General features: G+C 56.2%; 7 protein-coding genes across 8 annotated transcripts in view; 4 read left to right on the top strand and 3 right to left on the bottom strand.

Moving 5' to 3' along the window:
• Positions 1–6,977, top strand: part of SYNPO (synaptopodin) — a gene marked incomplete at both ends in the record, with an annotated part of 13,584 nt that extends 6,607 nt beyond the window's left edge. Inside the window, 2 exons of the mRNA XM_082006083.1 lie at positions 2,976–4,885; positions 6,198–6,977. Coding sequence (XP_081862209.1) covers positions 2,976–4,885; positions 6,198–6,977 — 2,690 coding nt within the window. The remainder of the gene's footprint in view (positions 1–2,975; positions 4,886–6,197) is intronic.
• A 2,759-nt stretch (positions 6,978–9,736) lies between these two features.
• MYOZ3 (myozenin 3) lies at positions 9,737–14,484 on the top strand (the record flags this gene model as incomplete). The annotated part of the gene is made up of 6 exons (XM_082005960.1): positions 9,737–9,827; positions 10,233–10,396; positions 10,651–10,725; positions 10,826–10,973; positions 11,263–11,434; positions 14,322–14,484. Exons 1-6 carry the CDS (start codon positions 9,797–9,799, stop codon positions 14,482–14,484), a joined length of 753 nt encoding a protein of 250 aa, XP_081862086.1. The 5' UTR covers positions 9,737–9,796.
• A 3,035-nt stretch (positions 14,485–17,519) lies between these two features.
• RBM22 (RNA binding motif protein 22) lies at positions 17,520–25,699 on the bottom strand (the record flags this gene model as incomplete). Its single annotated transcript, XM_082006340.1, has 11 exons — positions 24,655–25,699; positions 23,899–23,952; positions 22,918–22,947; positions 21,724–21,856; positions 21,317–21,417; positions 20,986–21,158; positions 20,217–20,417; positions 19,548–19,712; positions 19,029–19,117; positions 18,361–18,492; positions 17,520–17,650 (listed from the first exon to the last, which is right to left on the bottom strand). Exons 1-11 carry the CDS (start codon positions 24,706–24,708, stop codon positions 17,520–17,522), a joined length of 1,263 nt encoding a protein of 420 aa, XP_081862466.1. The 5' UTR covers positions 24,709–25,699.
• A 1,326-nt stretch (positions 25,700–27,025) lies between these two features.
• Positions 27,026–38,270, bottom strand: DCTN4 (dynactin subunit 4; the record flags this gene model as incomplete). Of its 2 annotated transcripts, XM_082006278.1 has the most annotated exons (14): positions 27,026–27,239; positions 27,787–27,884; positions 28,279–28,386; positions 28,871–28,925; positions 29,338–29,411; positions 30,419–30,528; positions 31,864–31,976; positions 32,330–32,403; positions 33,348–33,368; positions 33,926–34,033; positions 34,788–34,831; positions 35,753–35,931; positions 36,353–36,423; positions 38,136–38,270. In XM_082006278.1, the coding sequence occupies 14 exons, from the start codon at positions 38,268–38,270 to the stop codon at positions 27,026–27,028; spliced, it is 1,404 nt and encodes a 467-aa protein (XP_081862404.1). The 2 variants fall into 2 exon arrangements, with proteins under 2 accessions (XP_081862404.1, XP_081862405.1); XM_082006279.1 differs by lacking the exon at positions 33,348–33,368.
• Positions 38,271–40,564: 2,294 nt separating this feature from the next.
• SMIM3 (small integral membrane protein 3) lies at positions 40,565–40,788 on the top strand (the record flags this gene model as incomplete). Its single annotated transcript, XM_082006123.1, is given in 2 exon segments — positions 40,565–40,586; positions 40,589–40,788. Coding segments are annotated over 2 exon segments (222 nt in total).
• Positions 40,789–47,045: 6,257 nt separating this feature from the next.
• GPX3 (glutathione peroxidase 3) lies at positions 47,046–49,359 on the top strand (the record flags this gene model as incomplete). The annotated part of the gene is made up of 5 exons (XM_082005988.1): positions 47,046–47,132; positions 48,221–48,374; positions 48,620–48,737; positions 48,958–49,057; positions 49,150–49,359. The coding sequence occupies 5 exons, from the start codon at positions 47,046–47,048 to the stop codon at positions 49,357–49,359; spliced, it is 669 nt and encodes a 222-aa protein (XP_081862114.1).
• Positions 49,360–50,545: 1,186 nt separating this feature from the next.
• TNIP1 (TNFAIP3 interacting protein 1) lies at positions 50,546–59,134 on the bottom strand (the record flags this gene model as incomplete). Its single annotated transcript, XM_082006339.1, has 17 exons — positions 50,546–51,040; positions 51,403–51,493; positions 51,745–51,939; positions 52,085–52,165; positions 52,492–52,617; positions 52,911–53,033; positions 53,336–53,460; positions 53,541–53,676; positions 53,848–53,913; positions 54,161–54,253; positions 54,478–54,559; positions 54,638–54,732; positions 54,892–55,083; positions 57,152–57,220; positions 57,455–57,537; positions 57,855–57,977; positions 58,993–59,134. 17 exons carry the CDS (start codon positions 59,132–59,134, stop codon positions 50,976–50,978), a joined length of 1,887 nt encoding a protein of 628 aa, XP_081862465.1. The 3' UTR covers positions 50,546–50,975.
• Positions 59,135–68,281: the final 9,147 nt, after the last annotated feature.

The following is a 68,281-nucleotide window of genomic DNA, read 5'->3' as shown; positions in this document are numbered from 1 at the left end:
CGCCTCCTCCCCGCACCACTCAGGCTGCCTTCGGCCCCGCACCCCTCCTCCTCCTCCCCAGCACCTGGACATTTTCAGCGCGTTGAGCTGGGGCCGGGGGGAGCATGCAGCCGGAGCCCGCCCGAGGCTGCCCAGCTGGCAGGGGATGGCGGGGAAGGATGAAGGGACGTTCCCTGCGGCTGGGAGGGGAGCGAGGGGTGCAGGAGCCGCCCCGGGTGACAGGGGTGCCGCCGGCCCCCGTGGCAGATGGCTGAAGGCTCGTGCGTCAGGTCGAATAACCTCATCCCGCGGCTCAGGGTGGAGCAGGGAGGGGAGGGAGGTGGTCCCTGCCCTTCGGCTGGGGATGGGATGTCATCCTGGGTTGAGCGGTGGTGAGCGACATTTGCAACCTCCTGCAGAGCCAGGTTGCAGAGCTGCAGGGTCTGTCTGCCCATCTGTCCATCTGTCTGTCTGTCTGTCTGTCTGCTGGGCTGCGTGCGGCTGTGCAGGCAGGGCAGCGTTACAGGGTTGTTGTCTGCAATTTCCTCTGGCCTGCTGCAGGCTTCGGTGCTCTCCATCCGTGCGGTAAAAATTGGATGCGAAGAGCAATTATTACCCGCCCCAGCATTCCCATCCGTATCCTGAGGGATCCATTCCCAGCAGGCTCAGGTGGAGCAGCCCGGGGATGGCGGGTACCAGGCAGGAGGGGCAGAGGGGCTGCTGGAAGCACACAGGGGATGGGGGTCTGCGCGGCGATGCTGGCAAGGGATGCCAGATGGGGGATTTCAGGTGGGGTCCCCCACCCTGCAGCACCCCCTGCCCCAAGGGGTGCCTGTGCCCGGGGCGGCAGCAAGGGCTGGGGATACCTGGGGGCAAAATCCCAGGGGGGCAAATCCCAGCACTGGTCCGGGCTACGCGGGAGCGTATCCGGTGGCTAGTCCAAGCAGGAACAGGCTGGCCAAGAGCTGAGTCATCCCTCCAGCGTGGAGGAGATCCTCCAAGGCCCCTCAGTTGCTGTTAAAAGGCAGTAGCAAGAGCAAGAGGCTGCGAAATGGCTCCGCCGAGAGCTCGGCTTCTTAGGCGGCCTTGGCCTCCAAGGAAGCAAGGATGCTCGGCTCGGAGCACGAAATTCGCAGACATCTGGAGCCTGTGGCTTGTTTCTCAACGGCTCCTTGGCCGTATTTCTCCTCTACTTCGGAGATAAAGGCGGCGAGGGTGACCCCGCAGAGCAGGAGCCGCGGTGCTGGCCGCCCTCCAGCATCCCGGCCGGAGGAAACTGCGGCCCCGCTGTGTGCCGCCGCCAAAGCAAACAGAAATGGGGCGTTAAACAATGCCGGGCGCTAACTGGGGGAGATGTTGGCTGCCAGCGTCGCCGCTGCGGACGGGCTCCTCGTCTCCAGGAGAGAGTTTCCACTGGCATCTCTGCCTCCTCTCCCCCATGCCCAGCCAAAACCCTCCCGTCGGGCAGCCCAAAGGCTTAATCCACCCTCCTCCTCCCCTCCGGCCCCTCCAGGGAGGCAGGGCCATCCTGCATGCCCTGGTGGTGCTGGGGCCAGGGCAGGGACTCGCTGGGTGCTGGGAGAGGTGGGAGGGATGAAGAGTGAGGAAGAGGAGATGCCCAGCTTCCAGCAGCCCTTCTGCTTCACCGTGGGCTTGCTGGAAGGATTGGGCTTAGTCATCCATCCCTTCCCTCGCTGGTAGGCTGAGCCACTGCTGAAAATATCCTGGAAGGCTCCCAAGCGGCACAGAAGGCAAGAAAATGAGAAACACATGAAGGAAGGGAAGAAGGGAAGGGACGGGACGGGACGGGACGGGACGGGAAGGGAAGGGAAGGGAAGGGAAGGGAAGGGAAGGGAAGGGAAGGGAAGGGAAGGGAAGGGAAGGGAAGGGAAGGGAAGGGAAGGGAAGGGAAGGGAAGGGAAGGGAAGGGAAGCGGGTGCTGGCGGCACCCAGGGAGCAGGGCTCAGGGCGGGCGGCCCTGGCCACCCACCTCCCTGCCGGGACCGGAGCAGGTACACCCCATCACAGCTGTCCCGGCAGCGCCTTTGGGGAGGGGGCTGCACCTTTGGTGGGTGCTGGGGTGATGCTGATTCTCTGCACCCGTGCCTGTCCCTGAGCAGTGGCCGGGAACGCTGCCCTTCCCACGGGCGCTTCAGGGCGAGCTCGTAGGAAATTGCTCACCCCGAGAAAATGCGTTCCCGGTAGCTCCACATCCTTTTGGCCTTCGGGAAGGGCTGGTGCCCTGACCTTTTGGCCAGCACACGAGAAGCCCAGCAGCACTCCAGCCGCTCGCCGCAGGGCTTTCGCTGGGCCTTTAGCACGTTGCTTTTAGCCCTTGCATAGGCTCGGAAGGCAGGAGGCTGGTGCCTTGCTGCGGGCTGCGTCCGTGCCCAGCGGGTCGGGATCTGCACAGCTTCTGTCGGCTGCTGCCATCTTGTGTTTCTCCATAACAAGTCCCCAGATGGGGCTGGCCGCGAGCCTTCGCGTGAGGTGATGGCGGGCTGGCATCTCCCCACTGATGCTGGGCTGGCTTTCCTGCCCGCTCGGGGCCGAGCGTGTCGGGATTTGGGGCGAGGGGCCGGGTGACACCACTGGCCCCTTCCCTGCCCACTGCTTCTTCGAGCCGGGGGCCAAAACCATGTGAGCTGCAACCTGAGACCTGCCAAAGCCCTTGGAGAAATTCCTTTCCCGTACGGTCACTACGGTGGGCGTGCAGAGCCCGGCCAAAATATGGGGAGGGCAGGGAGGAAAGGTCCTGAGTGCCCCCGGGGCTTTGTCCTCTGTCCCCCCGGTGTGCAGAGCTGCGTCTTGGCGGGGGCCACCCTGGGTCTTCATCACCCGGGAGTGGGATATCCCCCCTGCATACCCCAGCCCCAGAGCATCCCTCCTGCCTTCCCCCAGCAACCTGGAGGAAGGGCTGCCGGTCCTGGGAGGGGAAGGCTGGGATCCCACATCTCCTCTGAGCCCCCCTAACCCCCCGTCTCCCCTCTGCCCAGGTCTCTCCCGCAGCGCCAGCCTCTCTGAGAAGGAGCTGAAGGAGGCGAAGGCGCAGAGCCGGAGGATCGCGGCGCAGCTCACCACAGCACCCGGCCCCAGCTCCAAGGGCGTCCTGCTCTTCAACCGCCGCAAGCAGCGCGTCGACGGGCTCGCCAGGGCTGGGCATGGCGGGGGGCTGCCGCTGAGCCCCGTGCCCCCGCCTCGGCAAGCAGCCATGGAGGAAGGCGAGGGGCAGGGGACGAAGCCAGAGCCTGACCAGCCTGGCACTCTGGGAGAGGGGCTGCGGGCAAACGCCTCCCCATGCCGGGAGCCGCCTGCCGAAGTCCAGCAGGTCCCGCTTAGTGTCTACCTGAAGGAGAACATGGCATCGGCGGCCACCAACGGCGTGCAGGAGCGGACAGCCGGCGGGATGGAGAGTGGGGCAGGGGGGCTCGGGGATGCAGGAGACCCTGTGGGACCGAGCACGGCATCTCTTACCCTGCCACAGAGCCCCGAGGAAGGGAAGAATGGCAAGGTGCCCGGTGAGGTGCCCGGCGAGGTGCCCAGCACACTGGCGGGGACAGCCACAGGGGCGGCATGCCCAGCTGGCCGGCAGCAGAACGGGGCACAGGGCCGGCAGTACTACGAGGTCCATCTCACCCTGGCCAAGCCCAAGCCTGTGAAGAACCGGACGGCCAGACCCTTCGGCACCCAGGCGTCCCCCACCAGTGGCCAGCCCACGGAGGGACCTGCTGCCACCGAGCTGCCCCCACCACCCACCTATGCGGAGACCTTGAGCAGCCCCCCGCCGCTCACCCGTGTCCGCTCGCCCCCCGCCTACTCTGCCCTGTACCCGCCCCGGGAGCAGAAGATGCTCCCAGGTCCCCCCCCGGGCTGCGGGGTGAGCGGACCAAACCCCCTACCCAAAACGGGGATCCTGGAGGAGTCGGCTGCCCGCAGAGCCAGCAGAAAGTCCATGTTCACCTTTGTTGAGAAGCCGAAGCTGGGCCCCAACCCCGATCTGCTGGATCTGGTCCAGAGCGCGGACAGCAGGAAGAAGCAGAAGGAGCAGGGGGAGCCCGGTGCTGAGGAGGAGTCCTTTGCCCTCGGGGCCGAAGCCGCCAACTTTGTCCCCAACAGCACAGCCAGGGGCAGGCAGCACCTCCCTCCAGCCGATGACACTCCGGCGTGGTCCTCCTGCCTCAAGTCTCCCACCATCCAGCCAAAGCCGAAGCCACAGCCCAGCCACAACCTCAGTGAAGCGAGAGGGAAGGGGGCTGAGCTCTTCGCACGCCGGCAGTCCAGGATGGAGAAGTTCATCATCGAGGCTCCCTCCCAGCCTGAGCTGCTGCGGTCCCCGTCGCCCACCATGTCTCTGCCTCCCTCCTGGAAGTACGACACCAGCGCTTGCCTGTCACCCATGGTCTCCAGACATCACTCCAAGAGTCCCTCCAGGCCCTCCAAAACCCCGCCAGCGTCTCTGTATGGTGCCAGCCTGATGGAGAACGAAGTCTCCCAGAAGGAGCTGGAGATCTCCAAGCACCAGCCCTACCAGCTCCAGTCTTCGCTCTTCATCCTCTCCCCATCCAAGGGGCCGGCGAGGTCCATGCCCCAGGAGATGCCTCCACCCAGACCCTCTCTTCCCGACGCCTACCCCTACCCCCAGCAAACCTCCTGCCCGACCTCTCCGTTGCCTCCTTCCCCTGTTTGGCATCCCCGCGCCGTGCCTGGCGCCGGCCAGACCACCTCCAGCCCCTTCCCCGGTGCCGCTGGGGCTCTGCCCCTGACTCACGGCGGCCATGCTGGTCCCGGAGCCCCGACCGAGGTGCTGCTGGCCTCCCCGTGCCGCCTGCTGCCGCCCCGAGTGAAGGGGGGCTTCCAGGCGCCCCGGCCCTCCTACTCCACCAGGAATGCCGGCATCGAGCCGCAGGTGTGGAAACCTTCTTTTTACTACAAGTAGTGATGGCGGAGAGAAAAACACGGGGGTTTTTAGGCTTCCCTCCGCTGACTGAGTCCTCTCTGACTGCTCAGGGGTGTGCCAAAAAGCCAAACCAACCACAAAAAAAGGGGGAAAAAAGAAAAGGAAATAGAAAAAAGAAGTAGCTGGGAGGCTGCGGTGCCAGGACTGTGGGTGAGACAGGTGCTGCCAAGCCCCTGGTGTAACGGGAGCCGAGGGGTCCCGGGGAAGCAGCAGGAGTTAAGGCCATAGAGCCCATGGGATCCCAAAGAGCTGTTGGGAGCCTGCTCATCCCATGGGACCACCGGCACTTTCTCTCTACTCTTGCCTGGAAACTGTATGGAGCATCACATCTCTGGCTCCGTCCTTTCCTCACTTCCTGCCTTTCCAGCTCTCGCAGCCGGCAGCTGCCGGTTCTGCCCGCTCACGCACAGCCCCTCTGTCCTGCCGGCTGCTATCGGCCTCCTACCAAAGCAAAGCCGGAGGGGACACACCGCCTTTCCGCCTCACTGTGCCTGCTCCTGTCTCTCATGCTGCTCCTTCAGGATCTGTCCTCGTTTGCTTCCATGCCACAGAGGAGAGCCACATCCCCGGGGAAACGGCAGAGCCCCACGGTGCCGGGGACTCTGCGGGGTCCCTCCCCACGCTCAGTGCCGGAGCTGGGGACAGGCAGCGCTGCTTGGCACGGCCGGGAGCGAGGGATGTGCCGGGCGGAGGAGGGCAGGCGAGGGCAGGGCCGGCTGGGTGATGCTCAGCCTTGATGCTCATGGTCCGGCCCGTGCTGCGCTCTCGCCACTCTCCCTGCGCTAACGAGTTGCCTTTCGACTGCGCTTTTATTTCTCCTGCGTTTTTCTTTGGTTTTTCCCTCCTTCTGAATACACTCTCTGCGCTGTCAGACCTGGCTCTTCTCTTCCCTGCTGGCGCGGGAGCAGCTGCCGGGCAATGGACCCCCGGGGCGGCACAGGGGGGTCTCCGTGCGTCACCCGGAGGGAGGCTTTAGGAAGCTGCAGGTAGTGAGAGGTCCTGGGTCATATTTTGGGCAAGGGTGATCATTTGCAAGCTCAGCCTGCCCCAAACTCTTCGGCTGGCGAGGGGCTGAGGAGACAAACGCATTTTTGCGGAGCCCTTGCAGGGGGTGCAATGCATGAGGATGCATCCCCAGTTCCCATGGGGCTGAGCCAGCATGAAGCTTGCCCCAGCACCAGTCCTGCCCCCGTCCCTCTGCTCTGTCCCCTTCACCCCCCTGAGCAGTGCCGGCACTAACCCGCTCTCTGTCCCTCTCCAGGAAAGGCGGACGTCCCTCCCCGCCTCACCCACCTGGACGCCCCGGCTGGCGCGGCGCCCGGGCAGCCTGGACGGCTGGGCCAGCCCGGCCTCAGTGCCCGAGCTGGATGAGGGACCCCCCATGTCCCCTCCGTGGAGCGAGAGGTCCCTGTCCCCGCTGCGGCAGGACGCCGACCCCCGGGCCAGCCGGCAGATGCAAGCACGGCTCGCCAGGAACATCATCAACGCTGCTCGGAGAAAAAGCTCCTCTCCCAAAGCCGTGGGGCCAGAGGGCTCTCAGCCCTTCAGCCCCATCCCCACTGGCCCCCCCAGCCTGCCCCAGTCCCCCCGGCTGGCACGGCTGGAGGGCTCCAGAGCCCTGGCACCGCAGGCTGCCGGCAGCGTGCTGGGGAGCCCGGGCAGCCCCTCGCTCACCCACAAAAGCCCCCTGCGATCGCCCCGGGCTGACGGCCCCCAGTGTCATGCCTCCCCTGGGATGCCCCGAGCCACCTGGGCAGAAGGTCGCCGGCTCCTGCTGCCACCCAGCGTGTCCTCCTGCCCTGTCCCCGGGCTGTCCCCCAGCCCCAAGAGCCCCCTGCCATCTCCCGTGGTGGGTGGGCGGTCCCCGGCCAGGCGCTGCACCTCCCGGTCCCCGACAGACTCGGACGTCTCCCTCGACTCCGAAGACTCGGGGGCCAAGAGCCCGGGCATCCACAGCTTCAACCTCTGCCCCCGGGGCTGGACCAGCAGCCTGCGGCTGAAGCCCGGGGGGCTGCCCTCGGGGGCCCCCTGCACCTCCTAGGCGAGCCAGCCCTGGCCAGGCCACCCTGTCCCCAGCCCTGCCAGCCCAGGCGATGCCACCCACTGATCCCGCACCGGGAACACCCCAACCCTAGGGGCTGCCGTCCCCCAAAACTGGCGTCCCTGCTCCCCGGCGGAGCTACCGCAGCCCCTCAGCGTGCCGGTGGGGTCAGGTGCCTCCCGCCTGCCTGCTGTCCCATGGCCCCGCTCTATTTTTACCACCCTAACCTTTCAGGGCAGGACTGCCTGGTCAGCAGGCAGAGCAGGCAGAGCAGGCAGCGGCGGGGAGGCAGCCCCTGGCACAGCCCCCTGCGTCCGCAGCCCTGCACCACAGAGCAGGGATGGGGACAGGCTCAGTGGTTCCCTGTGAGTACCCTGTCCCCAGCACCGGGGTGTCACAGACCCCGGCACCCCGCAGCTCTGCTTTCCCGGGTGGCACAGCCGGTGCCGCTGCCCGCGGGGTCACGGCACACCTGGCAGGGGTGGGCAGTGCCGAGCGGGTGCCGCAGCCGGGACACCCCGTTCCAGCCTGTCCCAGCCTCCAGATTTGTCTGGTTTCAACTGAAACTAGATTCTGGGAAGGAAAAGTTAATTTTTTATTCCAGCCCCCAGCCCTCCAGTTCTTCATTGCCGCCTTTTTTTACTTTTACCCCTTCTCAATGAAATCCCCCCAAATCCTTCCCCGGTGACCAAAACCAAAGCCAAAGTTATTTATTGCCACGTGAAAGGGACCATTTACAGGTGCCCTCCCATCCTGCCCGGGCAAAGAGGGACAACCTCATCCTGTGTGCTGTCCCCATCCCCAGGCTCACCCCATCCCTGTCCCCAGCCCTGCGGGATGGAGGGACACTCCGGGACCGGTGGGCACTGTGGCAGCCGGTGTGGGTGGAAGGAGGTGGGGGGCTTTGGGGGGCGAAGGAAGCGGTACAGGTTGCAGAGAGTTTGAAGGAGGTGTCGGTGCAGGAGGTGATGCTGAGAGTGTCTCGGGGACAAGCCAGTGTCCCCACAGGGAGCCCTGCCCCCCGAGGGCAGTAGTGTTGGAGGCTCAGAGGGTGAAGGGGAGAGGAGGGTGTCAGGGTGGACACGGTTACGTGGCAGAGCCTGGGGAGAGCAGTGGGTGCGCAGGAGGGCAATGGGTCCCCGAAGCACTTGTCCCCACCCAAGGGTGAGCAGGGACCGGCTGGGGTGCCAGGAGATGCTACGGCAGTGACCGCAGCCACCCACCCAGGGGACACAGCCTTGGTGCCGGTAAGACCAGCACCGAGAAAGGAGGATGTGTTTGGGCTGTGGGGGTTCTGGCACCCCTTCCCTTTCCCCAGGACACGCTGTTGGTGCCAGCCATCCCTGTCCCCCAGCGTACCCCTGCCCTTCCTGGAACACAGCCCCCGCAGCCACCACGACCCACCTATGCCGCACAGTTGTATACCCAGCTCAGAAATAAACCGCCGTTATCCCACGCGGCCTGGCTGCCTGGCTCCGATCTGTCCCCGAGGTGGCCTGGGTGCATGTGGCACATGGCCACCTCCTGCTGCTCCTGCACGGCCACCATCCCGGTCCCCAAGGGTCAACCCTGCTCCACCCCCTTCCTCAGCCAGAAATAACTGCTGTCCCGCGGCCGGACCTTGGCATCTGGGCTGGAGCCCAGCCTGGGGCGAGCGGCAGGGAGCCCGGGGGTGCCGTAGAGGGCCAGCCAGGGCCACTGAGCGCTGGTGGCCGCAGCTTGGCTTCAGCCTCGTCCCCAGCGCAGCAAGAGAGCATCTTCGGTCCCTGGCGTCTGGGGCATCCCCTGGCCAGGTAAGGGGGGGTGAGGTCCCACGCTGGGGTCAGTGGGTGGGTGGGTGCACTGGGCTTGGGGTTGTCCCAGCCCTGGTGCTGGGGACATCAGGGGTGAGGGGGTGGTCTCCCATGGGACACAGCAGGTGCCTGCAGGGGGGTCGAGGGAAGGATGGGGTGCAGGTCCCAGGCTCGTGTTGAACTCGGGGCTGGCAGGGAGCCGCGTGCCAGGCAGTCGCGGCCCCGCAGGGACCCCCCTGCTCTCCAGGGCTGCGCAGCACCGGCCCGAGCCGAGGGACACGATATGCACCCAGCAGGGCCAAGCCCCGCACTTGCTGAGCCGAACGCCCCGGCCGCGCGGAAGGGTGCTGCTGTGGGTGGGCAGCTCAGGGGGCTCAGGCCAGGGCTGGTCTCCAGCCACGTCCCCGTGATGAAGCTGGAAGCTAAGGAGCAACCCAACCCCGTAAGTGGGGACAGTGGCCCCGCGCCCCGTCTCTCTGCTGCCTGCGCTCGCCGGGTCCCCGGCAGGGTCAGGGCTGCAGCTCCCGCACCCTCGGGGCCAGCGGCTGAAAATAGCTCTGCTGAGGCGGAGGTGCTGGTGCCAGGGCCCCTGCTCGCAGGGCAGGCTGTGGGCAGCGGGTGCTGTCCCAAGGGGGCTCAGAACATGAGGACACTGGCTCACTGCGGGCAAGGACAGAATTGGGGACATGTTCTGCCCTAAAGAAAGGCTGAGAGGAAAGACAACAAGCAGGGGCTGAGGGGTGGAATGCTTTGGACATTTTCCTATACCTATTGAAGGGAATGGAGAGTAGCATGGGGATGATGCTGGCCAGGGGGGACGCTCAGGGATGGCGATGTCTAGGGGAGGTGCTCAGGGATGATGATGTCCAGGGGCGATGCTCAGCTGAAGCCTTGGCCTCTCCCCGCAGCACGTCTGGGGCTGACACATCCCCATGCTCGGCATCACCCCAGGGTTGCCTCTCTCTTCCAGCCGGGCAGGATCCGTCCCCCTCCCACAGAATTGCCCCAGGAGTGCAGCAGCAAGTGATGGCCATCATGAAACCTGGCCCTGAAGATGGTAAGGGGGGCTGGGGGGTGCCACCAGCCCCAGGGCAGTGCTGCACCCCCTGCCTAGGGGCCAGACCCAGCTCTGGCTGAGGCCGCTGGCCCCCCTCCCCACAGCCTCCGTGCCTGCTTTCGTGGTCCCCTCTCGCACTACAGCCCCAAGGGGCAGCAGTTGCCTGTCGAAGACTGGAGGGCTCCACGCACAGGGCAGGAGGGGCTGCTTGTGCCTCTGGAGCTGAGATAACCCGCCGACGGTTTCCCCCACCGAGGAAACGCCGGTCCCTGCCACAGCTGCCGGCACGGGCGCATGGCCGAACCGTGCGCCAGGGACCCTGGCGAGGGCACACGCTGGCCTTGTGCTGGGCAGGGGGGTCCCCCGCATGGCAGCAGCCTCAGCTGCGGCTGTGCTCCCCCCCAGCCTCCCCAGCACCCCGGCTGGACCTGGGCAAGAAGGTGAGCACGCCGCAGGACCTGATGCTTGAGGAGCTCTCCCTGCGGAACAACCGCGGCTCCCGGCTCTTCCAGCAGCGCCAGAGGCGGATGCGGCGCTTCGTCTTTGAGCATCCCAGCGGCTACAGGGAGGTGGGTCGGCGGCTCGCCTCTTCACTCACCTTCCCCGGCTCTCGCAGCTTTTGCGGGAAAGCGATTCCTTGCGGGGCCGGGGGTCTCAGCAGGGCAGCCATGCTCAGCTGCCCCCCACACTGAGACGAAGGGGAGCAGAGATGGCTTGGTGGGCTGGGCACGGAGGTGGGCAAGCATCAGGTTCAGCACACCCTGAAGAGCAAGGTTGCTGGTCCCCCCCTGCACCCACTAACCCCTCTCCTTGCCTCCCCCAGCTCCCAGGGCCGGAGGCGGGTGGCTCACACCGCACCAAGAAAGGTGACCTGGCGGGAATAGCAAACGAGTGGACGGTGAGTAGGTGGAGGAAGCTCCAAGGTGCTTTTGACAGCCTCCCGAGTCCCGGCCGGGGCCAGGGCTGCTCCCCGTGCCCGCTAACTCTCCCCTCTGCAGGCAGGGGAGGACGCCGAGGCCCAGCAGAGTTATCACACCGAGCTCCACGTGGCAGCATCGCCCCAGGGCGGCCCCCCCAAAGTGCCCAAGAAGACAGATAAAGTCTTGCAGATGAGCAAAGTCCTCAACCCCGATGCTCTGGCCCCGGGTAAATGCCGCCTACACACCAAAGCCTACACCACCGTAATCTCAGTAATGTGGGGCACTTCGAGCTGCTGCCTGCCGAGGGGTCCTCCCCAAAACCCTACCCCAAAGTTTATACATATATAAATATGTAACATATATTTATCTTATATATACGTGATCCTGCCCCAGCAGCAGGTCCTCTGTGGCCGTGTGGAGACGAGGCTGTTCCCAGCCTCCCCACTCCTGCTCGGGACGTTGCCCCAGCCCGGCTGTGGCCGCAGCAGCCCATGCCGTCTCTCCCCCCCACGCAGGGTACTCAGGCCCCCTCAAAGAAGTACCCCCAGAGAAGTTCAACATCACCGCCATCCCCAAGGGCTACCGCTCCCCATGGCAGGAGCTCCTCGGTGACAAGGACAACGCTGTGCACGGCAAGAACCAGCCCCCTGTGAAACCCTCTCCATGGGACTTCAGGAGCTTCAACAGGTAATGCTAGCCGAGGCAGGCACTGCCAGCCTGTCCAAGCCTTGGCCAAGCCCTTCAGCCTCAAGAAGCACCTACCATCATGCCAGGGAAATGCAATGGTCCATGCCCTCTTTATACACCACAGGGGAGCAGGAAGGGCTCAGGTTGCTCTTTTCCTGCTCAGGAGCTCCTCCGTGACTCCTCTGCAAAGGTCCCTGCCTCCAGCAGCTCCCCAGATCTCAGCTCCACCACTGGGCTTGTGCAGCCTTAAGCAGCTTGGTCTCACGGGGTAACCTCAGGGACGACGGCTGAAATTTGGGAGAACTAATTCTCACACATCTGGTCCTGGAGAAGAATTCGCTGCTGCTCCCAGCTGGGCTCAGTGCTGGGCTGGGTGGAGGAACGGCACAGACAGTGCCAAGTCTCTCTCCTAATTTCCTTAAGGTATCCAAGCAGCTGCGGGAAGCGGTGAGGGTGTAAGGTTAATCTTCCCACAAGGTGCTAAGAGGTCACCAGATTCCTTCCAAACACCTGCTTGGGATTGCAGTCTCCAGGCTGGGGAGTTTCTGGTGGCTCAGCCCGGCCAGCTGCACGCCCTGCGGCTGCTTCCCGCAGAGCGTGGCTGCTGTGCCTCCTCGCACCGCCAAGTCACACCAGGGCCGAGACCACCAAGGAGAATCTCCACTCTGGAAAGGTGCTTGATGGGGATTCACCCACAATTGGTGGGTGCTTGGGAGGTGGAGAGTTGGTGGTAGCAAAGCACCAGTACCCCAGGGTAGAACAACAAGAACTGAACCTCTAAGCTGAACATCGTCCCAGGGAATCTGCAAACCGAGGTCCTGGCTCTCCGTCTCACTGAAAGCCTCTTTCATGAAGATGAAAGGTGGCCTGGCCAAAGTCACCTTCCAGTAGGCAAGCTCCCACTGCAGGTCCCTACTGGGACGCAGCGCTGCTCCCCATCAGACCATCCGCCACGGCCTCTGCAGACGGCAGCTTTCCTGAGCCCACACCAGGGTTGGATTTGGGTCACGGGGAACGCAACTGCTGTGCTCTGGATGCTTAGCAGAAGGGGCTGTGGGGAACCGCGTCCCACAGGGCAGAGATCAGCCCGAGCGCTGGTGGAGCTGAGGCAGTGCCACCGTCCCTTTGCCACTCTCCTCTCCCTCAGCCCCGGGACTTTGCCGCGGGGCCTGGCGAGGTGCACAAGCTGCTGCACACTCGGCCCCGCTGCGTTTCCCCTCCCACACCAGTGAAAGCGTGGCAGCACACTGGTTTGCACTGGCGTGGAGCCGAGGGAGACGAGGTTAACAGAAGGGACAAGATCCCATGGGCGGCCATGGGCAAGCGTGGAGAGGCAAAGTGGCTGCGTTAGCTGTTCCCTCAAGGTCTCCTCCCCAGTTACTCAGCCATCTTGAGCTTTCCTGGAGCAGTAACATCCGAGGAGGTGCTGTAGCAGGAGAACAAGGAGCTGCTGCAGACACTTGGCTCTTTTCTTTCAACATTTAGCCATGTTCCTGCCTCAGTATTTATTTATGGACAGGGACTGAAGCAAGGGCATGCTTCTGAATAATGTTTTACCCCGTACCATTTCTCCTCTCTCACATGCTGCCTTTCTATTTAAAGTCTTGAACTGTTATTTAATACAGATGGATGCTAATTTAACACCAAGCCTCTTGCCACCTCCTCTAATTCTTCACTGAGGCATGAAGATTCAGAGAGCCAATCTGCTTTTAACTGGGCTTTTCATGATCTTCCAAGCTGTTGGCTTTTAAATCACTTCTCAGTTCATCAAATACCAAAATGCAGAAAAACAAGCCTTTTGGAACAAATCAGCTAGCGAGAAGCCAGTGGTCTTGCCTAAAGCTAGGTGAATCCCAGCACAGCTCATATGGGCCACAGGACAAGGACGAGTTCACCATCTCAACAGCAACCGCGTTAAAGCAGGCTGATTTATTCCCAATTTTAAACATTCAGGCTGTGATGCAAAGACCTTCAGCCACCTTGCTAAGGTGTGCTGCCTTAACAGAGAGTGAAAATCAAGCTTTGAAAAGGACTGTCTTTTCCCAAAAGAGAGAAAGTTTCTGGAACAAACCCCTCTCATTTACCTTTCCCCCCTTATTTCTCCCTAGGACACTGTTACAAAACAGTGCCACGTTACTCATGTTTGAGCAGCGCTTCCCAAAGCAAACATTCCCGGCTATGCCTCATTGATAGCTCAGCCTCCATGTGCTGCTCCAAAACCAACATTTTTGGCTTTTCGGGGGCTGGCATTCTCTTCCCCGGTCCCTTCCCACGTTTCTCCAGAAAGGGATGACAGCTCTTGCCCCCGCACTGCTCCTCCTGTTAGTCATAGTTCAAGAGAAGCTGTCCCAAGAGGCAGACTGGAGCCAGGGCCAGGAGAAAGCCGTTTGCCTGCACATGTGCCAGAGCGATTGGGAGGGAGCACTATCGGCCTCAGCCCTCTGCAGAACACATGAGCTGCGGACCAGTCACTTTCTAAAGACCAGGGGCTTTGTCACCATCACCTGCTCTCTTAATCAAACCCCTTTCACACGCAAAACTTCTCTATTGCTGTGGTGGAGCCTGTCAAGAGAGACTATGGTAAAGGCTGCAACACGCTTCCTCCCTCCCCTGCACAGCCACCAATGCCCAGGCACCAAACCCCACTCTCCAGGCCTGCCCAAGCTTGAGTTGAGGTTGGCTCTGTAGAAGAGAAGCACCTCGCTGGGCTAGCAGAGGCTCTGACGGCATCCTGGGGAGGAAGAAAAGGGTTGTCATTTGCTACAGGTATTGCTATGTTGCTGCTGGGCTCAGAGTTAGTAAATCCAGACCTGCTTTTTCCTTCACCTTTACAACGTGCACAACCTCTCCTCATGATGTACTAAGTCTGCTCTTTCTCGTGCTGCAGGACTCCCGCCCCATTTGACCGAGCACTGGTCCGTGACCTGCTCTCTGTGCCTGCCACGGAGCTGGAGAACCTGAGCGCTCTGGAGGTGATTTCCCACAGACCCAACTTCAACAGAGCGCCGCAAGGGTGGGTGCGGATTCTACCAGAGAGCGATGAGCTGTAGTACGAGCACTCCCTTCCCCATCACCACAGATGATTTCCTTGCTAGACTCAAACATACTTTGCACAGTAGGAGAGAGGGGAGTAAGTATTGTTTGTGAAAGCTAAGCTGGTGGTCTCGGGTTGTCATCCTCTTCAACAGGATTTGAACGAGGTCAAGTCTGGGACCATTTTGAATTCCCCTCGTACCAGCCGTTGTCACAAGGGCATTTAGTGCTAAGCTAACCAGCCAAGTTCTCATCGTTAACGCAAGCAGATTCCCATAAGCTCCCATACAAAACACCCCGTACAGCCTGTCCTCTTCCCTGCCTTGTGGAAAATGGCAGGACTGCCAGCTACAACACACTAAGCTGTCTCACTGCTGCTTCACCAACACACAAGACCTGCTCCGACAGCTGGTGCCTTTGCAGAGAAATTCCATCTTTGGGACAACTCTATACTCATCGTTATGGTCAGGACGACAAGAGGAGATGATAATTGAAGAACACCAGCAAAAACACATTACCGAAGGCATTGCCATGTTAAAAGCAATTACCTTGGGCTTGGCTGGACAACAAAAACAAATGAGGAACTGGACATGTGCCTGTTTATCAACACATGTTCAGCACAGCCAGGATAGATGGGAGGGGAACATGGAGAGTTGGAAACTGGTGCCCATTTTCCATAAGCTACTGGCTAGCACTTGGCAGCTGTTATTTTCCCCTTCCTACTGCTATTTACATGCCTTGCTTAAACATCTAAGCCTTTTGATTGACTTATGCCAGATTTGCTTCATATAGTTGGTCAAAAGGATCAGACCCTGCCTGGACCTGCTGCACGGCAAGATTGCACCAGTCTGAAAGGCACCGCCAGGGTATTCCGGCAACTTCAGCATCGGTGGGAAGGAAAAGCAGCGCAGCCGACTCCAGAGCAAGCACAGGCTTCTCTGTTGAGTGCAAAAATCAGCAGTGAGGATTCAACTACACAAACGTTTTCAGCAGTGGCAACACAGTGGGACATGAAGCTAACAACAGTCTATAGTATGGACAATCATCAGAACATCTGGAAACCCCTGCTAATAAAAAGTCTCTAACTGAATACAGGCTTTCTACAATTGCTTTTGTCAGGTTCTTAATGTTACCTTTATTTAATCTTGCAAAAGCAAGAGCATCAGAATAAAAGTTTCTTTTTCCATCACTCCGGTTAAAACAGGCAAGTAAATTTTGTGGTAAAAACACAGTTAACAGCTGCCTCACTTGGGAAGTGTATTTGTAATGCTGTGCAGACAGATGCACAGAGGAAACCCCACGCAGGGATTCTGCTGCCACAACACACCATTCAGGCAGGCGATGTTCATTGCTCTGTTCTTCCCACAGAAGCAGGAGGACAAGCAAATGGAAAGAAAAAAGCTCCGTTCCCTAAACATTAAAAATGTATGAAGCTCATCTGCTGTCCCGTTCCAAACCCATCTCCCCCCGGTTCGTCCATCAGCTGAAGAACCCATGTACCCCTGTGGACCCAGCTGGAAATAATAAATAAATTGCAGTAATGTAAAGCCTGTTTGCATTCGGGATCTGTCTGCACAGCACCAACAGGCCCTGACTGCAGGGACTGGGAGCCCTCCTCGATCCACCAGCAAGGCCTCCGCCATCCTCCAACACTGTCCTGGGATGGCTCCTACCTGACGAAAGTTAAACTAATTACCTGCGCCCAAAGCCCAGCACTTTCTCCAGAGAAAGCTAGCCTGCCTGCCAGCCGTGCGCCATGTGCTGTGCCACCTTCCAACAGCCTGGCAGGGCTGGCAGCATCACACGTGCCTTTGGTGGCAGCATCAGGACAATACATAGAAGTAAAAGTGGAGCCGCTGTCATTGCCCACTCTGCATGTTGGCTTTTTCAGCAGCCAAATAAAATCAGACAAAATGCTCAGACGTTGTGCTCCGGGAAGCAGGGTCTAAGCAAAATGTTGAAAAATTAAAATATTTTAATGTTTTGATTTATTTTTAAAAACAAGCAAATGAGGTTTCAGAACAGGTCCCATCGTGTTTTGCTTTACAGAAAGATGTCCACAGATCCATTACATGAAAGCAGCTGACATACAGATAAACTTAAAATCCTCCAGCCACATGTACATACACCTTACTCAACGGCAGGCTCCACGCAGGACAGAGTTACTCCTGAACAAATGCTCTAGCTGGAGCACAGAAAGAAAAGTTTCATGTCTTATCAAAGTAGGATGAAATGGGATCGATCTCACAGTTTAAGAGGAGACTCAAAAGCCCCAATCATGCTCCAAATATACCTAGGACCTGCTTGCAGCTGGCAGCAACACAAGCCCAGCCCCTGGGGGCCACTGAGGGCCCTTTACCAGGCTAAAACAGGCAACTTGTTAACCCATCACTCCGTGTCACATGGGCACCACCCGCGGGCTGCTCGCACGACCTAATGCTTACCTTGCTCAGGACATGCAGGACTAAAAGTGAAGCATCAAAAAGGGTATTTTTTTTTTTTTTTAAGAAGTCAGGAAAAAGGAAGGGGGAAAATTTCTGTGGCAACAGTAAGGCACAGCCATGGGTTTGGCACAGGAGCTTGTTTTTCAGCTCTTATTCAGTCCTGGTTTAATACCTCATAATTTAATACCTATAATTCTAAAAATAATAAGTCATTAGTTACCTGACAGAGAAGAGTCTCTGGTTACATTTAGTCCACAGCATTCATACTGAGGATATCAAATGGGCTTTGCTTTTGTTTTTCCAGAAGTTTATTTCAAAAGTGTGCAAACGGGATTACACAGATAGCACTGTAATTCTGGTACACCTGATCCACAGACCCCCACCAGCCCTTCTGCCTGCCCCCCGCCCCCCTAACCCCCCAACACTAAATGAAAGATCTGGGATGTATCAACAACGCGATTAGCTAGCGGAGACACAGAGCTCAGCCTGCCCAGTGTCTGCAAGCAGGGGAAATAAGGCTTCTCTAGCTCACCCACAGCTCAACATATGGCGCTACCATGGTAACTAGAAAATAACATTTACTTAAACGATGAGGGTGGCACGACATGCTAGGGGCTGCTGTGCTTTCCCGCGTGGGCGCCCATCCTCTGGGGATCTTGAGACGGATAGTGAATGGGGCCTGGGGCTCTCATGAAGGGAGGCGGGGGCCCCATGGCATGGAACATGTGTGGTCCGAAACCTGCAGAAACAAAGTTCTCAGGTTCAGACAAAGCAACAGAAAAACCAATGCAGACGTTGGTTTGAAACTGCTTGACACTACTGACAGAATACAGCTGGCTTACAGCTGTGCCTTAAAAAGATGCACATCTCCCATGATTCCTCAAATCCCCAAACTCCTCCCCCTCTTTCCAGTACAACTGGGGGCAATCCTTACCCAACAGAAACCCTTACTAACAGATAAAAGCTGGGGGGGACACGACTGGACAGGTGTCTGTAATGCCAATCTAAATGCTTTCTACGCAACTGTGGAGCAAAGCAAACACATGCAAAAGAGTCTGACATCCCATAAAAAGAGGGTCTCCAGATAGATACATACGCACAGCCAAACGAAGGCTGGCATTCAACCAGCTGCAGAATTATCCTTTGAAGTTCAGGTTAATGTGTCATTTACACAGCCAGCAAAAGCACTAAGTAGGTCTCAGTACCAGTAACAGGGATCTCTGACATGCCTGAGAATTTGCAAGTGAATACATACCACAACAGGCAGCTCAGTTTAATTAAACTGTGCTGACAGCTCGTTTTAGATGATCAGTTTACATTACATTGTATGATCAGGGATGAGGAAAATCAGCTCAGGGCATGCATCAATGCTACAGTGCAGCTGAGCAAGAAGGACCAGATCATCTAACACCAAGTTAGGCACCCCCACTTGAAGGGGAACACAAGTACCTGGTGGCGGTGGAGGAGCGATGCCAGGAGGAGGTGGCAAAGCAATGTTAACCACGGCTGGAGGGCCACTTGGAGGTAGGTTGAAGTAATTTGCAGAAGCCTCCTCTTCTGCAGCTGGAGGAGGGGGTAGAGCTGCAGAAAAAGTACACAGTGGTTATGGAAAAATCTCTCAGTCAAGATATGCAGAGTTATCTGCCTTCGGAGAGGCAGCACAATCAGTTCTTCCACAACGGCAAACTGCTGCTACTACTGCACGTATGAACTGGAGCGAGAAGCAGGACAGCGCTGAAACTCCAGAAAAGTCATCGCTTTTCATCACCCGAAACCAGCTTTGCTTTCTTCCAATCACACAACGCTTAGTGGATTAGGAAAACATTAACCAAGCCTTGAAAAGCGTGGGTTGCCAGTACCTCAGACCTAAGTAACTTTAATTCAGCTTTAACTTTTCTCTCATCACATAAAAAACTCTTTTCATCAAGAATTTGCTTCTAGACAAAGCTCACCTCCCATCCCAGCTGGATCTGCTGCAAACCTACCATAACTGCCTGCTCTGGGCTCACCAGTGCCTCTACAGTCCTGAACTGTTACTGCTCTCAGAGGTTTAACACCAGCCTCTCATGGAAGCAGGTCAGCATTAAGTGTTTCAGAGATGAAAACTCCTCCCTTACCTCCAGGAAGTCCCGGAACTGGCTCCAGCTTTATCCCGGATTCTGTAGTACCTTCCTTGTCCTTTTCTTTTCCTCTTGCTGCCTGGGACCTAAAAACCAGACAAACATTTGAGAACAAGGATGACAAAAAGCAGGATAAGCAGATATTCATACCACAATAGTTCTACATTATCTAATCCAGATCCATTGCTTCAGGCCAAAGATGAAAAATTCACGGAATGGCAGAGGCAGCTGGTACAAAGTGTGCAAACAGTGCTTACAGGAGATGGATTAGAAGCAAAACTACAGAAACTCATCCAAAACCCTCAACCAGGAAACCCCTTATATAATTTGTGCAGTTTGTGTAATCTCCAACCCAGATCCCACTGCTAAAAGAAAACTAAACTGTAGGAGGACCCCAACTGTTTACCAAATGAGTATCTACTCCAGCGTAGTATCCAATCCAGCTCATCAAGACTGCACAAACTGAGTGAAGAACCTTGTGGCAGTATCCTCAAGGCTTCCTCCTCCCGCACTCACCTTCCCCATTTGACATTGAGCCTGCGACCATTGACAATGAGTTTGTTGAAGGATTTCTCAGCAGCCACCTCTGCAGCTTGCCGGGTGGCAAACTGGATGAAAGCACACTGTTGCCTCTGCACTACAGTTATCGTCCGAATCTCCCCAAACTGGTAGAAGTGATTTCTGTGGGGAAAAAAAAAGTTATATGAAAGCCCACTCCTTCTAGCTGCAGGGTACATAGGATCTCATCGTGTGCTGAAGTAGATATGCTCAGATCCTTTCTTTTCTCCATCACCAGTTCAGACTAACCATTAGAAATCAAGTCTCTTGCCCTGCTGTGCAATTATGGAGCAATAAAACCTCTGCAGCAGCTTTTCTCAGCAGCCAGCTAGAGAGAAGCTATGGGGCTTTCTTGTAAAGCATTACACAGTACCCCCAACAGCTCAGAAGGATGACTCATTTTTAAAGAGAGAAATTTTAATCAAAGCATTTGAAACGTGCCTGTTTATCTGTTCTCCAACAAGCTGGCACTCCTCTACACTTGCCCACCAATCAGTTCCCCATTAAGGAAAAGTGAAAACCAGATTTATTTTTTTTCCTTGCAAGAGAGGATTTCCTGACTTCAAGATGAACAGTAATCAAAGCATCAAATACAAAGGCAAGAGAAATCCAAATTCACCAACACACCTGAGATCTGATTCAGTGATGGTATCTCCAAGCCCTCCAACATACAGCGTAGTAATAGTCTTGTCATCAGGGGGGTCTAGACGAGGCATGGTTGACGCTCGTTTCAGAAGTTTATCAGCCACAGGATCGTTAATTCCATAGTAACGATCTTTGATGTTCTGATCAGCCAGAGGATCATCTGGATCTGTAGGTTTCTCATGTCTAAGGTTCAGCAAACAAAGCATTTCATAACACCAGACACAGCTGCATCAGATGAAAATGACTACAACTGCTACCTTCCCTTCTAAAGGCCCCTGGTTGCTTATGTGCTTAACCCTGTTCACATAAACATGCTAAAATTGAACAAAAAGCCCCACGAACTTAAATTACACACAACTGCGTTGAGTTCTGAATTAATGGCACTTCTGACAGACCAGCACTCAACGCTACAAAATACAAGAGCTGGATTTCAAATGGCCTCTTGTTCAAATACAAAGATCTCCGATTGAGGGGACTGACGCCATGAAGGGAAAAAATGAACTATGCAAGAGAAAAGCTGCAGTCACTGCTTCGGCAAAACACTACAAGACCACGCAGCTAATTCCTCACAAACGAGCTTGCCACAACAAAGATTCATTCACTGTCACTGCGTGCCAACTGACCGCAAGTTTCACACAGACTCCAATCAGTGTTGCGTCTCCTGCCCACTGCAGCATTTCCTGTTCTTCAAACCCAAAGGGGAACTGTATGACTGTGGTGAACAGATTAGTTGTTTAATCTATATTTGTACCTGTAGGGACACTCTTCTCCTCTCTTGCATTCTCCTTTTACCCAGAAGGAACAGATGTGAGGACGATTACGTTTATAGTAAGGAGTGGTCCGAGCCAGCTTCAGCAGCATGTCACTGGTAGAAGTAGCTTTTCCTAGTGCCCCAACTGGTCTAGTGCCATCAGAATTGGATATCTAAACAGTAGTTAGAACACAGTATATATGACCATAGAAAACTAATGCACAGAATCAGAGCAAGCAAATGATTTTAAGATAAGCTAGGTTGTCCCTCCCCTCTTCTCCCCTATACACATCCACCCATGGAGAGCATGATTATAGCTACACTTTCTTACCTCTCGTTCCATGTTCTGGGTGTAGTACTCTTTATTGACATCAGACTTCGGCATTTCATCCTTAAGGGAGAGTCCTGCATCCCGGACTTGAATAGGCAAACCTGGGATTATAAAAAAAAAAAAAAAAAAAAAACAAAAAACAACAAATCCATATGAAGTGCAGGCTGAAAGAGCAGAAATAGTTACTGCAACCTGCATTAACCAGAGATAACTCATCTACTGCTCAGGTATAGCACGCTGCCCCTGAACCTCAGAAAAGCTGCAATCATCAAGGCTTGTTCTTCTCAAAGACTGGCCAGAGACAACTATGCCAATTACATGCAGACATTTAAAGACATTTCACCAACTTTCATTTCAGAGGCAAGTAGACCAGCTTCTTCTCTTAGTTTACATTTTTTGGTACATACCATATTCCAGGTCAAGCAGACAGGTTTGACAGACATTCTTCAGTTTGCTGCATGTCTGGCATACTTCTGTTTTCTTGAAACGCATGCGAACACCAGGGCACCAGCGGAATACTGTGAACGGCCTGGCACAAATCTGAAAGACAGAAAGTCAACACTGATATCGCTATCAGACAGCAATGAAGTTACCATTCTGGTTCTTGCATGGAAACATAAAATCCAAACAAATCTAATCTCTTTAAACTGTAAATACAACTTATTTATCTTAGTGCTTAGATTCAGTTCTCAAAAAAAGAGAATTTTTCTCCTTTTCTTTTCTCTTCTTTCTATTTGGTACATTACTTTGACAGGAGAAAGTTTTAGGAAGGTGGTTTTTTTTTCTTTTTTTTTTTTTCATTTATTACAATCACCCAAATGCTGAAAGCAGATCTACTCAAAAGAAAAAGAAATTTTCCTTCATCCCAGGAGATGTCAGTATAGAGCTATTAGAGATAAATTACCCATTATTTGTAACTGTCACCAGCATAGCAGCAAGCCCAGTGACAGGTTATGAGACTTTTGGTCCAAAGAAGACTACTGGTCTCTATCTTACTCAGTGGAATGATACATCTGCTTCTGCTGCATGTACAGTTTGAGGAAGGGAAGCAAGATTTCAACACATCCCTTCTCCCTACTTCAGATGACAATTGATAAAAGGAGCAAAAAGCCTCTTTAATTTACCTCAGTCAAGACAATCCTAAAATATTTCTTGCTCTCTCAGAGATAAACGCACCTTTTTTAACAGCTAACAGAAATCACCACCTAGCCACAAATACCATATTCACAGCAAAACCTAAATCCTGTTATTTATGTACCACTAATGATTAAAAATAAACTTACAAGAGAATATATTCAATCATTTGAAATGCTGGAATACTTTCAAATATAGTACAACAGTATTAGCAAAACCTAATTCTGATAAATGTGAGCAAATCCTGAACAGTCTTAAATAACTTTACTACTTTAAGACTGACTTTGTCTAACAAAGCGCACAGTAGACTGACCTGAAAATTTATGCAGTTACATAAACAGTTTAAGCTGTTAACCCAGATAAGCATTTCTCTGAAGCTGACAGGATTTTTTTTTTAACACTAAAATTTAATATTCCTAGATGTGCGTTAATTTAGATGTTTGTTCTTCAAAAGAATACAGACATACCTTGCATTCTTTTCCATACTTTTCTTTGGTCTGAAATATAATAAAAACCAATAAATGAAAATATGAAATATCATTAAATATAAACAATGAAACATACAATTGATGTTATAACGCAGGGGGTTTTTCCTAATTATGCTGCATTTTGACTCACCCACCCCCATGTTTTGGGCTTATACCTTGGCAAGTCAACAGGACAAAAAAAAAAATCATAGAAAAGTCTCAATCCAGTTTTCTTTTAGAAATATTCATTAAAAACACAGTATTGTAAGTCTGACCTCATGTACTGATGAAAGGCAAGAATAAAACGGAATATTAACAGCTATTTTTAAGCAGAGACGATGTTACATGAAATAAGTCCATGAAAATAAGCAGTTTTTGAAATATCATCTATATCAGCAGTAGGGTTGTATTTCACAAAAATATCATAATCCCTCTCAGCAATAGAATGCTGAGGGAAAGATATGGAATGGAAACGTGAAGGAAAGATAATCTAAGTGTAAGTCATATGCAACTGGACTGAGCACAGAGAAAAGCAAAGCGAACTGACTCATCCCGCATGGAGGAAGCCAAGGTAAACAAACAAGGATTTAAATTACCATCTGACAGACTTCATAGTTTTAGCTTATTTTTACAGGTGCATATCCTGCACATTTTGGAAACTGTGCTAAGCTATTTAATATTTTACCAGCTCACTATCCTCCATGTCGCATGATTTGTCAACACCAAAGCTTTGTTTTCTAGTATTTCCTACAATGGACTGTTATCATCTTGCTCTCCTTTTTGACTGATTTATTCTTAAATCATATGCTGTGACATCACACACCAACAACACCTGGAACTGAATCCTGTTGTGCAGAACTAACTAATTAGGAATGTTACCTCAGCACCTCCTCCTGTAGCCAAGCTTATTTTAGCCCCCGAAACCCAGCAGTTCTAGGGTCAGCACAGAGGAAAGGCCTATACTGTCAAAGAGACACGTACCATTCGAATATATGGGTTTTCTCCAAGACATGTCTGGCACAGAATAGGGAAGTCCTGAATCGAGCAAGAAGCAAGAAAATCAGGAATTTGGAATATACACACTCATCTCAACAGCATTCAAATCACACTCTGAACTAACACTACCAAATTAAACTAATCAGACTGTTTAAAAGGTGCAAAAAACCTCATTCAAAAGGAGTCACTGGAATAGCTACGAGCCACAACCCAAAGCCTATATTATGAAAGAACCGTAGCCTGCTAGATATTCCAGTTTGAAGTTAAACTTAAAACAAGCAAACACAAAGCATATTCCTGAGATGTTAGCTATTCAGTGACCTGACTGCAGATGACCACCCCCCCCAACATCCCTCAGCATCTATTGTTTGCACTGTGCCCACCCAGAAAAGGCCTCAGCTCGAAAGAATACAGCCACAGGCACACGACGGGCGCAGCTCAGCGCCCCCCCAGCCGCCCAGAGACCTCCCCACAACCCGGCAGGGAGGCGAGGGGGCCTGCCCAGAGCTGCACTGCCCTTACGGAGGGCCTGGCTAAACCACAGCAGACCCTTCCCGGACGGGGGGGTCGCAGGGAGGCAGCTCCCTGGGGCAGGCCCCCGCGCTGCCCGCCGCCAGCCCCGAGGGCCGCCTCACCGCGCACCCCTCGCCCTACGGCCTTACCCCCCGACTCGCTCCCGGCAGCGGAGGGCCCCGCCGGCCAAGGCCCGCCCCGCTTCTCCCCTGCTGCCCCCGGCCTCACCGCGTCCTCCCAGTTCTGCCGGTTGTAGGTGTTGGAGCCCAGCGATGTCGACATGGCGACGGGGCCCCCACTCCGCTCCCCTCAGCCGCCGGAAGCCCCTGCGCCGCTGCCCCTCGATCCCGGCAGGCGGCGGGAGCCGGAAGTGACACCACTTCCGCCAGCGACATGCCGGGGAGAAGAGCGAGGCGAGGCGGTGAGGTCACAGCGCGCCGCGGGGACGGAGGGCGCTCTAGGCACGGCGAGCCATAGAGCCCAGCGAAAGGAGCGGGAGAAACTACGGCGCGGGGGGGGGGGGGGGGGTAGGCGAGGGCGAGACTACTGGGAAAACCGGATGGGGGGTGCTTAGCTTTTTTTTTTTTTTTAACTATTATTATTTTCTAGCGAACCGCAGCGTAAGAACCAGCGCAAAGCATTCGAGAGCCACGTTTGCTTTATTGAAGGTCACTACACGACGTCAAGCAGTAAGGCAACAGTCACCTGTCAGGAAAGGGCGAGATGAGGGGCAAGTGCTGTGGGGAGCACGGACAGACGCAGGGACAGGCCAACACCTTTCCTATCGCCTACAAGCACCTATGGGGAGGGGAAAAAACACCTCACCGAGCTAATTAGACCGCTCAGAATATCATAAATCAATGCACCTTTTTGTTTTTAGTGAGAAAGAGAGCGTTCACGAGCAGGTCGTGCAAACACCAGTGGGCCCGGGCGGCAGCTCAAGGCCTCAGTCACCCTGGGAGGCTCTTTTCCGTATCGGTGTCACAAGTGTAGCAGCTATTTTGGCTACTGAAGAGGAGAAGTCACAGCCAAAGGTTTAAGTGCTTTGTTATCTGGACAGGTAAAGCCGCAGCACGCACTAGCACTAGACATTAACTACAAACTACAAGTCAAACTCATGCTGTACATCTGCGTGTAACCTACACGAAGTTGTAAACGTGATGCCCCGCCACTGTGAGACCCGCTGCAGGATCTAGGCTGTAAGGCGCGCGTGCCCCTGGGCACACCATGAAGAGGTTTCTCGTGCTATAGGAGATGTTTTTGGATGCTGCACCACCGCCTCCCCCAGAGAGCAGGCAGCCTCATCCCACCCTCCCATGCAGAGGATTTGCAGCTCCAGGCTAGCACAACCATGGCACAAGTGTCTCAAGCAACACAGCCGTGGCTGGCTGGTATTCAAGCCTTTCCCAGCAGGGCAGCACATCAAAGCCCATCAGAAATGTTTAACGAAGGTCAATGTCTGACCTGGGAATGCTCTGCAGGAAGTGATCTCACCTGCTTGTACTAAGCTATGCAGTTACTGGTAAGTCAGTATCCTGGATACACTGCTCTTAATTACTGATTTTAGTTTGAACTACAGCCAAATTACACCCCAGATAAATCACCTTACGGTACAGTGTATGCTAGTTAACGTGTAACTGTCTTCCCACATTTATACCTCCCTCCCACACCACTCAACTGGAAAAAGCCTCTAACAGCCTCTGTAGTTTTATGTATACCAGACCTAATCTTAACTCCCCCAGTTTCATAGTCTGATTGCAACCCCTATTAACACACGTTATGTGATCTGAAGACTGCCAGGCAGCCTCTCTGGAGCATCCCTGCCTCAGTCAAGAGCTGTACCAGAACGTGAATTCCCAGCTCGTAGCGCATCATGTGACCAGATTCACCTGCAAGGCAGCGAGCTGACAGCGGGCTCAGTTGCCAGTCAAATCCATGAACACTACAGTACACTACGTTTTGAGTTTAAAAGGCAAATCATTTCCTTTGTGAAAACAGATCTACCACCTTGGCTAAGCAAGCTACATATGCCAGAGTGGTAGGGTTGTATATATCCCAATCCCCCACGGCTGAGGTATCCTATGAGGAAGCAGAAAACCAAGAAAAGAAAGCATCGTACTGATGCCAATAACGCAGCAGATGTGGCCACCTTCCAAAACGTTTGTTCAGGAAGGGCATAGCTCTGTGTGAAAAAGAATTTGTTTGCTATTGAGTATGTAAAACCAGGTTTGTGGGCTGACATGAAGAAAAAACAGATATGGGTTCTTTTCTGTTGATAAAACCAAATTCAGCCAGGTGTAGTGCAACTCTGGAGAAAGTGAGTGAAACCTTCTCTGTGCTGAAACACGTGCTACAAGTTAAACTAGCCTGTGGTGGCATGGGGAAGCAGAGCAGTAGTTAGTGGGCACTACGACAAGAGGAGAGAGAACAAACCATCCCAAACCACAGCACCCTCAGCCACTTCTCGCAGCCTGGCTGGGGCCTGTGGCACACACCCACACATCACAAAGGAGCTCTTGCAGAACGTTTCACCAGGTCCTTTCTTCACTGTGACAGTCCGTCCTGCAGCCGGCTGTCGGGGCGCAAGCGTTGGGAGCATTTATGGGAGCACTGGACCGAGGCTGAGCTCCACATGATGGGTAAGCCAGATGACCTCAGAGCTGTGATCGCCCTCCTCACTGGGCCGGATTGGAGCAGCAAGGTTTTTGAACTCGTGCTTCATCTTGAAACTCACGGTCACTTCACCCTCTTCTTTCTGTGGGGTGACCTTGATGAAAACTCCCACTTTATTGGCTTTTCTGAAGGCAATAATGCTGCAAAGCAGAAAACAAAAGAACGCTGGGTCAGCCAAGTTCTCAAACAATTGTTCCAAGAGATTTATTCTGATACCACGTAACATGGATGCTCAGTTTATGGCTGAGTATGTCCTGCTAGAACAGCTGTGCAACAGGGAAGGGCCATAGTATACAGCTCCAGTTGTTCTGTAAGAGGCTGCAGAACAGGCTCTATTTTGAAGGCTGGAGGCAACTCTGTCGCACGCCCTACTATGTAGTTCTCACCACTACCACGAACCCTCTGCTTGCCAAGGAAAGGATTACACCGAGTATCCCCGAAGAGAATTGGTACCACCACCTGCCAGAACAGCACAGATTGCCTCAAAGGGAACAAATGTTCACTGAATAGCCAAACCACAAGCAGAAAATGAAAGATTTGCATTGCTAACCTCTGACCACACCACTACCTCAGCAAAAGACACCCCCCTCAAAATCCTCAAAACACACTGAAGACAGAAAGCGAATTACTTGGTTGAAGTGCCAAGCATTTAAGGGACAGGATCCCCACAGAACAGACAACACTCACTCAGGGTCATCCTGGAAGTCTTGAGGCTCTGCCAGCTCATCATATTCTGCCGCAGCATCTTTGCCAGCCAGAATAAGCTCCTTGGGAGGAACTGCCACCTGAAACAGAGCACAAAGAGAAGACGATTTCAGCACTGATCACCACCTACACTGTAAGCAGGAGAGCGCCCTCCCCTTCTGAGGGCTGCTACAGTTTAACAGAAAAGTGATTGATCCTGGGCTCTGCTCCACTCTAGTACCACCTGGTTACCACTCTACCAGTGAAATCGGGTATTTCTCCCTTGGGTTCTGGATCTCAATGAAGAGACATAATTTCAAAACACTTTATGATCTGATGTTTACACTGGTGACAGTCTTTTAAGCTCCAAGGAGGAAAACGCAACACTGTCAGCACAGACTGAAGGACATATGAGAAGTGTGACCTGTGGAAGGATAAATGCGAGTGGAAAACCTTAGAAGAGGCTTGAGCTCGCACAGAAGGAGGGTACAATACCTTGGCAGTGCTGTTGATGTTGTCAGGGTCTCCCTCCTCGCACTCCAGCAGTGTGACATGTGTAATGTTCTCCACTGGGTTGGTCAGAGTCAGAAGGACTTGGCTCTCCTGGGGGGATTCAGGAATCACAGTTCAAGAAGCAATTACTCTAAAATTCATCATTACTGTTAGCACCGTCATCTTCTGTGACAGATCAACACTTCAAAAATTGTATCACATACACTCAAGGGATGGATAGCGAACACCCCCAGTCCATAAGAAAGGTGCCAATGCCAAGCAGCACTCTTTCTTAATATAAGAAATACACCTTTGGAATCTAGCCAAGATCTCCACTCCACACTTTTTATTCTTCAGATACTGGTGTGTGCTTGTGATGCCAGACGTCACACTGCATGGTAATCTACTCCTGCAGAGTGACAAGTACATGCAGTGATATTCCGACTACTCCCTTAAACACTGCACCCTCTCCAAACGGACTAAGCAAAGCCCTCAGGCAGCAATCATCACACCGTGTCATTTTCCAAAAAGATCCCACTTCTGCACCTCCTGGCTGTGCCTCACCCTAAGACATTTCTGCAAAAAAAATACTGACCTTCATATAGCGCAGGTTGGGAATAGACATGATTCTCACTTCAGGGATATAGTTACTACAAGAAGAACAAAACAAATGACCATGATGGACTGTGTTGGTGTCTATAACCTACCTCTTGAAGTAGAGGGATGTTTTCACAGACATCCAGCTAACTTGCTCAATGCTATTAGCTTACATTTAACAAAAAAAATGTAGTTCCCTTTTGCCATATAAGCCTAATCCTACAAACTCCTGTTATTGTGTGGGATCTTTTTCAAACTGCTAAAATCTTCAGCAAATTTTTTAGAAGATCAGGAAGCAAACCCACTACAGATAAGCTGAATATATTAAAAAGGTGATTATGCCATCCTAAGAGATGACACAATCATATAAGAGGTCAAATCAAGAGTACAAAAGAAATGAAAGTAGAATGCATTAACTAAGCACGGAGAGGCAGTTGTTCTTCCCAATCCCCATATCTTACTTACACAGCAACCAGCTGGATCTTGAATTTGATAGATGTCGGATTGAATTCTGGTTTGCTCAGGTTATGTTCACATTTCTAGAGACAAAGAGATTTTAGTCAGCACACAAAGACAGTGTGCAGTCACAAACCAAAGAATCAGAGCTGCAAGCACCGTGCCACTAGCCACAGCACTACTGGCCTCCAGCACAGCACAGACACAAACTACCTTGCGGTGTATGTAGCCATTGCTGTGTCAAGTTATTGATAACCTGAAAGTGTCATACCTAGCAATTATCAGTGCAATCTCAGAACCATGAAATTTGGAACCCGGCTTAAAAATACTGAGACACTCACTGACTGCAGCAGGAAGAAGGCACAAATACCTGTAAGCCCTTTGATTTATGCTCCAGAATCCATTAAAAAAAACCAAACAGCTGGAACTCAAGGCTGATCTCCTTGTAGGCTACTCTTCAAATATAGGTTCAGCCTGACATTACATATTTCTGAGAAAATACTCTGCATTGGCAAAGCATTCTGCATCTTAAATACTTATAAGAATATTGGTCTATTACTCCGGGAACTACGTAACTATTTGTGTTTCACTGAGAAAGCAAGCAACTTTCTGAAGACCATGTAGTAAGCCAACAGCAGAACTTGGGATTTAATTCTTGCCTATCTTCATTTCTCAGCTCTCTGCTTTTCTCCTCTGAAATATCCTCTTTCTGCCATCACTCTAAGGGCATCTTCAGTATTCTGCACTGCCTCTCATCAATATTTTGTTTGCTGACTTGACTTTTGTCTTTAGTAGTAGCAGAATTTTTTAAATTCTGACTAAGCACACAGACCCTTACACAAATGCACTTTTGTATCTATGCATTTTTGACAATGTTGTCTCCCTTTCACAATCTTGATCATGTCAGAAATGCAACAGCTTCCCTCATCCCCTAGTGCTGTTAACAGCAATTTGGTTGAGAATTTTCAACCACCAGAAGCATTTAAGCAGTTTCTTTAAAAAAAAAAAAAATATATATATACAGCCCATTTCCCACAATCCAAGTTCTGTGAGCCTAGAAAAAGCACTTTTTTTGTATTTAATTACCTACCCGACAGCGCAGTGAACGTTTGATCAGGAGATGCTTATGACGTGGGTAGAGCTGGGAAGCACAGATTGGCTGGAAGTCAGGCTGCAGCAGACGCTGACGCAGAGTCGTCACTGGGTGCACAACAGAAAGCAAGACCAAATTAATGTCTCAGGCACTGAAACTCAAGCTAGATTGTACACATGCAGTGGCCTACGAGCAAGTATGCTGTGCACTGTGTGCAGACATGCTACAATCTCTAAGAAACTTAATTTCATCTGCTCCCAATAATACAAAAGCCACTGGCACGTATCACTGTTTCTAGCAGCGAGTGAATGGAAGGTAAAAGTCGTATAAAGGGCTGCCCCTCGGCATGGTTACGTTAGAGCAACATCAGTGCCAACCCAGGAGAAGAAGGGACCTTGATCTCTATTCAAAGCTTAGTGAGGGTAGAAACAGAATTTTGTAATCATCTAGAAAATAAGTTCTTTCCCTGCCAAGGGCAAATGAGTTTTCATAGCTTTGTTACCCTCACAGCTGGGTGCTGCACGAGTACAATATAGAGCTTCTCAGCAAGGAGTTTGCGTAATTCAGACTCACGCATAGAATTAGCAACTGCATAGTTCCAAAGGAAAGGAACTCCAGCTGCCAAACTTCCCACGGGTTTCTCCCAAAAAACAGGCTCCTCACTGTCCCCAATGTCTAATGGGCAGTGAGCCACCTGGCAGCCTTTCCCTCACTGCAGGGAACCACGAAAGTTGTCGTCTTTACCAGCATCATACTCTCACAATGCTGACAGTCTCACAACAAAAGGAGACCAAGATGATTTACCCCCTTCCATACACCTTTAATGAATTAATTAATATTGGTGGACTTTGTAGGCCTGCAGGACTACCAAGAACGTCTGTCCTACTTAGAGCCACCTCAGCACGAAGTCCACATTGCTTCCTGTACCTGCTGTTTTATCCCATTTGCTCCCAAGTTTTCTTGACCAATTTACAACATTTACGGATTAAATCATGAGCCAGCTAAACAACTGGCAAGTGTACGCAAGTGGTTCCAAGCTGATGTCAAAGTAATGCGCAATTGTTACTTAACAGGTCAGTTTTGGTTCCAACACCCCAGTAGCTCAGCTACTTCCTTATTTCCTGCTATTATTTGCAAAAGGACATCAGCTCTTTTCTCCATCCAAAAGTTGACACTTCACATGCAGAGAAATTAACAACAGCAAGAAAATGAAACAACCGTTAAGAGGCCTGACGTATTTGGCTCTGAGTTTTCTATGTACAACATGAAGCTGAGGCTGCATTCAAAGTTACCATTTAAAAAGTCACAAATTTCCCACCATTTCAATCCCAGCATAAAAATTACGAAAACCTCGGCCAATAGGAACCCCACTGACAAGTTTCCAGGCACTGCCCATGTTATAAAATATAAGGGCAAAAAGTGACATAAAATTAAGGTCTTACCTTCTGTCAGATTGATTGGTCTTGTGTAGTAATCCTCAGGAAGAGGTTCCACTTCTTCCACTGCATCAGCTGGCTCAATCTTGATCTCCTTTTGGTCCTCTCCTTCTTTCAGGCTGAAGCAAAGTGAGGGATAACTCAGTCATAAAATACAGCACGCGTGCTCTGACAGACATCAACAGCAGTAACTGCATTGTAACACAAAAGGCAGCAAGAACTGAGGTTGCAAGACAACTGTAACTGCACAAAGACATGAGCAGTCACTCGTTTCTATCAGGAGAAAGCAAAACATCTGGAGCTGCTGCACAGAGATGCCTGAGGATTTGACATCTCTCTAACGCTCCAAAGAAGCAAGCTCTTTTCACTGCTATCTGCTAACATGCTCATCATCTTTCTGAAGTTGCTTTATTGCTCTTTTGTCTACACCTCCTATCCTTCCCACAATGACAACACCAACCCTGAGACTCACGAGAGTCCAGCAAGGGCGCTGATCGGTGCTCCGGGCCTCTGGCGTTGAAGCCTGGTTCCCAAGCCATATTTGTCCTACAAGGTAAAAAGGAACTGTCAGCTTCAGGTCTGCTTCCTGCCAGGACAAAAAGAACTACTGCAAACTCATCCTTTGAGCTGCATGACAAGCACAGGGGGAAAAAAGCAAAGGAAGGCAAAAAGGGAAAGGTATTCAATGCTTCCCAAGATTTTTTTTTTTCTGCTCAAACTGTTAGTAAGGAGAAAACAATTACCACCACACCGCAGACAGGGAGAGACAGATGAGGCTACTGCTTGTAAAGCTTTTGCTCTTTCCTTAAATCACCAGCCTGCACTACTGACACATTTTCCCTTGATCTTCTCTTCAGAGCAACTGCACATCAAGTGGTGCAGAACAAGAGCTCAACTGCCAAAAGAACCAGGTCAACATGAGTATACATCCATCTGAAATGCTGTGTAGCGCTACTAGAAGCAGCTGGAAAGTTCAGCCTCCTATGAGCCTCATTACCTACACGTCTCTCTCACCAGGTACCACCACTTGGCAGGAATAGCTAAGCTATTCAGCTTTCCACAGCTGAACTGTACACAGGGTGCTTGGAGGCAGAAATCTTCCTTCTGGGCAGAACTGAAAACCTGACTTTTGACCAAATAAGAAATCTCAGCATCAGCCTACTCTAGTGATTTTTCATGGATCAGAAGACTCACATTAGTGCCATTTGCCTCAGGCAGACGCACAACTGCATCTCAGCCCAACTTTGTGAAGGACCGCTTTTCAAGTGTGCATTACTTACCCAAAGACACTGCCTTGTTTGTAAGCTAACAAAAAATATTTTTTTTTGTAACAAACATTACCTTCTAAAACTAGTTAGCCTTCAGATGCCTTTGTTCTAGGCACATCCAAGTCAGAGGCCCTGAGGCAAGGTGAAGAGTAGGATCTGTTACTGCCCTTCAGTTGGTACCATGAGAGCTTTAACACCAGCAGAAACCGTGAAAAGACTTACCACTACGTGTATAGTGTGTTGCTGTGGACAGCCCCCAAAATAGCAGCAGGTAGCAACGGAGACAAAAAATGCAGCCATAAGACACAAGCAAGGGCACAGAGCAAGCACAGTTAATTGAGAAGTAGCAAGCATATGCAGAGTCACCCAGCTAAACAAAGTAAGGATTTACCTGCTGGTTGCAATAAACAAGTCATTCAGGCCACAACCAAGTCTAAGGTTAATTTCAGTTGAGACTTTATGCAGAAAAGTGCCAGACAATCCTGATCTGTTACTGAGCTGTGGTATGCAACTGTCCTGAGGAAGAGCTACCACTGGTATTGTGACTGCAGTTGCATTGCATTTCACTGCTGGATAACATATTCCTTTACATGGCAATATAAACTCTTCTGGCATTATCAGAGAGGACTATTAGAGAGAGAGGCAACGTAATACACAATAATGGGTTTAAAACTACTTGTCCCTAAACTCATGTGCCCTAGCACAGTTTCTTGTTCTCAGTAAAAAAAAAAAGCTGAGCAGCCCTATCATGCTACCAACTATCTAATTTTCCATGTTGAGGCACAGTACACCCAGCTCACCGAAAAGGCCAGGGGCATGTAGTTTCGGCGTCGCACCAGCTTCTTCCGGTCCCGCTCGATCTTCTCTTTCTGAGCCAACTGCTGGTAGTACTCAACCAGTTTGTTAATCTGGAGGGATGAAAAGGAACAGATACCCAGGGAATGGGTAACAAATGCCAGATCAGCTGCAGTATTCGCTTGTGAACAAGCTGGGGTTCCTGCTACTTGTTTCACTCTGTTCCTAGTACTAGCTGTATTTTGAAGCATACACATTAAAGAAGCCTGTGTGTCTTAACATGTCTTAACCCACACTGTGGGCGACAAACTGATCCTCCTTTCAGAATGACATCTATCGGAAAGCAGTGTCCAATTCTTGCCTGGCTGTCAGGCAACTGAGGTTTTGTTCACGCATTTGCCATGACTGGACTGTCATATGACCAAAAATGAGTAATTTGGATTAGTGGAGCAAACAGCATCAACCCTGAGGCTGATCACATTTAGTGTAGAGCCCTAACAGGTGACAGGGAAGGGTAGTAAAGGTGCAATGCTGTTTTCCAGATCCTAGACACACTCTTGATCAGAAAACAGCTTTTTTCACATACATACGCAGCATATTCATTGGTGTCATTTTAACAGCACTATTAGATATGATGTTTTCAACTGAGTTTCTTCTGAAAAGGAGATTTTATACTGCGATATCCACAGGAGAGCCTCTAAGAGGCCTTCCTTCCATTGAATTCAGTCAGGGTGGAGATTAGGAACTGGAACTGGTATCTGAAGGATTACATAGATGCAGAAAAAGTAATTGAGAGGGCCCAGTGCCTCTAACAGCTCTTTCTAGCTGATATGTCACAGCCTAAGCACGGCCTTCCCCTTCACTCACCCTCTGTGTGTGAGGATTCTCCGGCTCCTGCCAGCCACCACTAGCTGCACGAGAAAGAGAAAAAACACAGAAAGTCCTCAGGAGAAGATTTCCAGACTCCACACAGAAGTCACACCTAACACCCAACTATTTTGGTTTGACTAATGAAGTATGACATTCCTTATTGTTGCTACACTTAACCATTGGAATTCTTTAAGATCACGCTTGCACAAATATACACCTCTGAAAGCTTTTCACAGGCAAGTTTGGGCTGAAGGAGCTTCACCAGCTTTTATACTGTGTTTTTAAACAACTGCTGTTTGAAGAGATACTCAGGACAGCACCTAGCAGGATACATGAGTTTACAAGAACAGTCTCTTATTACTGGCTGCCCATGTCTCTGCATCTTCAGCTCCCAGTCTTCAGCCACATCAACACTGGAGGTCAGAGGATTTGCTTCGTCTATGCAGCCCCATTTATGGAGCCTGACAGATATTTTCTGCATATCTTATGCACCAAGAAATAGATGAAAGCTTTGTTCCAGTGCTGTCGTGAAGATAAAAAACAAGTACAAACGCTGACTAGCAACTCTGGAATAAGCCTAAGTGAACAAAAGTGATGGAAAATAAAATAGATGCTTATGCTGTCAGACTGAGTGGCTTCAAAGACTCTGAAAGTACACGTACAAGATCTCAACTGTGGGGAGAGTGCACCAACTAAAAGAAGTCCCTTGTTCGACAGCTTTCTCACTAGTCAGGATGAGCATGAGCATGGAAGTGGTTCACATGTTCTGCTAACTCATCTCAGCTCTTCAAAGAAGACTTCAGCAACAAACCGTTTTCCTGTGAATTTCCAACTGTGACTCAAAACCTAGACAGATATACGTAATATCATACAGCCAGAAATTAATTCGGTTATCTGTTACTTTCAAAACACACACCAGGCTCCTGCTGTTACTCTGTTTTCTGTCTTTGACTATCACTTACCAACAGACTTGTCTGCCATGCCAACATCCCGGGAAGTCCAGCGGCAAAATCCACAGGCCAAGTAATATGCTTTCTTCATGGTAGTCTTGGCTGGGTCGTCAGGGAGCGGAGCAGGAATGCTCGTGGCCCGGGTGGAAAGGGTGTGCATGCAGCACGGGCAGTCAAAGCAGTTAGCACACCTGTAAAGAGGAAGGCCTGTAAGACAGGGCTCTGACAAGGGTCCCAGGCTGAGGAAAATGCTCTCAACAAGCAAATCAAGATTAAACTAACAGACCTTTTTATCTTATGCAACAGCATTAGGGAAAAAAGGGCAAGAGAGCCCTCAACAGGAACAAGAGGGGTTCAGAGCCAACATAAGAATGGCAACAGTGAGAAATACGAGGAGATACTAAAAAACTCTTTGTATTATGAGAGCAGGTCACCAAAAAAAAAAAAACATGAAGAGCATGTGATACATGATGGAAAAACACTTATTCCCCAAAACAGACTAGAAGTTAACAAGAAGCGATGTAGTTTTGGAATAGATACACACAGTCAGGTATTAACGAAGGAGTTGTTTAAAATAGGGAGTCTTGATAAAAAAAGCCAAAGCAACTTTACCTATTCTTTTTCAGCTTGGCTTCAGCTGAAGGCATGTTTTCCAGGCAGCTGGGGCAGTAGTGAGAGTCCACCTGGTGAACAAAACAGTCACATCACACTTCCTATCAGGCGTTTGTCTAGACAGCATGCTGGCAGCAGCCTGGAACTCTGCTGCACAATTTAACAGGACTTTGTGTCTGGCAACAGACAGCTGAAGTCAGGGGAGATTTGAGACATTTTTCTTTTTCTGAAATCTTAGCCCATCTCAGCCAAATTTTCATTTTTAATAATGTAAGTCAGAAGGTTTCTTAAGTCAGGATAGATTAAAGCACCTAGTACATGGGAAAAGGACAACTGGGTGTTGACCTTTTGCAGTTACCAGAATTTTATTTTTTTGGTTTGAGCAGGTTTTAACATGCTAATTTCCATTTATATCCAAGTTTATTCTTCCCTTGTAGTTACACTGGTCAAATACACACGCATTTCAGAAAACGCTTTGTATCTGTCTGCTGTCGCAAATTGGTTTTGTCAGTTTTGTACCAAACGCTTTGTATATGTCTGCTGTCGCAAATTGGTTTTGTCAGTTTTGTACCATAGTAGCAAGAAGGGGGTCCCATTCTCGAAGGGGAAAACAAATCAATTGTAAAACATGGAAATGCACAATGACTACACTCATCACACTACAATGAACCCTGGTGACAAATCTATTTTCTACTCTTCAGAGGCTTTAACATTTCCAAAGAGATACCGCTTCTGAGATCTAAGTTGCACGGTAATTCTTTTAAGGCTTTTCGAATCTATCATAATTGCTTAATGACTTCCAGACTTCCACAAAATCAATTTTACCAATTTTATTATGACAACTTGTGAGGTCACACAAGCAGCCCCAGGATCAAGGCTTGCCTGTGTTCTGCTCCACACAAAAGCAGTGCTCCTGGCAGGCCCCCACATGCCAGCAGATCACCGCCCCAGCCTGATGATAATCTACAGCTTAAGGCTTCGGCCATTCCTGGACAAAGAACAAACCCCTCAGAGCAGAAATCCCACTGTACAACGTGGAATAAAAAGCTTGCCCAGGTGGAAATAAACTCATACCAAACATTCTCAATCCCGACTCCATTCTCAAAACAGGTACGACAGTCTCAGGCCTCAGCACACCGCCTTGCCAGAAAGCCTGGGGTTTGTTACTCTGACTGCTGCGAAGCCCACCAGCGCCGGCACACTCGGCAAGCCCTGGGGGCCGCCCGAGAGCAACTTCTGCCCTGTCAGACAGCATCAGCCAAAGCCCGGGGACGGTGCGGGGGCTCCCTGCCCTGCTCGGTCTTCTCCGCAGGCCGGACCCCACGGAAGGGTGTGGGTCCGCGGGGGTTCCTTCCCCTCCCCGGCTGGGATGTGTGTGTGGGAGGGGGTCCTTGTCCCCCCCGGCCGGGCCGCAGAGAGGAAGGGGGGGCCCATGGAGGGGCCGAGCCCTAGATGGGGGGGCACATCCCCTGCCAAGGGAAGCCACCTCTCGCGGCAGCCCCCACTCCTGGTATACACGTCTCAGCCAATCACAGCCCAAACCCCACCGACGGACAAGAGTGCAAAGCCAATCCAGCACAAGGCACCGCCCCCTCTCTCATCCGCTGCCAATCACCCCGCTCCATGGGGGCACCACGGCGCCCACCGCTTAGCCGCGCCACCAATAGCAAGGTGGACAGCGACTGAGCGGCAGGAGAACCACCCAATCGGTACGCGCAAAGAGGGCAACGTCCCGCCCCGTCCCACCCGGGCCGCAGGCGCGGCGCGGCCGGGCCGCCGTTACCTCGTGCGAGACGCACTCCAGGGAGCGGAGCTCGCTGCAATACCGGCAGAAGTACAGCTGCGACAACGGCGCCCGCATCTCCTTCTCTCCGCGCACCAGATACAGCACCCGCTCCGACTGCAGCAGCGACGCCATCTTGGGAGGGGGGCGGCTGCCGCCGTCATACGTCACCGCCAGACGTCACCGCGCCGCTCCGCTCACGTGACCCCTGCAGCACGGGGCGGTGGCTGCAGCTCTTAATGGCCGCGCGTCAGCGGCGGGGGCCGGTGCGTCCCCGTGAGCGTGCCCCGGCGGGGCTCCGCCCGCGCTGCGGGGCTTCCCCCGGGCTGCCGCAGGGCTGCGCGTGGCCCGCGGCGCCGGGGAAGAGCAGCCGCCCCCCGGCTCTTCCCGCGGCGGGGTCCTGGCTCACGCCGGTGTCCCCTGCTAGGCTGTACGCTCGCCCCTGAGCTCCCCTGGGCTGGGGCGGGGCGGGCTGCTGGGGGCGTCCCAGGGCTGTCTGTAACACTGTTTTCCCGTGCTCTTCCTATTTCCTTGCTGTGAGCCGTTGTTTGTGCTCTTTGTTCGCCCACGTTCCCCTGTGAACCCAGAAAGTGCCAGGCTTTTTCATACCCCACAGGTCGTTTCTCTTTTAGTCTCACAGTCGCTAAGACGGGATCCCTACAAACATCCCGGTGTTGTGGGATCAGCAGAAGAGCGCGAGGTCACAGGATGCCATGCTGGGCTGTGTGTCCAGAGGGCAGAGCTTGCATCAGCAAACCACCTCCGGTTCGCTCCTACACATAGCACCCATGCATCCGTCACGGCCTGGCCTGCGGCGTCGCTGCCCCGTCCTCACCCCAGTACGCCTGTCCCCGCACAGCGCCTGGTGTCAGCCCATGGCATCTGCCGCTGCTTGCCCGTGCGGCTCCGGAGGAAACCCTTGCCCGCAAGGATCTGCCGCCGCTGGTGATAAAAACCCCACATGCTTTTTATCCGACAGCAGCAGCTGGAGGGGGACGCACCATTGGGAAGTCATGGGCAGCCTGCCCGCTGTCTGCCTGCGCATGGCTCCCCGGGGAGCTGAGTGCCCAGGGAGTGCCCAGAGGTGTCTGAGAGCACATGGTAGTGGTTTCCACCACCGGGAACCTGGCAGGTTTCCCTGGGAGAGGCAGGGATGAAGGGTGCAGTGCGTGGGTCCCACTGTGGGTGACACCAGGCTTGTGTCTCAGCAGGAAAATTGGCGCATCCCACCTTGTTTGCCCAGGCTGGCCGGGAATAGCCGCTGCTGGCTGTGCCCTTCAGCATCGCCGACAGAGCAGAATATTCCACTGGGCAGCAGAAACCCCATTCCCAGCCGGTGGGCTGGGGTCTGCCGCCTCCCTGGAGATGCTGTCTGCCCGTGTGTGCGTGTGACCCTGCGCCCAAGCCCCAAGGCTGGTGCCTCGCTGCTGGGACTTTATGGAAGCTCTCGGTGGTTTTGCTTTTCCCTCTTTCCCGGGGCCTCAGAGGCAAGCGGGTGCCTGTGGGCCCTGCCGTTGGTGAGGCCGGAGGGGAAGAGGGCGGGCGAAAAGCCCTTGATTAGGCTGATATGCTGTGACATGTCCTCCCACGGCACCTCCCTGGCACCCGAGACCTTCGGCTTTGGCTCCAGGTGGTCTCCCCCGGTGGGACCCCGTCCGGGGGCGGGGAGGGGGGATGAGCTTAGAGTGTGATCTTCCTTTATCCTGGTCCAGAAAAAAGGTCCTGCCTCCCCTTGCCGCCCCCCGCGGGCCGGGCCGGGCCGGGCCGGGCGGGGCCAGGCGGAGGCTCCTTCCCCCGCCGGGATTCCGCCGCCGCTGCTCGCCGGCGCCGGGACCGGGCAGCGCCGCAGGTAGGAGGGTGCGGGCAGGACGGGCAGGCAGGGCAGGCCGCTGGCGCCGCTTCTCCGCCGCGGCGGGGGCTCGGCCCCCCGGGCTGCCGGCGCCTGGGGCGAGACGGGGAGCTCAGCCCGGGCTCTCGGCCGTGTCGCTGGGCGGCCGGGCGGAGCGATGCCCACTCCCGGCCCTCAGCCCCGAGCCCTGCTGCTAATTAAGCCATTAACGCCGCGACTCAGCAGGAGGCACCGCGGCGGGGGCGGGGGGGAGGGAGGTGCGAGGCTCCCCCGAAGCAAGGGAGTCTCCAGCTGCCCTGGTCCCACCGTTTCCCCACCCGATGACCCACTCGTGAGTGACCAGGGGGACGCCTGGTTGTGGCTTTGCTTTATCAGCTCCTTTAACAACATTAGCAATTAACAGGGAAGTTTTTTCCTGGGCTTTTACCCATCTGCATCTCGCTATAAACCCTGGGGCTTCTCAAAGGAGCCTTTACCAAAGCCCTTTGCTCTCAAAGGAGCCCAAGGCCCAAGGCTGGTCTCCCTGGGGAGAGCAGGGAGTGCTCCGAGCAATGGAGGGGGAGTTCTGGGGATTGGAGGGATGGAGGGGGCTGCCCCATCACCCCTCTGCCTTTACTTTACAGGATGGACCTCTCTGACCCTGCAGGTCCTGCTGCCCTCCCCAAGCACATCCTGGACATCTGGGTCATCGTCTTGATCATCCTGGCCACCATATTTGTTATGACAGCACTGGTGCTCTGCCCGGCCACTGCTGTCATCATCTACCGGGTACGGACTCACCCCACGCGCAATGGCATCGTGTGAGGCGAAGGCGACATGGAGGCGCATGGGACCCTGCACCAGGGACCCTGCAGAGCCCAGTGGGGCACCCCGAGAGCTGGGGAGAGACGGGCAGGAGCCGTGGTGGGCCAGCACCCAGACACCTGCCCCTGTACCTGGCTCTCACCGGGTGAACCCACTGCCTCCTATTTACCCACTAAGTCACGGGGACCATCGGGGAGATGGCGGCCAGGGCGCCAGCATGGAGATGTGTGACTTCATGGATGTCTCCAGCTAGAAACGACTCGCTCCCATGAGGCCGGCAGGCTGGTCTTGGAGCTGGGAGCCCTGTCTCCTCCCAAGAGTAGCAACAAATGGAAAAAAGTTACTTCTTCTCTGGAGTCCCAGCTGCCGGGGTGGTTGGGAAAGAAGGGTCAAAGCAAGAGGGATGTGGCCTCTGGTTGTGTATTTGGAGACTTGGCTAAAAGCATCGGAGACAGAGCCCATCCCGGCTGCACAGCAGATGGGACACCGCCTTCTCCTCTATCAGATACCTGCTGAAGTTGTAGGAAAACTCTGTGGGGTGCTCACTTCTTCTGGGTCTCACGGGGCAGAGGAGTGTGGGCAGCTTCTGACAGCCTGCCTGCCCATACACCAGCTGTGCTCGGTGCCCCGTCAATGGCGAGGGCCCCCACCACTCATCCGGCACGCTGGCCCTGTTGAGGGGGGTCTGTGCGCCCCTTGCCTGGGCAGGCAAAGCGGGAGGACCAGAGGGGTTCGTGTCCAGGCAGTGGCAAGGGACCATGTAAGCTCTGACATTCCCCTTGCTACGAAATAAATTGACTTTATTCTACACATGAGCATGTCGTGCGTCTCTGTCCACACTACAGGTGGTGTCCGGGTGCCTGTGTGCTAGCAGCCTCTCCAGAAGCCCTCCCTGCACTGACCTCCTGCACTGCCTTGGCTCGAGGTCCCTGGGGTTCTTGCCTGGCCTTTGAGCCTGGTGGCTGCAGCCCTGCGGGAGGCACACTGCCAGCCCGGCCCCACGCTCCGGGGGTGCAAACCTGAATCTGGCTGCCAATAGCGGCAGTGACCGTCAGACAGCGAGCAGGAAGGATCCCTGGGGGCCTTCTGGCAGCGGCGATGGCTGCTTCTGTCCCAGTCGGGCGACTGTCATTGCTCACCCCTGCCAGCCTCATGCCAGGATCTGGTGTGTGGCAGGAGTCTGGGGCTGAACTGGCATCCCGGTGACTCACGGCAAGAAAGGTCATGAATAATGAGATGAATCAGGCTGGGATGTGGGGAAATGCTATGGTGATGCTGGTGGAAATTGTTTAAATCCCATTTTCTCTGCTGGAAACAGCAACTGGCCCCGTTGTGTTGGAAACTCTGCGTCCCATCCCTGTGCGGCTTGACCTGCAACAGCCAGCATCGGGTTTGCTTTTGGTGTGGGGGCTAGAGGGGCAGACGATTCCCAGGCAAGCAGGACCTTGGGCGAACACCTCCCTCCCTGGGGAGGGAGCCCAGCATGGGGACGCAGCCCCTGGGGAACCAAAATGCCTGTGCTGGAGCTGCAGTCTGCGGTTGTGCTGGGGAGGGAGCGGACACGTATGTATTCCTTGCCTGGCCCAGAAACAAATATCTGTTTCAAGCTCGCTCGCTCTCTTCCCCCTCTCAAGTTGCAGAATTTGCGGCAAATAACCAGAGTTATTTTCCTGTTGTTCCCCCTGTCTCCCTCCCTTGCTGGCACGGTGCTGCAGGAGATTACGGCTGTGCTGGGTGGGAGTAGCCCCAGCTCTGCCTCCCCCCACGCTCCACCACGGTGTCCCTTCCCTGGGGACACTTTTGGGTGTGGGGACGGCCCGCGGCATCTGGCACCAGGAACTAGAGCTGAGCAGCTTTGCTATAAGAGGAATAGAGAAGAAGCCAAAAATGTTGGAGTGGTTTGAAAAGGAAGCCTGGTTTGGAGCAAAACACCCGAGGAAAAGCACACAAACCCTCCCCATCCCTGCAGCCATGCCAGGTGGCTGTTCCCACCTCCCCGTGTCTCTTGTCACGAGCAGCCGGAAGGTGCAAGAGGTTTCCTTTCATGGTAGGAGTTTTCTGGGAAGTTTCAAGCCTGTGGCAAACATTTCCAGGAAAGGCATTGCAAAGCCTTGGAAAGACGGGTTTGCTCATAACAACAAACTGCAGGGAGCAACATGGCAGCGGGGGGAGAGCAGGGAGAAGCCGGGACATTTTCAAAGCATGAAAATGGGGGGGATGGATTTAGACTAATGTGTACTGTTGAGCTGGAAATTCCTCCTTCAGGACTGAGAAAGATAAGCAAATCCCCCCGCGGCCCTGGCTTCGGTGCCTGAACAGTGCTGGAGCTCGGAGGCGGCGTTGGCGTGGTGTTTTGCCGAGGAAAAATGCCTTTTCCTGCCCGTTGGGGAGCAGGTCGTGCAGCGGTGACGCTGCGGCAGGCAGGCCTGATGCAGGCGCCGAGGTGATTCAGCATCCGCCGGGATGTTTCCCAGCCAGCGCTGGCGGGTGCTGGAGCGCGGCAGGAGCCGGCTGCCGGCCTGTGGGGGCTGCTGCTGGGGGAGGCAGATGCTGGCAGCCTTGGCGGTGAGGAGGTCATGCGGGATGGTGGCCCTCACCTCGCCTCTGGGCAGCGATGAGAGCCATGCTGGGGATGCCAGCACCCGGCTCGGCTGCCTTATCCCCACTGGACAGGGCATCGTGGACCCTGTGGCTCGTCAGGAAGATTGTGGGCAGCCCCGGCGGCAACTGGCACAGCAGGAGCCGACCCCAAACATCTTGGGTGCTGCAGGTGAAGTGTCACCCAGAGCAATTGCCCAAACACAAGCCCTATGGCCCCAAAGGGAGGCTTACGGGGTCCCAAGTCGCCCTCTGCGCTCCAGGCTGCAGTGGGGTCTCCAGGAGCACATTGCAAACGTCACGGCCGGTGGGTTCGTCCTTCCCCGGCCCCAGAGAGGAGGGTTGGAGCACTGGGGGGGGCTCCTCATGCTGGAGGGGAGAGCAGCACTCAGCGGCCACCCATCTCCCCTCCCCTGCTCGACAGCAGTGGGGCACTGTGTATCCATGTCCCCTTCGGGTGGGGGGCAGTGGGCCGGGGGCATTTCTGCAGGGGGCAAACCTTTGCCTGGGAGAGGAAGGGATGGGGATGCCGGAGGGGGCAGCACCTGCAGACTTAGCCCGGGGGCACTCAGGGCAGGGGGGTCCCCGCTCCAAAGGGTGCTGGGCACCGTGCCCAGCAGGGAGGCTGCCGTTGAACCAGGGCAGCGCCTGCAAGAGCACACGGCTGGGGCAGGGCAGCGAGGGCTGGGCGAGCCGCGGCGGCGGCAGCGTGGGGGAAGCCTGGGGCCGGGGGAGCTGGGGCCTCTTGCCCGCAGTGCCTGTTTTGCTGTTGCCTCCTGTTGCACACCTAGAACAAAAGTTCAGAGGTTGCTCCGGGATTGATGCTGTGCCAGGCTGCCAGAGGGAAAGCAGCGCCGCTGCCAGCCGGGGCAATGCTGCCTGCCGCCGCCTGAGCCCCTCGCCGCCGTCCCTGGCATGCTGCTGGCACCATCCCCGTCACTCTGCATGGAAGAAGCTCCTCGCTCAGCTCTGGGACAAGCCCAGCGAGCAGCAGTACGTGGTCCCCATTGCTGGTTTAATGTTCTCTGTACTCACCATGACCCTGCAGCCTGGCACGAGGTTTGTGCAGCCCCTGGCCTGTGGCTCAGGGACAGCCAGGGAGGCTGGTGGCAGCGGTAGCATGGTGGCCAGTGGGCTGGAAGTGCCTGGCCTCCCGCCCCAGGACTCCTGCCAAACATCTGCAGCAGGCAGGGGCCAGCTCCAGCCCGGCTCTGGTGGAAAAACAACCGAGGAGGGAGGTTCGCATGAGGGTCAGCCCGCCCAGTGCGTCTGCCATTTCGAGTGGGAGACCCTGATCTGACAGGGTGGAGCAGCATGCTCTGCTCGGACAGTCTTCCTGGAGCCCCCGGCAGCCTTGGCTCTCCCATGCTGCCTCTGGCATGGCATGGCACAGAACAGTGGGGCACTGGGTGACATGCCCAGTGTTCCATGGAAGCTCAGTGGCAGAGATCGGGTCCATCGACTGTGGCTCATTAAATCCTCCCCTGTTCCCCATCTCCACTGAGACTGATTCAGGGCCAGGAACCAAGGAGAGGGGACTTGGGGAAACAGATCTCTTATTTTTATTTTGGTTTTAGGAAAACAGAGTTCAGGAGTGGGTCAGCCTTTCCCTGTGTATGGTGGGGATCAGGGACACGTGGAAGAGACACAACCACACTGTGCCACCACCGCACACGCCGCACCGCTCTTCCCGGCCCCCAAGTCCCTGTTAACCACAGGAAAGCCACCAAAGTCCCACGCAGGCAATTAGGGTATATAATTAGAACTGGGTGGCTGTTCCCATGGTGGGAGCTAACGGGGCAGGGAGGGCAGCCTGAGCAGCTCCCTGGCTCTGTCCCAGCTCTGCCTCGGGAGGTGGCTCAAGGCCTGGCTGGGGTCAGCAGTGTAAGCTGTCCGGTGAGCAAAGCACCGTGCCGGGGAGCGTGGCACCGTGCTAGGCACACATCAGTCCCTGTCAGCTGCAGGATGCAGCGAGGTGCCAGCAGCATGTTGGCTAGGAGCTGCGGCCCCATGGCCCCAAATCTCCCCAGAGCCTGGGGAGTGGGTGGGGAGGGTCAAACCTCTGGTTTTGGCTCCCAAAGGCTCCCTGGTTTTGGCAAGGAGCCACCTCGCACCGCCCACGGCCACATCCGCGAGGGGTGATGGAAGCATCCCTGCGGCTAGCCCGGCCGTTGGCACGTTGTGTTGAGCTCTGGGCAGTCCTCAGCCAGAGGCTGAGCATCTCGGGGGTTTGCTTGGACCTGGGGGAGCACCCCACACCACCTGGGGACCCATGCCAGGGCAGGGCTAAGCCACTTCTCTAGTAGCACTGCAGGTTTAAAACTCTGGGAAATGCTGCCTGTGGCAAAGGGACCTCCAGCTCCCCCGCTCTGTGGGTTCCCTGGGTGCCTGGGGGATGTACTCGACCCCCAGCCCTCCCACACCAGCTGAGGCTGCACGCAGAGCCTGACAACGTCAGCCTTTCCCAGGACATGGCGTCCCAGCCAGCAAAGAACACGGCATGGGAGACTGCTCCCAGCCTCCCCCAAGCCCACGGCCCCACTCCCCTTCCCTGGCAGCGTCTCCGGCAGCCGGCTCGGTGACAGCGTGCTGGCAGGGCTGGCCCTGCTTTCTAGTAAAGCCAAACCTCGTGCTGGCACCCATGGTCCCCCCGGGACTCAGCTGCTGCCTCCCAGCCCTGCCCTCTGTCCCAGGGCAGCCCGCACCCCAAACCACAGCCCCCACCAGCTCCCCTCCAGCCAGTTAATGCTCCCATCAAATAATTTTTTTTGTGGAATTTCAGGGAATTTACATCTCACCACGGATATCTCCCTTGGAGCCAGCCCAGGGTAAACGTTTGCATTTTCCGGGTATGCAAACAAGGCCCTAGAAACTCCTGCCCTTGGGGCCACCGCGGGCTGAGGGACAGCCGTGCCTCTGCCCTTGGCCACAGCAGGGTCAACCACAGGGCTCCGGCCCCCCCAGCCCCTGCACAGCCCCTCCCCGCCCCCGAGAGGAACCCTACTCCAGGGCTGCTTCTAGGAGCACCCGAATTTGCTGGGCTGCGCCAGAGAGAAGCTCGATTAACCCCTTCCCCACCCCTGCGCAGCACAGCCGAGAGGGACGGGACGACACCGGCCCCCCACCCGGCCTCTCCGGGGATGCTGCTGGGGCGGCTTGGTGGCCGCCCCCCGGGCCCCCGCACGCCACTCAGAGGCGGGTGTCACCTCGTCAGGGTGCCCTGCGCAGGGTGGGGGACATCGCCTGGCACCTCTCCCACCGGTGCGGATTTTAATCCCCAGCTCCTTTGGCTCATATAACGCGTTGCATAAACCCTGGGCACATGCGGCTGCCCCGCGTGTTCGCGGGTGTCCCACACCCCTGCCACGCCGAGGTGCCAGCACGGCACTGCCGCCGCCCTCCTCCCCACATCTCCCCCCGGCCGGCGCGGTGGCCGGCCCAGGGCCCACACGGTTAACGCGGCCTCGGCCCGTCCTTCCCCGGCGATTGGCTCCCCCCGCCCAGCGCGGCGGCTATTTCTCGGCTGTCGGGCGCGGAGGTGGCACAAGGCGACAGAGAGAGGGGGGGTGTGTGTGTCGTCCCGTCCCATCCCCCCCCACATCGCTGTCCTCCGGGGGTGTGAGGAGGGTGCCCGCACCCCACGCCCCCCCCCCCCCGCCATGGGGGGCTGGTCCCACGGCGCCTGGATTTTGCCCCTTTTCTTGGCTGGGCTCGTCCAGCCGGGGCAGAGCCAGGAGAGGGAGAAGGTAAGGGCGGGGGGGGGGACACCCCCACGGGGGCTGCTGGGAGGGCGAGGGGGGGATGGGTGGCACCCAGGGGACCCGCCTGTCCCCAAGGCTTGCTGCAGAGCTGCCGGGGGCGCGAGTGGGTCGCCGTGGTCCTGTGACACCCCCCTCCCCAGCTCCAGTCCCTGTGGCTGGATCAAGGGGGGGGGGGGGGCGGATTTTTCTAAGCTAGTTCTTGCAAAGGGGAGTTGCTGTCCTGGGGCTGGGGACAGAGCCTTGTCCCCCTCCCAGTGACCGCCACAGGGGCAGAGCACGGCGCTTTTGTTCCATGCACAGCGTCCAGGGGGGTGCACTCATCTTTGAAGGGTGGGGGGGTCGCTCCCGGTGGGCAGAGAGCAGGGGTGACCGTCACCCCCCGCCAGCCTCCCCACCCCGGGCGGGCGAGGCAGAGCCCTGCCGCCAGGACCCGGCCAGCCCCACGGAGGTTGAGCTCACCCGGGCAGAGCCCCTGTGACTTTATCTCCTGCCAGCTCCCAAAATAACCCCTCGGTGGCACTTGGGTGAGCCTGAGTCCCCTGATGGGAACAGGAGATGGGCTCCCCTGGGTTAACCCCTGCAGCGCCGCGAGCAAAGGCTGCTGCACCCCGGCCCTTCCCTTCCCAGGCACGGGTCTGATCCAGCCCTTGCCTGGGCACCCTGGGGTGCGTGGCAGGGGTGGTGGGGTCCTGCCCACCCGTGGCCCCGGGGAGGCTGGGGCTGGTCTCCCCCTGTGCTGGCACACCAGCACGGGCTATTTTGCAGCCTCTCGCCTTCGTGCCTGATCCTGGCCGGGTAAACATCCCTCCACTGCAGCCAGACCCCCTGGCCAGATGTGCACATGTGCACACACATGTGCATGCACAAGCCAGCCTGTCCTACCACCATGACCTTGGCATGCCAGAGCCTGGCTGCTGCCAGCAGCATTCAGGGCAGGAGACACAAGGCGGGCAGCTGCCATCTCAGCCAGCGCTGGACCCACTGCTCCACGGGGTGTGGGTGGCCATGGGGTGGGTGAGCAGGCTGGCTGGCAGCCCCCAGCCTGGTACCATGGGATGCTCCTCGCCTCACAGGTGAAATGCTACGGCTCGGTACAGGGCACCATCTACGACTATGGGGCCCTGACCATCGACGGGGACGAGTACGTTCCCTTTAGGAAGTACGCGGGGAAGATGGTGCTCTTCGTCAACGTGGCCACGTACTGAGGCCTCACCCTGCAGTACCTCGGTAAGGGTCCTATGGGGCACGGGCGCCCCAGGGGACAGGGCAGGCAGCTGAGGAGCAGGCAGCGTCAGCCAGGCACGCAGCCCCAGGCAGAGCCCTGTGGTGTGTCCTGCCCTGGGAAGCTGGGAAAGGCGGAACGCCTGCTGCCCAGGGCCTGGCACGGCCGGGGATGCTTGGAGGGGGTCGGTGCAGGTGGGTGTATAAGCCCGGTCCCCTGCTAACCCAGCCCTGGCTCCGCTTGCACGCAGAACTGAATGCACTACAAAATGAGCTGGGGCCCTACGGGCTTGTCGTCCTGGGCTTCCCCTCCAACCAATTCGGGAAGCAGGAACCTGGCCAGAACTCGGAGATCCTCCCTGCGCTGAAGTGAGTACTGTGGCAGGAGCTGTGGGGCATCTGCCCCCCAGCTCGGCTGGGGTCCCCAGCAAGGTGGTGGGTGCAGAGGTTGCAGCTCCTGCTGGCTGTGACCCACTCCCAGCCCGGGGCTGTGTCCCCAAAATGCACAGGGCTTGGGGTTCCCCCACCACCCCTGAGCAGCACCCAGAGCTGCTGGTTGCATGACACACTGCCGACCCTCCCCTTGCAGGTACGTCCGTCCGGGGGGCGGCTTCGTCCCCAACTTCCAGCTCTTCCAGAAAGGGGATGTGAACGGGGCCAAGGAGCAGAAGGTCTACACCTACCTGAAGGTGGGTACCATGGCAAGATGGGATGAGGGGGCAACACCCAGCTTGTTTTTTGTGGAGGGACAAGGCAGTGATGCACCAGTTCTCCATTACAGAATGCCTGTCCCCCGGTAGCAGAGGAGTTTGGGAACCCCAAGAACCTCTTCTGGGAGCCTCTGCGGAACCACGACATCAAGTGGAACTTTGAGAAGTTCCTGGTGGGCCCCGATGGCGTGCCCGTCATGCGCTGGTACCACCGCGCCAACATCGCTGTCGTGAAGAACGACATCATCGCCTACATGAGGCAGCAGCAGCAGGGCCAGTAGAGGCTGGGGCCGCCAGCCTGAGGGGTGGCCTCTTCTCCCCTGCCAGCATCGCCCCTGGCTGCTCCCCATCCCCTCCCAGAATGCTCCCCAGCAGCAGGAGCCAAACGCTGAGCCCACACGCTGCCCCCTCCATCGCTCCCGCCTCTGCACCCCCCGGCCAGGATGCTGGGCTGGGCAACCCGGTGGCAGAGACCGCAGCGACGGGAGGGGAGTGTCTCCCACTAGCCCCATGTCCCACCTCCACCCTGGGAGGTGACATCTCCCCTGGCCCCCTGCTCCCCCACCCCGCCGGGCAGCAGGGGGATGCAGAGGCCAGCTGCCCCCGGAGCAGAAGACCACATCTCCATGACGGCTCGGCCCGAAAGCCCCTGGCACGGGGCGGGCCTGGCCCGATCCTGCCGGGCACGGAGCAGCTCTTCAGTGCATTCAAGCTGCCCGCGGTTCTAGTGCAGAGATGTGCTCCTCTCCCTGCCGGGGGCAGCCAGCCCCTCGCCCCCACCATAGAAATGCCAAATAAAGGCTCTGCAAACACACAGCCCTACTTCTTGCCCAGGGTGGGGGGCACAGCAGCCAGCTTGAGGGTAGCAGCAGGGAGGGATGGCTTCCAGCTGGAGAAATCCCCCCCCCCCCCCCCTTTTTTTTTTCAGGTCAACTGCAGACATGGATTTATCATCATAGCCCAGCATTTGGGGAGAGGACCGGGTGGGCTGGTATAGAGCACAGGGCCACAAAAGGGGCTGGGAGCAGGGACCAGCCCCGCAGGAGGAGCAGGCTGGGGCACCATGCCTCCTGCCGTCATGCATTACAGAAATAGGGTGGTGGATTTTTCCCTCCCCTCTCCAGACTTGTTTCCCTGGAGCAAGAATTTGCTCTGTACAATTTGAAAGACTGGCCCCAAGGCTATTGCTGCAGGGAAAGGCAGTGGGTTCCTTGCCCTGGCAAAGACGTGGAGGCAGGAGAGGTGAGGGTAAGGGGCTGAGCCCCACAGCTGGAAGGAGGTGGGGGGTAGGCCCTTGGGGCAATAGAACCCAGGGTGCTCATGCAGGGGTTGGGTTCTCCTCACACTTGCACTGGCCCCACGGCTACACCCAAGCACATACGGACCAGGCCTAGGCAAGAGGCTTCCCTACAGAAAGCAGCTTTCAGGATAAAACCAGAGAGACTGGGCTACACTTCAGTCCTTAAATAAATACAAAGACAGCAACCACCCTCAGCCCCGGCCATGGCTGCGGCAGGCACCTGCCTGCGAGCGCGGGACCTCCCACGGAGCCGGGAAAGTCCCCACCGTTACCCGCTCCTCCAGGGAACCAAAGCCCCTGGACCGGAGCAGCTCCTGGCACGCTCCTGGGAAACGCCGGCTTCTCTTCACCGAAGCCCTTGGCTTGGGTCTACAGCAATGCCAGGTCTGACGCCTTGTGGGGAAGGGGATGGCCGCAGGGGACTGACCCTGCATTGGCCACCACCGTGACGGCACCTCCTTCACACTTTCCTCGCAGGGATGCACTGCCGAGCCGCTCCAGGCACCAGGTGCGGCCACATCCACTGCATGTCCGTGCACGTGGATAGGCAGCCGGAGGAAGCTCCTAGATATATACACACGGGCACACACACACACCCTACTCCTCTTCTGCCGGTAGCGCAGCGCAGCCGATCCTTGGCGTTAGGGCAATCTGGGACCTGCCTGTTCTGAGACACAAAGAGAGGGGCAGCACGAGGTGAGCGTGGCTCTTGGTGCCCAGATAAGCCCCATGGAAGGATGCAAGCCATGGGATGGTCATTATCCCCAAGCACCGATTGCCATAACCCTGCAGGCTGCCGAGGCTCAGGCTCGCGCCATTTTCAGATGCTGCGGGGATGGTGGGGGGTGCGCAGCAATGCCATGGCAGAATCACCCCCTTGGCGGATCAGAGATGGGGACTGAAGGGAAACGGCCACTGCTTGGCAAGCTGTTCCCCCATCCCTCCCCTCAAGTGTTCAGCCAGCTGCCCAGGGTCTCAGGGTGAAGGACAGGGGTGCTCCCCTCGCCAAGGGTCCAAGCCTTACCCAAGTCCTTGGGGACCGGTTTTACCCCTGCCACTGCCTGGGCATTCTGGCTGCGAGCCATGGCGCAGGGCGGGCGCCAGGGATACTCCGGCTGCAGAAGGAGATGGAACAGAAACAGCGAATTAGCAGAAATGTGAATCACAAGGCTGTACTCCATATTTGATTGCCAGGGTGTGAGGAAGAAGAGGATGAGGCTGAGTGCTCATGTGCCAACAGGACATGTGCTCAGCTCCCTGCTCACTGACTCTGGCCCTGGAAAAGCCGCTCACTTGGAGCAAGCCCCAGACCCGCTCGCATGGGACCCCTCTGCTCCCCCTCCTGCTAGCATGGGTAGGCACTCACCGGGGGAAAATGGTGAAAGTTTTGTCCCGGTGTGTGCTCGCCTGGCATCACTGGCGGGTATCGGATCTGCTGCCACTCGTCGAAGCCATGGTACATGGGGTGAGCCACGGGGGGACTGTACTGGTACTGGTACACAGGGCAGGCAGGGCCCAGCGGCCCTGGCAGCGGCTCAGGGTGCAGCCTCTCTCCAGAAGCCTGCGAGGAGCCAGGGGAGATGCTGAGGAGAGCCCTGAGGGCAGCTCGCTGCCACCACCCGTTGCCCAGCTCAGAGCTGCCCCTCCAACAGGGGATGAGGGCCAGGCCCCTCCACCCAGGAAGGGTTTTTCCCCCCCATCCCCACCTGTTTGTGCTGTTTCAGCAGCTTCTTCAGCTTCTCCTTCTCCTCCTTCTCCCTCTGGCAGTCATCCTTGGAGGCTCGCAGCTGGGAGCAAGAGAAGGTTAGTGCAGAGCCCACCCTGCTACCCTCTGTGGGGCAGGGGATGCTGCCATGCTCTGCAGGAAAGCCTGCACCAGTTGTCCCCCCTGTCAGACCACCGGGAAAGGGGCAAGAGAAAGAGATGAATGAAAGGAGATGCTCTGTCAGGGACAAGCGGCAGCAAAACCACCACTCCAGCCCTCCTATCCCCTCTCAGCCCCTGCTCCGAGATGGGTACAAGGGCTGTGACACTGGGGTGAGCACACTTCTGACACACCCATGGGAGACATGGGGCTCCCAGGGTGCTGCTGGTGGCACCCAGTGCTGCTCACCTGGTTGTTGGAGAGGATCAGCTGCTTCTGCAGCTTCTCCAGCTGCTGCTTCAGCTCTTCCTTCTCCTCGTTCATCCTTTCCCTGTCACTCCGCTCCCGCTGGAAGTCCTCCTCAAAAATTTTCACCTAGCAGGAGAGAGGGCTGTGGGTGCACCTGGCCGAGGGTGGAGAGCTCCTCCAGGCATCTCTGACCACACCAGCTATGCCAAGCTCCAAGCATGTGGGTTGGCACAGTGGCCCACGGCTGTAGTCCCTCCAGCTGAAGGCCTGGAAGATGCTGAGTTCAGTCCCCACTCCCCAGCGGCACAGACACCCGCTAGGACTGCTGGGCTGCTCCCGGCCACACCAGGCTCTTTGCTAGGGAGGTCCAGGGCATGTAGCTCCCTCCCTGCCTCCAGCAGCTCCGTGTCCTGCCCTACCTGCTGCTTGAGGAGCTCGTTCTGGGTCAGCAGCTCCTGCTGTGGCACTTTCCCTGCTGGCTCCATGGTGCTGGCAAAAATGGGTGGCGGGGAGGCCTGGACATTCAGGGCCTCCTCTAGTGCCTGGAGAGGAAGAAGAGGAGCAGGGAGTGGGGTCAGAGCAAGATGCTGTGCCCATGACATCTCCAGAGGGCCATGGGCACATGCCCAGCATGGGAAGTGAGTATAACTGCGCAAAAGGGACTGCAGATCCCCCCCTTTCTTGGGAGCCTAAGGAGACATGGTGGGCATTGTCTGGAACAAGGTTCTGCCTGGGCAAGGAGCTGGGCAGGAGGGCATTGATCAGGGCCAGTTTCGGATTTGAGAGAACAGAACAGAGAACATAAAAGACATTTTGCAGGGAGGGGTTTTGCCCTGGCCCCCACCTTGTTCAGCCTCTGAATCTCCTTCTCCTGGTACTCCCGCTGCCTGGTGACTGGAGCCAGCTGCTCCTGCAGGAACCGCATCCTCTGCTGCAGGTCCCTCACCTCCATGGCCAGCCTCTCCTTCTCTGCCTGCAGGACCCGGTGGGGTGGAGATCAGCCAGGGCAGGGCGATGGGGCTAGCAGCTCCCCACCCTCCCCAAAGGACTTGCCTCCTCTGTTTCAATCCGGGACTTGGCCAGGAGCAGCTTGCGGTCAAAATCCCGTTGCTTTTGCTCCCGCTCTGACTCCAGCTCGGACAGTGCCCTGCGGGCCTCAGCCAGCTCCTGGTGCAGGTCTGTGACCTGCCGGGAGGGAGCAGGGATGTTGGCCTGCCTGAAAGGACCCACACTGCTGGGGAGGAGGCACAGGCAGCCCCCAAACTTTTCCCTGCAGCTGGTCTCCTCCAAGTCTCCCAGCTGGCACCCAGCAGAGGTGTGTCCCCCAAACACCCAACTCCGAGCATCCAGCCTTACCTTCTGCTCATACTTCTGCTTCGTGGCTCGGAAGTGCTGATCCCATTGCTTATTCACTTCCAGCAGCTGCAGGGAGAGAAGGACAGCTGAATGGGAGCCCAACCCCTGTCCCAAGCCAGCCATGGCAGTCCCCAGCAACGTCCCATCAGGAAAGCACCTCGGGGACCAGCTGGATGGCGATCCTGACGCCAGCAGCACCTCCCTGTGGCTCCACAGCCCTGCCCCAGTCTCCCCATGCTGTCCCAGCCACGTGCCCCTGCCACCCGCTCCCACCCTGCTCCTGGCAGTGCCTCCCTCCCGGCCTCATCCTCACCTCCCTGCGCTGGTGCTCCAGGATCTTCACCTTCTTCTCCTTGGCCTCCAGCTCTCCTCTGCCCGGTGCCTTCTCCACCGCGGCCCCGCTCTGCTGGACGCGCACGGGGGGACCCTCAGGGCTGTGCCCAAGGCCGGCTAAACACAAGCCGGTTCCCCTCCCACAGCTTCCCCCATCCCTTTGAGACCCTGAGAAGTCCTGCTGGTCATACTGGGACAAACTGGGGACCCGATTAAAATGAGGCCACATTTGCTGATGTGTCAGCAGGCTCCCCGCCTCCTTCCCAGCCCTCTCTGAGGGCAATGCTGCTCTCTCACCTGCTGCTGCTCAGCAGCTTCCCTCTTCCCACTGTCCTGGCTGCTCAGCGTCACCATCCTCCGGAGCTCCTGATTCTCACACCTGCGGGCAGGGAGGGATGGGTCAGTGGGAAGAAGTACCTGCAGCAGCCCCATGCCCCTCCCTGCTGCCCACCCTCACCTGAGCTTCTCCAGCGCCTGGTTTCTCTGCTCCAGGTCCCGCTCCAGCTTGGTTCGCAGCTCCTTGTTCTCACTGTGCAGAGTCTCACACAGCGTCTGGGGGGACAAATGCCAGCAGCATGAGGACTGCTGCCAGACCCAGGAGCCTCCTTGGCCACTCACCTGTCACCAAACCCTAGCCAGGAAGAACTTGGTGGAAAAAAAAAAAAAAACAGGGGAAAACCTCCATGAAGAGCACAGCCAGCCCTCACTCACCTGTAGGAACGATGTTCTCTGCTCGTTCTTGTGCACCTTGGAGGCCAGGCGCTTGAGCTCAGAGGCCATGTAGCCCATGCGCACGAAGACCTGGTCCTTGCTGGCCTCCTTTGCGCAGCCGCTCAGCGTGTTCTCCAGCTGCTGCAGCTGGGGCAGCAGGTTGGCATCTTCATTCGGTGGCTGCTCCAAGTCCTGGAGACGGGGAGGGGTGAAGCATGGTCAGATTGGTTCAGGCAGTATTGCAAAGTTCCCTCTTGGGGCAGGTCAGCCTTGTCACCCATCCAGGGCTGTGGTGGGGAGCTGGGTGGGCACCAAGAGCCTCTGCAACAGCTCTTGTTACGCTGAAAAATTGTTGGCTTTATACAGGTTTGATTCCCAGCTATTCGACATGGGACACCATGTCCCTGGGTGGAAGGGGACATTACAGCAGCCCTCCCAGCCCATGGATTCCCCATGCTCCTCAGCAGTCTGAGCAGACCACGCACCCAGCTCACTGATAGCAACGAAGGCACCTCCACCTCTAACCCCTTCTCCCCCCAAACTCTCGCCATCGGCACCAGGACTAGAAATCCCAGCTCCTGAGACTGTCCTTTCAACATACACCCCGGTCTGCGCCAGGAGCTGAGGTTTGTTGCGTGAGGGGTGGTCTTACCCCAGCCCCATCTCCTCCTTCCTCCTGTCCCCCGGCACAGCTCTGTGGCTCCCCTGCCCACCACGGCACACCAGGCACCGGGAACTTGGGCTCTTCGGCAGGCAGCAGCCAAGAGGGTGATGCACAGGATTTAAATGATGGCAGGGAGAGCCCAGGTCAAGGCACACCCACCAGCTTCATGGCACACCCCCACCCATGCAGGAGGGGTGTCCCCAAAGGACTCATCCTCCACTGCTGTGGCTGATTAATTCCTCCATTGCCTAGGAGACACCGCTGGCACAACACAGCCTGGCACGGTGCACAGTGGCACTGCCGGGGAAGGCAGTGGGGACGTGCTGGCACACCCTTGCCCGCACCACTCCCAGCCCTGCTGACTCATCCACCTGCCCATGGGAACACCCCAGGCAGCAGTGTGTGGGCTGAGGAGCCCAGCATGTCCCCAGCACCCTGGCCCCAGGGTTTACAGCCCCAAAACTGCTGTGGGAAGGTGTGTGCAGGGCATAGCATGGTCATCTCTTCCTGCCATCGCTGGCTGACAAGGGGAGGCAGCAAGGACCCAAGCCCAGCCAGAACAACTGGAAGAGCCTGGATGCAGGCACAGGAGCAGCACTTGGCTCAGGTGCCAGCAGCCCATCACCAAGCAGATGCCATCCCATTCTCCATCGCCCCACAGCCGCACCCCAGGGGAGTCCAACAAGGCTTGAACTCTCCTGGAGCTTCTCTGGCCAATGCAAACGGAGTTGTGCAATGAGAGCATGTCCCTTTGCCACAGGTCCGTGTGAGCTGACGTTTGCCCTACCTGGGCTCCCCATCCCTGCTGCCTTCCCATCTGACACACACAAAAAGCTGGAGCAGGACAGCCAGGGGGACCTTCAGGTGGCAGCACACAGAACACATGGAGGTGCCCGGGCTGGGACAGACCCTGTCAGCAATGACAGGGCTTGGAGAAGAGACCTAGTCTCCCACCCAGCACGGACATCGGGAGGTGAGCATCAGAGCATCGCTGACAGCTCCTCAGGTAGTCACAGCCCTTCCCCTCACTGTCATGTGGAATCTGGAGGCACCGGTGTCCCAGTCTGCCTGTGTCCAGACAGCCCGGCCAGGCCACTTGCATGTGGGAGCCCTTGTCCCTGTATGGCAGCCTGCACATTGTCCCCTCTCCCCGCCTTGGCCAGGTGAGAAGCGGTACATGCTGGGGCACAGGTGCCGTTGCTCCTGAGCCCTCCAGCCCCAGCAAGACATGGGGATGACCAGCCATGGGGCTGTGTGGCTCCCTCCTGCCTGCAGACCAGCCAGGTCCCCTCATCTTCATCGGTGGTGGAGGCTGGGTACTGCAGCACCAGCACTGTCCCGGGGGTTGCATGCGGGGCTAGCTCTGCTCCCCTGGGAACGCCCGGGCACAGTTTATTCCTCCTCTGCAGCTTGCCCAAGGGCCACCTTGACATGGGTCCCCCAGCCCTGCCTGTGCCCGCCAGCAGCTATGCCACCAGCGCACATCGCTGCCTGTCTGCGCACCCTCCGATGCCCCCAGTACCACCACCACCACACCACCCAGCTCAAGTCTCCACCCGCCACCCACCAAATCCTGCAGGTATCAGGGCCACTCACCACTCTCCCGCTCTCCTGGGGAAACCCCTGCGCTTCAACAGTGACGACCTCGAACTCCGAGGAGGATCCCTGCAAGGGAAGGCAGCCAGGTCAGGCCTCCCTGGGGAATGGCAACCCAGGATGCCGATGCCCCCCCGCGCAGAGGCAAGGACCACCAAGACGGGAGCACAGCAGGAGAGCTGACCCCTCCTTTCAGATTTATCCCCATTTCCAGAGGCTAAAGGCTGCCTCCTTTTGCTTTAACTAGATGCAGAGTCTCCCTCCAGCCATGCCAGCACCAGCTCTCACGTTCACCAGACTCACACTTGGAGAAGATTTCCGTGCTTCCATGTCTGTTTGGGTGCTGCCTGGGGTGGCCTGTGTGGAGCTGGGATCAGGTCCAACAGCTGCAGAGAGGGGAGAGGACACAGCCGTGAGCCTTTTGGAGAGCAGGGCCTCTCCTTGCCTGGTGCGAGGATGCAGAGAGCAGACACCCCATGAGGTCAGGCACCGGTGGATGGTTTCTACCCCTAGTTTTCATAACTATGGGGACGGGACAGAAACCTCTCTCCAGGAGAAGTGAGGACAGCAGTGGTTTGATACATTTCAGGATGACAGGGCTGCAAGAAACTTTCACGAAAGTCTCCTTCACACCTCCCTTCCCCTGAGCTCAGGATCCTGAGCCATCATGTTATACCTCCCCACCAAGTCCCATGTCTCCTACCTCTCGTTTCCACCAGGTTCTCCAAGGAAGATGATGCAATCAGCATTTTGTTGTCCTTCACAAGGTCCTCTGCCTTCTGCCGCAGCTTGGATGCTTCCACCTGCGACTCCTCCAGCAGCTCTCCTGTTGTGGGCAACAGAAGGATACTCACTCTCCTTCCCCAAGTGCCTGCCCTGCAGCAGCCCCATCCACCAACGCCAAGTCCCCTGTTTGGGTGGCAAGTGCCCAGCATAATCCTTCTTCATCCAGAATGAACTTTTCTTGGCCAAATCCAATGGCAAAACTCTACCAGTGGCTCACTGGCAACAGTCCCCCATGCTGACACACAGAGGACTGGTTACAGGAGGCAGCAGGACAGCACTGCATCTCTCAGACATCTCTTCTGCTTCCCAGAAGAGATGAATTTAAGTCTAGGTGGTGAAAACAGGGGTCCAGCCTGCCACTTTGGGGTCTGGCACTGGCAATGCAATCCTCTCCCCACCCCAGGCGGCTGCTCTCAGGCCAGCGGGTCCCAGTCCCAGGTAGGGCCATGGTGACATGATGGGAATCACGAGGCAGGTGGAAATTTGGCTGCTGAAGCAGGACTTGAAAGCGGAAGCTGGGTCACGAGACCGAAAACAAAACTGGGGGTGGGTGGGGGAAGGAAGCCAAGGAGGAGAAAGGGGGTGGCACGAGTTGGCTGGGGCGTTTCAACACTGGCATGTCCCTGCCGCTGCAGGGAGCGCCCAGCGCTGGGGTCTTTGAGCAGCACCCAGGAAAAGCCCCTGACCTGACAGGGGTTGCAGGAGGTGGGGGCTTTCATCAGTGGCAGAACAGATCCCAGCATCTGCAACCTGCCACTGCAGGACTCTGAGGAGCTGACCTTGCTCCATCACTTGCCTTTTTTTCAGCCAGTTATCCCACCATAAAGCACCTCAGGATTTCAGCAAAAGCCTTGCTCCCTCTGCACCCCTGTATGAAAAAGCCCAGACATCCTCCTCAACCCCAGGACAGGGAAAGCTTTGCTACTGCCCCAGTGCCAAGACCCCCAGCTTCTTATAGGACCCTTCCTCAACAGAGCCAGAAACCCCCAAGCTCGGTGGGCACAGGCTGAGCTGCCCCGAATGCAAACCTCATCCCCCAGCCGCGCAGCAGTTACCGATAGACTTGATCCCCTGCATCTTCTCCTTCAGCCGGGTGTTCTCCTCCACCAGCCGCTCAAAGGCTGTGGATCCATTCTCCTCTGAGCCCCCACCGGGGTCATAAATGCGATAGGGTCCTCTCCCTTCCATGCCTGCCATTCAGTCTCCTACCTCCCAGCCAGGCATCCCTGCAAGGCAACAGAGCAGACTGTCACCTTCCTCTGGCCCTGGATGGCACCGCGGTCCCCTGGGGTGCCGTGCCGGCAGAGGCAGCGCTGCCTCACTGCTCACCGGCCAGCAGAGAAGTGTCCCAGGTGAAGGCACTTCCCCCTCCAGCCTTGCTTGGGGTGAACGTGCCGGGCTGACTCACGGCCACGAGAAGTGTCACACAAGGAGGCATCACCAGCAGTGCCGCTCAGGGCTGGCTCTCACCCCTGCGGGGCACGGGAGTCCCCGAGGAGGTCGCAGCTGCCTGCTGCTGCATCGCGGCAGGGATGGAGACCCAGCCCAGGAGCATCCACCCATGCCAGCACAGACCCAAGGACCATCACCAAGGCATCCCACTCCCTGTAGGGTATTTTTGGTGGGCAGAAAGGGTTCCTGGGGGCTGTTTGGGGAGGGGCAGTGTCTACAGCCACAAACGCCTTAACCCACAGTGGGTGGGCTGTTTGGGCAGCAACGAGGTAGGGCAGACGAGCCTCAGCAGCCAGGCAGGGACTCACTCTGCCCTCCAGCTCAGCCAGAGAAACTGGCTGTATGTCTTCCCGAATTGGGGCACCAGGAACAGCCAGGCACATGCTGGTCTGGGAGCAACGTACAAGGAGAGGAAACACGGGCACACAGCGTACTATTTGCTTTTCTAGTTCATTGCATTCATGGGTGGCCTAAGGCCTCCCCCTTGCTGAGGTCCTGCCTGGGGATGGCCGGGCAGAATCCCAGCCACAGGTTTTCCCCATCTTCTGGTGGTGATAAAGCAGCTGCTGTGAATTATGGCCCAATTTATCAAAAATATACCCCTGACGCCAGCTTGCTATAAACCAGGGTAGTGCAGCAGCTAAGACAGCCCCAGGGATGATGCCAGCCAGAGCCGGAACGCTGCCTGCAATGCCAGCTGCTGGGGACACCACGGGAGCACCTGCGGGTACCCCAAGTGCTCCTCCACCCAGCCAAGGCAGCTGGGCGCTCGCAAGCGGTACAGGGCCAAGGGGGAATATTTTGAAAGGGGAAGGGGGGAAGCCCACACCCAAAACCGTCTCGACCTCAGACTCATGCCCACACCACGAGCGAGCCACCGGTTTAGATGACCTGCCTGCCAGGGAGCGGCAGGGACTTTCCAGATGACAATGGCCACCTGGCAGCATCCGCAACTGGAGCAGCAATTAATGCCCACCTTGGCAGCAGGTAATTACCTACGGCCTCAGCAGCAGCCTGCATTTGGGAGATGCATCTGTCAGTAGGTCTCACCTTCCTCCTGCTCTGTGGGTACTGCCAAGCCCCCCCATCACCCACAGCCCCCCCGTGGGGAGCCGGCAGCCGCATCCCAAGCAGTGGTGACCACCGGGAGCTGCCCAGCTGCAGAGTGGGCCGAGCAGTGACTATTTCAGGAGCCCAGAGCAGCTGACAGGAAGCTGCAGAAGAACTGGGGCAGTTTCCATGCTGTGGGTCCCAGTGCCAGGCAGCATCGTCAGAGCCAGTACAAAATCCCCCTCAGCCCCCCCGCAGTGGGATGGGGAATACTCCCGCAGCAGACCTGCCAGCAGGCAGGACGGAGCCCAGTGTGGCAGCACACACATGGCCCGGCAACCTGACGGCACCTCCACCACGGGGAAATGCTGTGGCCACGCTACCTGCCTGGCCAGGGACGGGGACAGCATCACAGGCAGGCTGGGGACCAGAGCCTCTTTCTCACTGGTGCCCGGTCACCATATGCTGCTCCAGATCCCAAACCTGGACTCTGGGAGGAGCTGGTTAGCAAAGCCATCTTGCAGCAAGCATCTTGAGGAGCATCCGTGTCCTCCACAGGCACAAACCTAGGTGTGGGTGGGGGAAGGTGGGGACAAGCTGTCCTCTCACGTGGTATCCTTTCCCCGTGCGGTTTTGCAACAGCCTGAAACACCAGCCACCATTGTCTTGCACTCCAGACCCCAAACTGGGAGGTTTTCTGCCTAGCCCCACAGCACACATGGGAGGTCCCCTGAGAACTGAAACACACAAACCTGAGCCAGCTGCACTGACCACCTTGCCGACCGGCAGCGCTCACTCTCAGCGACCCCATATTCTTCCAGATGGATGGAGCCACTGAAAGCCTCTCCTATTCCTAGTTCTCAAGGTTTTATCAAGGATTTTTCTATCCAAGGTCTGCACCCCACTAGGGTGATGGCAGCAGTGGGGCCACTGGAGCTGTTTGGATTCAAACTGAAGGAACTGAACTATCTCCAGCTGACAGAAGCACAGACCAGCTGTGAATTCACCAGCAAACAAGACCCAGCAGGAGGGGAGGGTTTCTGCAGCACCTGAGCCCATCACCCGACTCAGGGCAGGTTTGCCTGGTGTGGAGGAACAGCTCCATTTCTGCAAGGAGCTGCTCGTACTGAGCTGTCACCCTGGGGACAGGACCCTGGATCAGGTCACTGTTCCCAGTCCTGGTTTGTTTTTTGTTTGTTTTTTTTTTTTCTTTCCCCTTAAGAGTTCTGAAAGGTGAGATTTGCAGTGAAAAATCTCATGTTTCAATAGAAACACCAGGGGAGGAGAGGGGACTATAGACTGCCACCTAATGATGGTTAGAAACGCAGAGAAAACATGACTACCACAACTCCAGAAGAAACCACCGAACCACCAGAAAACACTTCTCTCTTTGCCAATCATCGTTTTCTAAGCTAATCTGATGGTATTTCACAGCCCTGGGGCTTGGTGGCCAGCCACGGACCATGGCTGCTCGGGTACAGCTCACCGGCTCCATGCCCAGCAGCCAGCCACCGCGGTCACCCGTGGGCATTGCTGGTTGCAGGAGGGGCAGCAAGACCTTTAGGTAGTACATTTTTATGACAACTCAGCAAAACGAGAGAATGAGAGAGCAAGTGGTCGGGGGAGACTCCCAGGCAAAGATAAAAGCAGAATAGTATTTAAATAGCTGTGCTGTGGCTTGGGAGCAAGCTGGCACCGTATAGCCATGGCCAGGCTGTTGCCCACCATGCATCACCACCACGGCCACTGGTGTCACAGCCATCGCCATACCGGCCACGCAGAAGTGGGAGAAGGAAACGATTCCTGCTTTAAAATTACCGAACAGCTGAAGATATGAAGGCGTAGGATGCGAATCTTGTGCAGCGAGTGGGCTGGCACCGCTGGAGATTTGCTTTCGGCAGCGAGCCCCGGGGTGGTGACCAGCCTCCCGAAGCCGCGGGCTTGGCAGCCCATCAATTCCCATCCCACAATTCATGGGGGCTCAGCCCAGCCCTTTGGAGAATAGGGTTTTCCTTACCCTGGCACGCAACATTCCCAGGAATTCTCCTCCTCACCAGGATCGCATGAGGCAAAAGCAAATCCCTGCAGGCTGCGCATCATTTTCCCATGACTGGGGCTGCCAGCCCCCAGCATCCCTCCTCGTCAGAGGAAAAGCAAAAGCCACTCAGATAGACACTATGGAGGGATTTTTTTGTTTCATCATTTTACTGGAAATCAGCAAAACGTCACAGCCTCCAGCCTGGTTCCTTTTCTTCTCCAGCGCTCCAGCAGCTCCCCAGCCCCAGGGACAACCACTACTGGGCTGGTCTCATTTGCAGGGAAGGAAAAGCAGAGCTGCCTTTAGGAGGAAGCAATAATAAGAGAGTTTCTGGGCACTGCAGTCCACTGGGCTGGAAGTAATAAAAGAAGAGGAAAGCAGGAATTACAAGGCTCAGGTCTCAAAGGGAAAGGTCTGAACCTTTGCTTGAAGCATTTTTCTTCCCAGCCTGGCTAGCTGCAGAGAGAGGGTGGGAAAGACAAGAGCCCCATCCAAAATGCAGCAGATGTTCCATATGTGCCCTGACCAGAAATCCCACCCTGGGAAATCTCCTGAGAAACCCACCTCCTGTGGAGGCTTCACAAAACAACCTGCTTCCGATGACATTGTTCACAGGGAAAATAAAGCATTTCCCCATTTGGAGCCAGGTTTACAAACACGGGTAACCATACACAGCTGCAGAGCTCCTCGCCACAGGTCCAAGCTCCAGTGCCAGCAGGTCAGCAAGCTAGACTTGGCGGTGGTGCTTCCCTGGGCAGCACAATGGTGTTTTATGCAAGACCCTGTCTTCTGCTGCAAAGACATCTTGCTTCATGCTGCCTGCTCCGTTTCTTCCCCCCAGAAAAGCTCAGTAGCATCACGGCTGCTTGTCACAGCACTCAAAAGCAGAGCAAGGAACAGCCACCCCTTTCCTTGCAGCTCCAGCACAACCCAGGCTACTCCTGTCCAACCTGGCATGCTTCAGCTGAGCAACAACCAAGCAGCAGAAGACAGTGGCACCGCAAACTTATATCAGCAAAGCTACCTCTATCACCCAAAGCGTAAGAATTGTTGATTTAAAACAAAATCTGCAATGCCGCAGGAGTAGATGGTTCAGCTTCCTCCACCCATGAGTGTTTTGTACCAGCTGCTGGCAAGCAGCAACCTACAGCCCTGTGCTGTCTGTTTGGCATAGGTCAGGCTGAAAGGGCATCGTGGGATTTCTTGCAGAGCCAGGAATGATGCCAAATGCTGGAAAAAGCCTTCACCTTGCCACAGCGACAGCTCTCAAGGACGTGCGTGGCTCCTGCCTCCAGAACTCACCTCAGCACTCAAAGTCCCGTCTCCCTTTGGCTGCCTTCGCCAGTGCTCTCAGTGAAATTTGCACTCCAAAAGAGCTCGTGGCAACAGAACAGCTCTTACTCACCCAAGCAGATGGAAATAACGAGCTAAAGGGGAAAGGTTGCATTTGCCTGCCTGAGACAGGGAGCAACCTGTGCCCAGGGGCATTGAGGAATGGGACAGCCAGATCTTTGAGAGGCTGCAGGTCCCCACCAAGTCCCACCCAGAGCTATCTTCACCCAAAAGCAGGGCTGACAGGCAGCATCTTTCTTTCCTCTGCCCTCAGTAGAGGACTTAGCCTGGAAGGGAGATGGGGAGGCAAGCTGTGCAGCACCCCCCCCGAAAAAGGAGAGGAGGCAGGTGGGGATGCTGCCATCCCCACTCCAGCTGTTCCAGCCTCTGGATCGGCATCCAGTGTGGACTCCTCCATTGACTGGAGGCTCCCTGGAGCCTCGGCCGCCCGCAGCATCCCCGGGCCGGGATCCACGCACCGTCCCTGCCCAAAGGGGACCGCAAGCCCAGAAATAGTGGAAAAGTAGACGCGTGGGCTTGGGGAAACGCCGGGGTTGTGTAAGGCAGAGCGAGGGGAGGAGCGATCCCGGGGCAGGGCAGCGGTGCGGGGCTGCCCGGCCCAAGCGCCCAGCACCCCGGGCCGCCCGGGCCGGCGGGCGGAAGGGACCCCCACACCAGCACCTCCCTGCGCCCTGCTCCTCTCCTCCCCTGGGCACTGCCACCGCCGCTGAACCCAGGCTCCCCGGCAACCGTCCCGCCCCTTCGGCAGCGGCGAGGGCAGCCGGCAGCCCCTGCCCTGCCTCTGGAGAGGGGAAACTGAGGCACGGCACAACTATCGCGACCCTCCCCCCCCCGCGGCACCCGGGCCGGCCCCGGAGCAGGGGCCCGGTCGACGACGCGGCCCTGGCCCCCGCCAGGGTTTCACCTCGGCCGTCCGTAGAAACCGACGGCCCGGGAACCGGCCAGATACGGCCAACGCGCAGCCCCGAGCCCCGCCCCACCGCCAGGACCCCTCGCTGCGGTGGCACGACCCGGTCACCATTCCCGGTGCACTGGGGCAGGGCCCCTGTCCCCAAAGGCGACGGGCCCCGTACCGCTCCCAGCTCACCTGCCAGCGCGTCCCCGAAGCGGAACCGGGGCCGCTCCGTTCCGCCACCAGCACGGGAGGAAGCGACAGGAGGGCAGCGGGTCCGCCCCCGGGAAATTCCCAGCCTGACGGACAGGCACCGCAGCCAATCGGCGCGGAGCGGAGCCTATAAAAGGGGGGGGGGGGGGGCACGGGCGGCGAAGGCGATGAGTGGCTTGTCATGGCGGCGTGGCAGGTCTCTGTGCCGTTGTTCCTTCTGGGCCCCTTGGGGCTGTCTGGCGTCCTCTGGGACCGCCTGGCATAGTAGGGCCCTGAGGGGCGGAAGGAGCCGGCCTGCCACCACCTGGGCGTTCTGCTCGTTGGGGAGCGGCAGGCCCGAGCTCGGCAGCAGCTCCTCCGGCTTATCAAGAGACAAAATGGCGGGGCCGAGGGGAGGGCAGAGCAGGGCCCAACCGCGGCGCCTTGCTGTCGCGGGGGGGGGGGGGGGGGCGGAGGAACCCCCCTTGCATCCACCGGTGCCGCTTGTGGAGTGCAGCCGGTTCGGGGCACGGAGGAATAGTTGAGGGGAGGCCGTGCTGAGGAGACGCCGGGTCCTTGGCAGCTCTGGCAGGTGGGCTGTGGCAGTCCCAGGCTCTCCGCTCAGTCCCGGGTGCCCCGGGAGGGGGGCTTGCCAGATCTTTTCTCCTCGGCAAGGAGAATTCCTCCACCGAGTCTGTGTCTCCTCGTGTAACATAAGGAAATGACACCCCTCAGCTGGAGTGTTTATTATCAGGGATCCTTTTCCTCTGTGCTGCTGCTTTGATTATTGTGCATTTGTGAACAACAGAAATAAGCCAGAAGAGCAAGAACCACAGGGAATGCCTTCTGGTTTCACATAGCTCTTTTGGACTTGCTCCGTAGCTACCTGATTTTCTTGTGTTGGTTTTGCCACAAGGAAGGTGGTTTATATATATATAAAAACAACAAAGTAGAAGCAAAGAAAGCCTGCTGTAAGCAGACATGCTGCTTGCTCTCTGCCTGGTCTTCTGATGTTTTCTTCTTTTTGTAGGTGACTGCTACTGGGCTCACGGAGGTCTCTTTCACTGGTGATCATGCTGTTTCCAGCTGTCCCAGTCCTGGCTTCCTACTCAGCTCTGTTCAGACAGTTCCACTGCTTCTGGGCAATTTGATATTTTGGGTTGTAAAAATTAAAAAAAAAAAAACAACCTCCTTTCCCTGGCTGCCCTTTGCTCCAACCAGGACATTGCCCTGGCAGCCTGGCTGGGTTATGAGACAGCTCAGCAGGTGCTGGGACCCTGCTGTGCTTGTGTCCGAGGTCTCAACTGGGGACAAGACAGCAGGATCCCCACACTGGCAACATCTTCCCTTTTGTTCCCTGAAGGGCTTGTTTCACCCCAGAGGCAGGGTGTTATTCTGCAAACCCTTAGAAAACCTGGCTTCAAAGCTGACTGCAGTTCCATAGAACCAGAAAGCACCTTGTTTATAAGATAATGTCTCAGCCTATAAAAAAATAGCCAAACCCTACTCTATTTCTGTGAGGAGAAGCAGGGTGGCATGGCCCTGCTTCGCAGCACTCTGGGCTGACAGCCTGCCTTCCCCTTGGTCCATCTTGGGCACCCTCACACCGAAAAAAGCATCGCTCTACTCACCCAGCCGGGTCGTGGAGGGGCTCGGGGCGGTGAGAGCCCTTTGGGCCAGGCGCTCGTCGGCTGTGATCCCCAAATACAGGAAAGCCGGCCCAGCTGAGCTTACTTTTAGGCATGGAGAAGGGGAATTCCCCATGATGGAGGCCCCAGACAGCCTCTGCGTGGTTTTGATAAGGAGCCAGGCGCTGCTTAAAGGGCTCTCCTGTGCCGTTCCTTCCAGGGGCTGCTGAGCCGTGTCCAGTGTTAGCAAAAGGGGCGGGGGGGTTGTCGTGGAGGCTGTGATTCACTTTTGGACAACTGGAGAGCCTAGTTACAACATTCTCCTCACTTGGTTTCTGAGTGACTTCACTTGGGTTTGCAAACATGTCATGCTTCTCCCCAGGGGACCTGCTGCGTCTTGTGAGAAGCATTGGTGTCATTGTCTCATGTGCATTTCCATCCCATTCTCTGGAGTTGGAACAGGATGCGTCTTCCCGGGGGAGTGGGGAAGAGCTGGCTCTGCTGGTAGAGCTGGATAGGTGATGGTGTCCAAGGGTTGCAGGTGGTTTCTGGAAACCATCCACCAAGACAACTGATGGTCAGAACCAAGGCTGGAGCCAGCTCGTGCTGGAATAAACACCAAGAATTTAAGTGTTTCTGTTTTACAGAGGCTGATTCCAGCTCCCCATCTCCTTCCCAGCAGGCACAAAGTTGTACCTGGCAGGACATTGGGTCTACGCTTGCCAGCCGTGAACTGTGAGGCCTGAAAAGCACCCTGCTTTAGTCCGGCTGCTTTGGGTGGCAGGAGCATGGGTGCTTGGCAGGAGGGGTGAGGAGCTGTGGGGTCTGGGGCCTGCCTGCAGCCCAGGTATCCGTGTTGGTGGTCGGTTGATGGAGTGCTCTCACCCAATGCCTCTCCATCTCTCTAGCCAGCTGCTCTTTGTGTTTCTACCAGAGCTCACCAGCTCAGGCTGGCCCAAACACAAAGACAAATTTCACTATGAAAACCAAAGGCTCTTGGTCCCGTTGGTCCGTCCTCATTCCTTTGGCCCCGCCGTGCTCCCAGGGGAGAAAACTCACCTGACCGCAGCTGTGATTCATGAGCACGCCTGCGTGGCTGTGAAGATGTGTTCATAGCTGACACTTATACGTACTAGGGGCTTTTTTAGCATGGAGGGTTGGGTTCAGCACCTTCACTGGAGGCTCATTCACATGAAGGCACCCCGATTGCTTTTGTGTTTGCAGCCATGCTGTGGGAACGGGGGGAGAAGGAGCACAGGCTGCGAATGGGGGTGGCCGAGCTCTCCTGCCCTCTGCTCCTGCTCGTTTTGGTTCAGGATCAGCTTCCTCCACGTTGACCCCACTCCGGGGTGAGCAGGCCTTGTGCATGTCCGGTGGTGCGAATCCTGAGTGGAATTGTCCCAGCAGCCCGAGGTGCCCGATAAATTCACTTGCCCTCAGTGCTGCTGGGCAAACGGGGCGCATTTGAACCCTGCCGGGGCGACGGGGCCAGCCAGGGCCTGGCTGTCACGGGTGGCCGTGCCGGGGAGCTGGCCCCAGAGCAAGGTGGGAGCAGAGAGCCGTCTGCGGGTGCAGCTGGTTTGGCACTGCACCCCGGGGCTGCTCATGGGCTTAGCTCCGCAGGGGGCTGCAGGGTGCTGCCGGTGGGTGCCTCGTGGCATTGGCAGCGGGTTTCGCTGGGGGCTGCTGCTTGTGCGGCGCTGATCGGATGGGTCCCCTGCTGCAGCAGCGGAGGGAAG

Source organism: Phaethon aethereus (assembly GCF_964289735.1).
Source record: "Phaethon aethereus genome assembly, chromosome: 14".
Classification (NCBI taxonomy): domain Eukaryota; kingdom Metazoa; phylum Chordata; class Aves; order Phaethontiformes; family Phaethontidae; genus Phaethon; species Phaethon aethereus.
Note: the sequence above shows the minus strand (reverse complement) of the source record. Positions and strands in the feature narration are given on the sequence as shown.